The sequence below is a fragment of the Rhipicephalus sanguineus genome, chromosome 3 (genome assembly GCF_013339695.2).
Source record: "Rhipicephalus sanguineus isolate Rsan-2018 chromosome 3, BIME_Rsan_1.4, whole genome shotgun sequence".
Classification (NCBI taxonomy): Eukaryota; Metazoa; Arthropoda; class Arachnida; order Ixodida; family Ixodidae; genus Rhipicephalus; species Rhipicephalus sanguineus.
In genome coordinates, this window is record NC_051178.1 from 52731579 (window position 1) to 52803667 (window position 72089).

Here is a 72089-nt window from a genome sequence, read left to right on the forward strand (position 1 = left end):
AAAAACAGATAAAAAAAGAAAAAAGGGAGGGGCGGAACAACAAAGCAAGAGCCGCCAAAGACACGACGAAGAAAAGAGCGGAACATGAAAGACACTTGGAAAACCGGCAGAATGGCACCGAGTCTAGGATCGCAAAGGGTTGCAGAAGATGGTGGCGACTCTATTTCCAAACAACCGTGTCTGAATGGGAAGCACCAGGGGAAGGCAATTCCAAAAGGGGAAAGGGGCGGCGTACTTTTAAAAGTGCAGATGTCGACTGTACGTGATACTGAGAGGGGTGTCTGAAAAACACGTGTTTAATGGGTGAAATCATTGACAGACATATTTCGACGACTGTTACGGTTTGGGTGTGTGTGTGTTTGTTCTGGTAGGCGGGTGGGCGTTTGCATGAAAACTTTGGTTGTGGATTTGGTTTCGTCGGTGTCGGTTGTGCTTGGTGATAGTGTTGAGGTGAGCATATAGTTTGTGTGGAAGCTTCGGCTGTGGATCTCGCACCGGTGCAAGTTGCCTCCGTTTGGCTCGCAGACTAGTGTGTTTTCGGTGGTGAGATCATCTTTTGTTCTGTTGCTTGCGTGCAGAATGTTGCTGAGTTGGCTAGTGTGGTTGTAGTACGCAGCGCTGTAGCGGAGGCGGGGACGGTGGAGGGGCCTTCAACGGGCTGGTCAGTGACGTTATGTTGTCCTTCCATGAGATGTTTAATGCGCTGAGCGACTACTTCAACTCCTGGGTGGTTTAGATGGAGTCCATCCCAGGCCAAGTGATCATGCGGTGAATCGTGTATTTCTGTGTAGTGGATGGCGTTTACATTCTTGTGAAAGTGTGGCAAGTTAAGAATCAGTGTGTTTAGCTTGTTCCTTTCCTCGGTGTGCCTCATCAGTGCGGTTGTTTGGTGACTGAGTGTGTGGTGTTTGTTTTTCAGTCGAGGAGCTACAGTTGTGACGGCTATGTGTTTGTTTGGGCGAGCTGTCTGGATTGAAAGTATAACGTCGTTTAATGATTCGTTTTCGTTGCATTTACACCGTGGAGGTTGTAGTGAAGAGGAATGTCCAGCGCTGCAGCCATATCACCAGCCCCGCATGAGGCACGAACTGGAGTTGCCTAGCCCGTGTTTTGCTGCAACGCTGCCCGCGCCCGTCCAGTTCTTGCTGCTATTGTTACGACGTAACCACCGCTTGTAGCCCAGTGTTTTCATTATAGTTTCAACATTGATAATAAAGTGTGTGATGTTCTTTGGGGCGTCACATACCAGTGTTAGGATGTCTGTGCACCACTCAAGTGTGTGATGTACGGAACTTGTGGCCCTGATGGAAAGTGTTCGTGGAGATATTTGAATTGGCTGTCGCATAGAATAGCTCCATGCGCCAAGGACAACAAGTGGCACTTGCCCTCTTCTGTCATCGTCAGCAGTCGTGGATCTCCAAAATCAAGATGGGAGCCCACAGATGAAAACACGGAGTGGGATAAATTGAAAGAACAGGAGAAAGTGCCTCAGACGTCATGACCAGCCTGTCTGAGGCTGGCCAGCCTGTCTGAGGCATTTCCTCATCTTCGTTCAACCTATCCTAAGTCTTGTTCCTAATTGTTCTGTTCTGGGCATCAGTGGTTGCTCTCGACAATTGACTGTCATGTTTAAAGATGACGGTGAATTTATTGAAAATGGGACGGCAACTGCACTTACTGCAATGCTTCGGTAGAAAAAGTCGTGCAGCCTTTTGAAGTGATAGCTCATGTCTTCTTAGTCAAAGATTTAAACACCTATCGTTTGCCCCACGTACTCGCTCTTACAATATATAATGGAATGACATACACAGACGGCTTAACACATGCAATATACCTGTATGTATGATTAACAGTGCACTTGCGCTTTGCCTACTTATCCGTCAGCGCATTGTCCATTATCTGTCCAATAACGTATTTTCTGTTTCGTAGCGTTGCGCCTAGAGGGTATAGAAATGAAAGAAAAGCAGTGAGATGGTTCTAAAATATTAAAGCTCACCAAGCTGCGTTTTCGCTAACTCGAGCTTGACATGTGCAACATGCATAGCAGCGCGAGTAATGTTTCATGTTATATTGAGAAATTTTGGCGCACCTCATCCAACACAGTGATCAAAAATATGTCTTTATCGCTGACTCGGACGGTATCAGTTAGAATACGAACTCACTTCTTTGGCATTGGTTTCAGATATTTGCCAAGATTCCTTACGTCGCGTTGGAGTACACGTCCAGCGATGATCCGGAATTTCAGTGCCTCACTAACAAGCAAGTTCAGCTGGACAGGGAAGAGAAGACGGCCACTTATGTTTGGATGTTCAAGGGCCATGGTGGATCTGAGAGGTAAGCATTGTACATCTTACTGGGCACTGTTACTCTAGGTAACAGGCAGTGCGGGATGATTACATTGTTTCAGTAGTGGTGAGAGCGTTGCCCTGCGGTCAGTATTGTTGCTTTGACTTTTCTGGAACTGACAACGGTAACGATAATAGGGGAAAATTCAGCATAAATACGCAGGAATAAGTCACGACGGAATACAGCACTAAAACCTAACTGGCGTTTGCTTCACGGCTAATTAATGCAATGAATGCTCGTGGTTATTATTGTGGAAAGCATGGTTCAAAGAGGGAGCATTACGACTGATTATGAGAAGATTTACCGCGCATGGGCAATTCAGAAACGCACATTCTGTCGAATCGCCCACTGATTCTTCTTATAAGTTATATGTGACATATAAGAAAATACCTTTGTTCCTGTTACATGGCTAGTCAAACCAAGTCGAACATTGCGCCTTGGCGCAAGTGATGTACACCCAGATTGACAAGCTGGTAGAATGGGCGTTTATTTTCGGTGTACGTCTCGATGTACAGACAGGTTAAGGAAAGAGAGAAAGGGAACGAAGGTAACGAAAAAATAAGATAGATAGCTGCGGCTACAGCTGAGCGGAGGACTGATAAAATATTACACTTCAGTTACAACATTTCTCCATTAATTATACTGGAGACGCTGCACAGGCCTCTGCTGTCTTGTTGAGCGTCGGAGTTCTGTGGTCACCGTAGGTTCACGTGTTATCTCCTTTTGCCCGTCTTGGGCTTGGGATGATGACTGCAGCCGCCGTGGTGACTGACGAACATCCGCCTTTACGTTTGGCCCCTATCCCGGCGTTTCTTGCGTAGTTGTTGAGGTAGGCGTGCTTTCACCTTCCCTGTGTCGCGGGGCTTCCATTGAGGTTGTCCTTGTGTGAACTAGATCCACATGTCGCTGATCAAGGCCTTCTGGCGTTTCTGCTGTCCCCATCATCTCTGCAACGACTGACTTCACTACACCCGCCGACAGCTTTTCGTCCTTGCTGGAATTGCGGGCATAAACATTCGTGTGCGGTGCAGGGTCCGCTCATCCGATTCTCCCGACCTTCCTGCACCCAAGGGAGGACAACACGCGTCTAGGCGAGACAAAATTTGGTTGTCCAGGAGAAGAACAAAGGAAATTGGCCCGATACAATGGGTGTTCGCTGGTAGCTGGATAGTGTGCAAAGGCAATCTTCTTATCGGGTCTGTTTATTCTTCTTCAGTCCTTCTTTCACAGTTCGAACAACTCTCTCTGTACGGCCATTGGACAGTGGATGAAACGCAGCCGTGCGCATGTCAGTTAAGTTCTTATGTGGCGCGGTGTGTCTTTGTACACTACCTGGATTTTCCACGCCGGAAGTTTGTGGCGGACCTCTGTAACCCATTGCCTGGGGGCGCGGTAGTTGATCAAAGTTCACAGAGAGTGGTAGCCGGACATGAACCGATTACAACCGGCAAGCATCCAAGGAAGAGTAACATCATTGTCGCACCCTCAGCACCTCAGGGGGTTGTGACAGGAACTATGCTGAAATGGCCGGGTGACTTTGGTAGGCACCTGTAATCCAACTTCTTGGAGGCCTCAGTATGGGATTGCTTTCCTTATGAGAGAGTTCAAGTTTCGTACCGCTAGGGCCGGGGGAACTTGCGAGCCCCTGTAATCCAGCGAATTAGGAGGCTGCGATGCGGGACGGGGATCTCGCTGCTGGTTCGGAACGTATCCAGCTCCATTCATGATCCATTGGTGTCGGGACGGCGTGGGTGGTTGCGTACCCATGTAATCCAGCTTAGTTGGAGCCGCGGCCTTTGGATCATTGAGCCCCCTCCACCTCCACGTGGTGCGTCACGGGCAACGTGCGGGCGTGGGTGACAGGCGCCCGCACGGCTAAGAGGGGGGGCTCAGGCTACGGGACCTAGAGTCAGAGGTTCCGTGGCCGCAGTGAGGGGGAAACTTTGTGGAATCACATGTTTATTCATGTTCTACTATGGCTCCTGGCAAATACGCGCGGGTTGCCTATCCCCTCCTGCATGCGGTGCGGGGGATGTGCCCCACAGGCCCATTTGGCCTGAGCCTGCACAGTGGCTGTGTAAAGGGCTTGTATGCTCTACACAACCGCGAGTGGCGACGCTGACGTTCCTAGCCGGGGGGTGTCAGTCTTGCTGCGCCGCTCTGCGGAGCGAGTAATGGGGAGAACACGCCTGGCGGCATAGGCTCAGCTGGGCCCGAATAATCGGGTCAGCTTCATCCATGGCTTAACTAGAGTCGGCCATGCCTGACCCGGGGGGCCTACCCTTCGTCTACGCCCCCCGGTCTGTCATCCCCTTGTGTGCACGTTAGCTTCACAAAGGAGCTGTGCACTGCAGGCTCGAGAAGGGGTGAACCCCGCATCGTGATGACGCTGGCTTATGGAAATAAGTTTATGGAAACAGTTTGTTCTTATTCAAAAAATCGGCAAACTCTTGGCCAGTGAACTGTCTTTCATTATCTGAAACAAGGGTGCGAGAAATGCCGAGGCCGCTAAACAAGCTGCACAGGAAAGTAATAGTTGAAGATTTGGTCGCCTACTTCATTGGTATGGCCACAGCTCATTTGCTGTGAGCATCTTTAAGAACAAGGGTCATGCTTCGATTGATGGGCCCGGGAAATCTGCCTGTACCCACGACCACCTTTCCTGGCATGTCGGCCAGTTAACTGCCTGAGCAGATACCGGCATTCGTCAATTTTGAATGCAGATTGTGCACTCCGCTTACAGTTCTATACTGTGGTTCATCCCAGGCTACCAGAAAGCCGACCGAGCGATTGCCGTACTCGCCGATGATCCTTGATGCGTCTTGTGCAACATGTGCAGCATTCTATGCTGCGCGTTGTCCGGAACGGAAAACCTACGGACCCAATAAAGCAGATGGTGGGCCAGCGACACCTCTAGCCTGCGGTCGAAACAATGAAGCAGTCTTCGTTCTAGTGCTTTAGCGCTTGAAGGCCACACATTCCTTGTGAACTGCACAACCTTGGAAAGCACCGAGTTGCTGGTGGATAGCGCCTGCAGTTCTTCTGCCGAGACCACACCCTCCTGGACATATGCGAGGGCCAAAATGTAAAGTTGCTCCCCGTCCGCGGTTGGCTCCGAATTTCCTCGTGGCAACCTACCAAATGCGTCTCAGTTCATGAGCTGCTTGTCTTGAGAATACTGCAGCTTGAAGCGAAATCCTCCCAAATGCAGCGCCCAACGCTGTATACGAGCAGCAGCCAGCGGTGCAGTTCGCCGATGCGGTCTTAGCAGGCCCAGGAGTGGCTGGTGGTATGATACGAGAATGAACTCACGGCCTAGAAACCTTATCACGAAAATTCATTACTCCAAATACCAGGGCTAAATCGTCCCGTTCAAGCTTGGAATAATTTTTTCCTGCTTTCCAAAAGGTCCTCGAACGGAACTCGATAGGCTTGTTAATGTTCCCTTGAGTGTGAAAAAGCACTGCGCCGAGCTCTCGTTGCGATGCGTCGCACTCTAGTTTCAGCGGCTCTGAAGGTTTGAAGTGCAAAAACATCGCTGTTTGCAGTAAGTGCCATTTCGCTTTGTCAAACGCGGCTCGTCGTTCTGCTGACCCAACGTCTGTTCTGCTGTCCCAGCCCCAACATCTCTTTTTCTTTCAGAAGCCGATGCAATGAAACGAGCAGAGACGACATGTTCGGCACAAACTTCTAAAATTGTACGGGAGGGAATTTTGAGAGCTCGTCTTTTTTGTTTGAAACAACCTTATTGAAAACCAGCAGATATTGAAGCCAAGGAAGGTATTGGGGACGTAATTGTACTGTTTCAAGTACATTGTAGTAATTCTGATATCCATATGAAGCGGACTCGTGGCCAGGGAAGGCTCTACCCCACCCCCTTCCCTGGAACTCTTATGGAGAGGGGTCTTTTCCCAAAACCTAAACTGAAACAAGCTGTTTTTTAAAGCAGTCAAGGCCTTCAGCAAGTGGCCCCTCCCCGAAAAAATTGCTCCCTACGTGCCTGATGTGAAGAAAGTAAAGTGCACAAAGAGACGATTTGCCGCAGGCAGGCACCGAGCCTGCAACTTTCGGATTACGCGCTCGACACCCTTACCAAGTGAGCTATGGCGGCGGTCGTCCACTGGTCCGCTTTATCGCGCATTTATTTTTATGGGCATGCAAATCTGGTAGTGTCAGTCAGTGCCGCTCGTAGCCATGACGGTGAATGTGGAATTATTTATCTTTTGCAAGCTGGCGGCACGTACCACCTGATCCTTTAACGTGCGGACAAATGACCGATTAGCCCTCGAATACTACCTGAACGCATGAAGTCTGCCGGAACAAGACCCTCGCTGTGAATGAATGCAGAAAGGGAATTTTGAGCGCTCATAATGAAGCAAACGAAGATATTGGGGACGTTAATTGTGCACATATGTGTACACATTAGTGTGTGTGTAAAAGAAGAGCCGTGTAGACATCAACGAATATGTGAGCTTGAAGCATATGTATTAGGTTACCATGATGCTGACGTGGTGATTGTCTTCAATTGTCTGGTGTTTTCCGGTGCGCTTATGCTAAAATATTTATAATATATCGAGAAGTAGCTTGCTGTAAATTGTCACATGGCTGTTAGGCAGGAAGGCTGGATAGGTGGGGAAACATTTAAACAAAAAGTAATGCTAAGAAACGATGTAAAAAATCTATATTGCCAAACTACAATGGTATTCTTAATAATGCTTTCTTTTGCGAAATATTAGTTTTCCCAAAATTATTCTCAGAATTCACTGCACTGTACGCGACATGCGCCCGCGTCTTTACCCAGCACTGGTCATTTTCAGGAAGAATGTCACTCTGTACCTAAGAGGTACTGATTCGCCGGACACGGTCATCTTCACTTTGGACAATGGTCAGTAGTTTCACTTCTTGTGTTTGCTATTTTCACACACTGCGTCGCAAGAGGAAGGGAAGGTGACCTCCTTGTAGCATGCAAAAACATTTGCCAAGGGCTCAGATAAGCATCATCAGATAAGCCACCACATATTTATATCTCCACTGCTTAAGGTGGAAGCGTAAAAACTCTCTTCTGTGTTTACTTAGTGACAGCTGCAACAAGAAAATGAGGGCTGTAGCACATGTTCTCGATCAGGTTAGGAGGACGAAATTGTGTCAGGCAGATAATGTAATGCGTACAGCTAATAGCTGATGAAATAATTGCTATATATACAAATGTATAAAAGTTCGGTCTACGACAACGACGCCCTGATCATCGCGATGCGATCGGGTAATCAGTAGACATTTGCTGTACTAGCTATAAAACATACATGTGAATGAATACCGTTTCTGCAAGTTTATATCTAGTTGTTGGCAAAATGCACTTTCGTTGGTCAAGCGCATTGAGGTAGGGAGTTGAATGACGTAATGCGCATTTGCTTGCTCTTCAGCAGAGTTTCGTCTGTTTGCTCTTCAGAACAATTTCGTGTGTTTGCATCATATTGGTTTCCATGGTTAGGTTTTTGTTTACTGTTGCTTTGTTGGCCAAGTACATATTCGGTTCGCTGGCAAAGGCGGTAAAATAAAATGAAAGCTTTGTAATATCAATTGCCAAATACGAAAAAGGTTCGCGGTATAAAATTCAACAATGGGCGCTCTGTCTTCGCCGTTTATTTCGCTATTGTAGTGAATGGTTTATTAAAGCAATTGGAAAAACATTATCGCCTTATTTACTATTACCTGAATTGCATTCAAGAACAAAAATATTACTACCCTTTTACAGATATGGACAACTCCTACATCGCCAAATTTCTGTACACGGACTACAAAACATGCGTGATTGTGGAGATACCCTATGACGGAGACCGTAAGTTTTCAAAACTTCTAGGAAACCATTGCGCACAGGGTGAAATATAACACAAGTCAAGTGGTTGATATTTTTAGGGGCGAAGCTCCTTAAGGCGGCACCCGTTCGTCCCTCGTCGTGCTCGTAGTAGTGAGTAATAAGTCTTACCCTTTGACCTCCAAGGTGGTGCCGGTGGGAGATTTCTCCTGTGCGTTGTTGAACAATAAAAAATTCGCAGCGTGCGCGTTAACTAAAAGCCGAATTCTTCTGTCTCTGTAGAAGTGTAAGTGTTAGCTAAAAGCCGACTTCTTCTGTCTCTCATTCCCATTAGCAGCCATTGTTTACCTCCAAGGTAGTGCCTGGTGAGATTTCTCCTGTGCGTGATTAAACAATAAAAATTTTGTTCAAAACGCCGTTGATTGATGAAATAAACCAACGAAAGACGCCAGTGTTTTTGTAAAAACAAAACGAAAGAACGCCAGATGTTTCTAAAGCAAAACGAAAAAGACGCCAGCTGCTTAACGAAAGACGCAAGGTGTTTTCTAAAGCAATGGTTTTCTAAACAATGAAAATTCACAGCGTACATGTAAAATTAAAGTGAGCTGCAAGTCGTCATAACTCATGGAACCTTTAGTATAAACGCGCCCGATCTCACGTCGGTGATGATGTACTGGGCAGAATTCACGGAAGATTCACGGTTTACCGATGAACCTCCGCAGCTTCGCCCACTCATCATCATTCACTCCGTGGATATGCTGTGATTTTTTTATTACATTATCGTCAATCTGAATCTGCATGAAATGCTCAATCTGCATGAAATGTAGGAGTGCTTGAGACTTCTCTGAAGCATAATGCAATGCCATTATTCATCGCCCTATTTGGAGCCTAAAAATTTTATCCAGAGCAAAAGCACCAGACATTCAGAATTCCTTCCCAGCTTCACAGCGATGTTTGCTGAACGAAGGCGTGATGCTGCCGCGCATTTTCAATAATTTGTGCAACTTTTATACGCCACACATATCAGTCACCATTCGTAAGCTAGTACGCCAGAATTATTCATAGAATATAGCTGTTCATGTTTTTTTTCTTTTTACACAGAGTGTCAACTATGGCTTGGTGTACAGTACAAGAACAGTGTTCCTCAGCATTGTATGGATCAGCTGGATGAGCTATGCGGCGCTACTCTGCAAGTGTATAATCAAGAATTATGCGAAGATGATACGGATGACCTATGACGTATTCTGCATGACTTTTGGCTGACAATAGTCAACTTCTCAAGTGCCTGGGTCGCCGCTGCTTGCAATAAATGATGCAACAGATACTTGTTTTTATAGAGTTAATTTCATTTGAAATATCGCGCAGTTTACATGCCGCGGATGAAGAAGCGGCCCTCGTAGGATGACGTATGCACATTTCCGTATTAAAAAGACAAATCATACGCTAGCTATTACACAAACACTTGCAAATAAATGGCATAGGGATTGATAAATCTGATGTAGTAATTATTATGACGTTTCATCACAAAAAGGCAACGCTGGCAGGAGTAATGTTTTATGTTCAGCTCGTTGTGAGACTACAAAATATTTCAGTGACGTATCACTCCGTGAACGCAGGCCACGCGGAAGCGAAATGGTGCTATCCTTTTGTGCACTACCCGCAGAATTTCTGTTTAGTTTACCAAAATGGCATTTTCGTCCTCAATATCGGGAGGGCTTGCACGGTGAATGGTACCGATCTGAACGGGCCCCTTCACCACCAGTCCCCGAATCTACTATTTGCCACCACTGTAGAGAAACCGCCGAAGGGGATATCAGCCGCGACGTAACCGAGTTGAGCTAAACCAAGTGAGGTGATTTGGACGTATAAAGATACCCACTTGAAGTTGAGAAAGACGACCTAGCCATTCCAAAGCGCCCCGTCACTGTGGTCAAGTGGCTGTGGCGCTCGTCTAGCCACCCGAAGGTAGCGGGATTGAATCCTGGCCGCGGCGGCTGCATTTTCCATGGAGGCGAAAATGTTTGAGGCCCGTGTATTTAGATTTAGGTGCACGCTACAGAACCCCTGGAGGTCGAAATATCCGGAACCCTCCATTACGGCGTCCCTCATAATCATATCGTGGTTCTGGGACGTTAAACCCTAGATATTATTAAAAAACCGTTCAAAAGCATGCCTCGGCAGCTGCTGCGAACATTACAGGTTGTTACGCCAGAATCAAGAAAACCTTGCTCCAGCACGGGAGCCCAGACGTCGTTGACGGAAACGATGTTTTGCAGCAGCCACACAGTATCACACACGGAGTACACGCGCCCAAACGAATCATCGATGTAATCTGTTACATTTTGTTTGCTCCATCGCGAAACCGGGCATTCTGTTCGGTCTTGCCGTGCGGGCTTCGTTAATGGCACTGCGTTAGGCTTCCAAAAGGCTTCACGCTGTTCATGAGTTTACGTCATCTTGTGTAATAGACCTGCCTATTCGCAAGCAACCCGGCACGTTCCTCGGGAGTCTTCAGGGCATGCTAGACTACGTGCGCGAATGCTGCTAGCGCACTGTATGGCTATGCGTGCACCAACTCTTCGAAACGTCGTCCGCTACGCTGGACTACGGTCATCACCATCATCGTTATCATCAGCTGAGTGCGCTCACTGCAGGGCAAAGGCCTCTGCAATGTTTCGCCTGTCAACACGGCCCTGTGCTTGCTGCGACCATGTTATCTCTGCAAATTGAATATTCTTATCAGCCCACTTAACTTTCTGCCTGCATTTCGCGCGCTTGCCTTCGCTTGGAATCCACTCTGTTACTCTTAATGACTAGCGGTTATCTTGCGTACGCACACATGCCCTGCCCATGCCCATTTCTCGATTTCGACTAATATGTGCTTAACACCGGTTTCTTCCCTGACACACTCTACTTTTTAAATGCGAAGCATTTCTTAGCGAACTTCTGCGACTTTGAGCGTATCTATCTATCTATCTATCTATCTATCTATCTATCTATCTATCTATCTATCTATCTATCTATCTATCTATCTATCTATCTATCTATATATCTATCTATCTATCTATCTATCTATCTATCTATCTATCTATCTATCTATCTATCTATCTATCTATCTATTTATCTATCTATCTATCTATCTATCTATCTATCTATCTATCTAGCCGCCTACGACTTTGTGCTCTCCTGGCCGTTTCGTTAATCGGATGTATACCAAGATTGGTGTGTCATAACATGGCCTTATTACGAACATAAATGACAGGTTATATCATGAAAATCATGACACGCATGTCATGGGCAGCATGATTTACATTCCACGGCCTTTGGGCACTTGCGGCCGTTCCGTTAATTTCATATATACCAAATTGGTACGGCGTGAAAAGAGTCCATGTCGAACATAATGACAGGTCCTAACATGCAAATCATGACGCGCATGTCATGTGCAGCATGATTTACATGACATGGTCTCGGGGCGCTCGCGGCCGTTTAAATGAAGGGATACATACAAAAACTGGTATGACGAGCCATTTCTTTATGACGAACATAACTGACACGTGGTAACATGAAAATCATGATATGCATGTCATGTATGACATGATTTACATGCAATGGCGCACTCGCGGCAGTTTCGCTAGATTGATATACAACAAAATTGGTACTGTGTGATGTGACTTTATGAAGAACATGAATAACAGGTGGTAGCATAAAAACCATGACATCCATGACATCTATGTCATGATTTACATCCCACGCTCATGGTGCATTCGCGTCCGTTTCGCTTGCGTGATATACACCAAAATTGGTGTTACGCTACACGACAGTATGACGAACGTAAGTGAGACGTGGTAGCATGAAAATCATGACATGCAAGTCATGTACGACCTGATTTACATGCCACGCTGATGATGCGCTAGCAGCAGTTTTAGTAGATTGATATACACCAAAATTGGTATTACGCGATGTGACTGTATGAAGAACCTGAATGACAGTTGGTAAGATGAAAACCGTGACATGCATGTCATGTCTGTCATGACCTAATTGCCACGCTCATGATGCATTCGCGGCCGCTTCGCTAGCTCGATGTACACCAAAATTGGTATTGCGCGAAGCGACTGCGTGACGAAGGTAAATGGGACGTGGTAACATGAAAATCATGACATGCGTGACATGCACGACATGATTTACATGTCATGCTCATGACGCACTCGTGCCGTTTCGCTTGCTTGACAAACACCAGAATTGGTATTGCGCGACGCGACTGCGTGACGAACGTAAATGAGCGGTGGTAACATGGAAATCATGACATGCAGGTTATGTATGTCATGATTTACATGCTGCGCTCATTGTGCATTCCCGGCCGTTTCGCTAGCTGGGTATACACCAAAATTGGTATTGCGCGACGTCACTGTATGACGAACGTAAATGAAAGGTGGTAACATGATAGTCATGACATGCAAGAAATGTACGAGATGATTTACATGCCATGCTCATGGCGCACTCGTGGCCGTTTCGCTAGACTGATATGCACCAAAATTGGTATTGCGCGATGTGACTGTATGAAGAACATGAATAACAGGTGGTGACATGAAAACTATGACGTGCATGCCATGTATGTCATGACTTACATGCCACGCTCATGGTGCATTCGCGGCCGTTTCGATAGCTTGATATACACCAAAACTGGTATTGCGCGATGTGACTGTACGATGAACATTACTGACAGGTGGTAGCTTGAAAAACCATAATATTCATGTCATGTATGGCATGATTTACATGCTCTACTCATGGTGCACTCCCCGCCATTTCGCTCCTTTGGTATACAGCAAAATTGGTATTGCGCGATGTGACTGTATGACGAACATAAATGAGAGGTCTTAACATGCCAATCATGTTATGCATGTCATGTACGGTATGATTTACATGCCACTGTCATGGTGCGCTTCCGGCCGTTTTGTTAACGTGATATATACCAAAATTGGTATGGCATGACACGAGTGCGTGATGAGCATAAACGACAGGTCATGCATTTATATACCAGAATATGCGTTTCATTGGCATGGTGTACACTAGATTGTGCATGCATGCGTGCATGACAAGCATGCGATATATGGTGGACAAGCTGCTATGGCATGAATGATTTCATTTGGCTCAAAGACAAACAAGGCGATGTATGCAGCTCTTTGCTGGCTGCTTCGCATTACATCGATTCCCACAGTGCGTGGGATCTGCCGAATTTTTCTTGTGTCTTAAGATTAGACCTATCATTCTAAATAGACAGCGCGTGCAAACACGGACACAAGAAAGAAGTCAGGACACGACAAACGCCGACTAACAGCTGAAGAGACGCCCAACGGCTGAAAAGAAGGAAGGCACGCAAACTTATCTGCGCAAAGCCATGATGGGCGAACCTATCAATCCGGCACGCGTGGCGGTCTACGTGGTAAGTAACTGTTAAGGCATTTGATTTCATCTTTATTCAAGTTAATCGACGGTTGGCTGACGCATGCGCTACCACTATTCTCGATATGCCATGCTTCAATCATCAGGCGCGTTTCTTCATTTCTACGCCGGTACAACACTGCGCATTCATCGAATTTTGGCGTCCACTTACAATCTCGACAATGTAAAGATAGATGAGAAGGTGAGCCTCCTGTTAGCGATCTCTTATGTTCCGACAATCTCTGGTTGATGCATCGGCCCGTCTGTCCTACGTAGAAGCGGCCACAGCCGAAAGGGACCTTATACACCGCACTCGTACGGCAATCAGTGAATTTGTTGGTGTGTTTTACGTAACAAATATCGGTCCCCTTCTTGTCTTTTACTCCCTCATTCTTCATCTGCACAGCGGCACAAATCTTACCTAGCTTATTGGCAGCCGTGAAAACAACATTAACGCCACATCTAGTTCCTACTTTCTTTAGCACGTGATATACGCGATGAATGTACGGTATACCTACGACAAGTTTCTTCCTATCGCTTTCTGCAACCGTGCTCGCACTTAACACAATAGACTTCTTTAAACATTCAGCGACCGTGGCCACTGCATCAAGAGGACACCCTACATCTAATAGACGTGTAACCTGTGCGTTAAAGCTATCACTCATTTTGTGCTCACACGACTTGGGGGGCCTGACTTAAGGCAAGACATGGCGATGCCGTTTTTTACAACCTTCGAGTGCTTCGACGAAAAATTTAACAGCGTTTTCGAATATCTAGGAGAATACTGCCAGCACACGTGGTTCTCCTGGAACGTTAAGGAAATGTCTAGAAATTGTATTCCATTATTCTGAGGCACCTCTTTAGTAAAGCTTAGCCCTCCTCCATTTAATTCAAATTTTTCGCTCACGGAAGTTACCACCTTTTCAAAGTCCTCACCACTACAAAAAATCAAGTATTCGTCCACATAACGAAAAAAACCTTAATAACCGAATTACCTACGGCGCCTTCCAAAAGATTGTCAATCTTGCTAAAGTATAAATCACTAAGAACTGGAGCAACTTTAGAACCAATACATATCCCTGAATGAATACTTACCAACTAGCTCAGCTCTCTGTTATTTTAGACCTATCATTTTCCTTTCCATGTCTCGCTGCGCCATCCTCAATCAAGTTGAGCCCTCCTCGCGAGCGTCCAGGTTTCTGATAAGTAGGTAAGTACCGGTGGGTGAGATGCAGGTTTTACACATTTCCTTTGAGGGATAGTAGTGAACTACCATTCATGATTTGCGAATGCCTGCCAAATTCGCTCCACCCCATCCTTATTCTTGTAGTTACTTCAGTCTCGCACTCGCGCCCGTGAAATATTGTGCTGCTACCGCATTTACTTCAAACTTTCACTAATTCCGCGTAAGCCATGTGTGGATCTATTAAGTACAGACCACGCACAGTTTCTACATTTAAAGAAGTTAAGGGAGTCGGCCTGAGAACGTTAATGCACGCAAGGTGCCGGGTTATTGTGTACAGCAGCCCTGGCGTGGCGCTTCCCTTCTCACTGAAAGCTACACTAAAGGGAAACCATTATTAGGTTTTGACAGATAAATTAATCTTGCAGAACTATATGGTCCTTAATTCTGCCATGATATCCTAATTATCGCAAGATGAAATACACGCGGAAATGTTTGTATGCGCATCGCGCCGAAGCTTGGGCGCGTTAACGCCAGTGTGACATCAGGACGTTTAGAGTCTTTTTTGCGTTTTTGGCGACACTGTCTCACTTTTCCGAAACTTCCTATGTTAAGACTTTGGGCCGTCTAGAACGCAACGTAAATATTTTTAGCGACAAAAAAATTATGTAGGTGACAGCACACGCTGTCAAAAACTATGATGTCACCGTGAGCTTTTGCAGGAACTTCAAGGCGGCGTCGCCGCTTTTTCTACTTTGGAGCGTTTTCGCGCTTACGAAGACTCTTCTCACAGTTGGAGTTGTGCTTTAGTTACTGCGAAACTGGAGTTTACAAGCACAAAACAAGAAGTGTGACCAATTATATGCGTGAGATGCTTGACTGTTAAAAGCTTGCATAAGTTAGAATTCTCAATTAAAAAGAAAAACCTGGACGTCTAGCCTCAAGACGGATGATAGAAAACAGCGGCATTGCTTGGCGTCAGGGCTGGGCAGTATCGCGATACAAGAGTATCGCGATAGTATTTCAGAGATACTTTTGAGTATCTGTATTTCTGTATCGAGATACATTTGAAAAATGTATTTGTATCTCAGTAGTGAAATACATTTACGATGTATCGCCTGTATCGCGATACTATGCAGGACACGGTATCTCGTTACATTTTTTTTTGTGTTGGAAATGAGTTGAGGCGTGTTTCCAATGGGGGAATGACGTTTTTCTTTTCTTTTTTGTGCCAAGACAAGCAAAGGCGCGCCGCCGGTCGCCGACAGACAGGGCGGCGATGGTTTCTCCTCAAGCACGGAATGGTCCATATGGTAAAGCGCCCGACGCCGCAGACGGCAGAATCGCGGGGGCAGTGTTGTCGGCCTCTGCCGACGAAAGTTGCTGTCTGAAGGTCAGTGCAGCACGCCTAATTTTTTTCGGGTGGCAAGCCATTACTTCGCGACCCCCCGCGCGGACACCGCCTTGGAACAAGTTTTGCAATGCCTCGCGTGCGTTCAGTTTTCAAAGCTGCGGCACTTCCAAAAGCAGTTCCCGTAGTCGCGGCGGAAGTGAATAGAAGATGGCTATCGTTTACGCGCGTTCAGCCACCTCTCCAATGTCAGGGTGCGTTCCTAATTGATTACATGTGTGAAACGGTTTTTTGTGGTAGCAGGCTCCCCCACCGCCGGAGCCGACTTCGCCTGTTGCGGCTTTCTGAAATGGCTGCTGGTAGCGTCGGTGGTGGTGACAGCATCACTGAAGCCGACAGGGTCAGACGGCTGAGGATTCCGAAGATGGGGACCGTCTTCGGATTCTGAACAGTCAGAACAACCCAAGTGAGGGCAGAAGTGTATCGGTATCTAGATGACCCGAGAAGAGATATCGTCACGCTGCAGGGCAATCCGGCTATGAAGGCGGTATTTATTCACTATAACACGAATTCGTGCTCGCCTTCAGCGGTAGACAGACTTTCTTTCTTTCGTGAGTCTTGTGCTGAGGCTGAACCGAAGCTGTTAGAAGACAGGCTATTTGAGAAGCCTACACAGCAACGTTCTCAGCAAAGCAGATCTTCAAAATAAATGTGCGCTTTTTCTCAATTCACTGGTGTTCATTAGTGATTCGAGTGATTTGCTTAAAGTGTGCTATTTCTAGCATAGCTTAGTTTGTTCGCCAAGTATGTCGATTTCGGTGTCCAATCCTTGTTACTGTTGCTGTGAAAGAGTGTACTTTTTATTGCAATTGATGCTTGTAATCATGTGATTATTACTAATTATGTACTTTGTCCGCACCCCCCCTCCCCTGCAATGTCTTAGTGGCGCTGAGGGTACTGTAATAAATAAATAAATGAACTGAACGTTTCGATTCGCTGTAACTTTAATTACAACATTATGCTGCACTAATAGGTGTCTTTGCGTAGTATGCATCCTTGAAATAAAAAAAGTATTCCAATATCTGTATCGCTGTAACTGTATTCCGGAATACTTTTTTCGTCTTGTTGCAAAAGTATCTCCGAAATATCCCGTTACGTTAAAGGCAAATGTATCTCAGTATCTGTATTTTAGGCTTCCAGTTCATGTATCTCGATATCTGTATTCCGGAATACTTTTCTGAGTATCTCTGCCCAGCTCTGCTTGGCGTCGAGGTACATGTGGTCAAACGGCGTTCTAAAAAACACTCCCGAGAAACATCACTCCGACTGAGCTCACCGAATTACATTCCGCTCGACGCCCACGACAAAATAATAATAATAATAATAATAATAATAATAATAATAATAATAATAATAATAATAAGAGAAGAAGAAGAACAACTAGATCTGTTTGAGCTTTACGAGCCTAAACCACGATATCATTATGGGGCACGCCGCAATGGAGGGCTCTGGAAAGATCGAACACCTGGGGTTCTGTAGGCTGCAATGCCATTGCAGAGTATGCGGGCCTCTAGCATTTTGTCTCTATCGATATGCGACCGCCGGCCGGGATGAAGCCGCCGGTAGCATATAGCTTTCGGGTCAGGAGCCGAGCACCGTAACGTAACTAATACCCTCGCGCATGCTGAGCTCCCGGTGTCTCAAGGTGTTTAACCAAACCAGGCCTCTTTTGAGCCACCTGAGAAAACTTTCAGTGAAACATGCATTGGAATGTTCTCTTAATTTTACTCTTTCTTCATTTTTCCACTTTTTGCGTCATTTTAGCTCTCTTTATTTATATTTCTTTTTCCCTTTCTCTCTCTTTTTCTCTATTTCACGCTTCCTCTTTCTTTCTATGTATTTCTCTTTCTGTCCATATATTTCTCTTTTTATCTTTAATTCTCTCTCTATTCTGTCTTTCTCTTTCTGTTTTTCTTCCTTTTCTTTCTCTATTTCTCTCTATTCTGCACTTTACTCTCTGCGTTCTTCCGTTCCCTGCTCCTCCCTCTCACTTTCCTTTCCCAATCCCTTGGTATAATATACTATAGAAGGCCATGACATGCACTGCTAGCGTGCCTAGATAGCCGAGTGGTTGCTATGCTCGCCTTCCGATCTTGGTTTCGCGGGTTCAAATACCGCCTCCTCAAGAAAATTCTTCCCCAAGAATTGCTCTTTCTCTTTCTTTCTCTGTCTACATCTCTCTACTCGTTCTCTCATTCGTCAGAGTCGTTGCAGGCCACGGCGGCCAATCTGCGCACGTGTTCCGGGAGCGAGGCACAAGGTGACGAAGAGGAAGAGGAGGATGAAGAGAGCGCGTGTCAGTTAATGATGATGATCATTTCTGTTCGCTTGACCCGTACGAATGCTCGGCTTAAACTGTTCCACTGTTAAATTACGCACCCCGAACGAGGCAAGACGGCGGAGGGGAGTCGACAGGCTGCCTTGTCGTCGGCAAAGACCCGGTGTCTCAGTCCGGCCCACGCGAGAATTTTCAATACCATTCAAAAATGTTGCCACAGCTGGCTACTCCTGATGAACTCCTGGCCACTGCATGCCAACAGCGAACAATGGTGATACACTAGCCATGCGAAGCAAATGAAGGGTCTCTGTGAAACAAGCCAATTAGGATACATGTGCATGACATTTCATTAAATTTTAAGCTCTAGCTCTGTAAATCAGAGCATGAGGACGCCCCAAACCTTTTTAACAACACTGTGCCAGGTCTCGATCATGTATCATATTAAATGTTAAAAAGATTACGTTGTCAAACACAACCAACGCTTCTTTTGCTATAAAGCAACGGTCGTTCTTCTGGTCGCATCACATCTGCTGCGAAGGAGTCCATTGTATTTCAAATATTGAAGCAATATAAGGGCCCTTCTTTGGTAAGCAGTTTCCTTTATATATTGAAGCAGTGCAAGAACTCTTCTTATAGCAGTTTGAGGTCCACAGCATCAATGAGCTGTGTTTGCAAACTCGTCCAAAAACGAACAACCGGCGCCTGCTTCAGGCTCTTCAAAACAGTGATGAACTGGGCCCCTACAGTGCGGTTTTAGAGATGCTAGATCTAAAACACATCACCTTTTTCGCATTGAGGCCAACATTTGCGATGCTTTCGAACAGAAATAGTATTGCCTGTTAATATTTCTGGATATGAAAAGGCATGCGTTACTACATGGTGTTTTCGCATGTGACCTCTCCGAAATGGGTATTCCCTGCAACTTGCTGGGTCGTAACGGTATAAACCCCATTTATATTTAATCGTTCCATTCAACCATTCAACCTACAAAAGTAACCTGGTCAGAGCACATATTAAAGGTTGCACCAGATGCGTCAAAATTGCTCGAATTCACCAGAAGAAGCTTACCAGTGCCCCGACCTTCTGGTAGATAACTGGCCTATGACAGATGTGCACTCACAAAGCTGCGTCTATTTCGGACCCCCATCAAAGTTACCTTATCCACACCATTAAAGCAGTACAAACCGGAGCAGCCCGAGTTATATGTTCCGGTTATGACTCTAAGCAGATAGTCCAGGGTTCGATAGAACACCGTCTGGTGATGACATACATTTCTTGCGAATACGCTCTGGTGACTCAACAAAGCTCCAACAGTTTGTTAGCGCCAAAAACGAACTTCGTGCTAAAATTAAGGTCGCGAACGAATTTTATTACAGGGTTACCTTGCTGAAGCTAATGCAAGCAAATCCCCGTAAATTCTGGAAGGCTATCCAACTATCTGGGTCTTCTTCGCACACGATGACAATTGACAACGTTGCAGTTTCTTATCCACAGACAATCGCGTCTGCCTTCAATGCCTACTTCCACTCCGTCTTTACGACTGACAACTCGGACATCCCTGCTTTTAAAGACGATACTCTGTCTTGGGGAACTTAAACGCAGAAATTTTGGTCTGTCTTTCTGTTTGTCGGCACGTCACCCGATTCAGCTACCCGGCCAAAGTTGAACCACTTGCTTACCGCCCACCCATCTTGAACTGGTACGGCTGTTCATACTTGTGAACGTTGTCGATCAAAAAGTAAATATTATGCATAACTGAGGCGCAACATCATTAGGTAAGTAATAGGTGGTGTGTTCCTTTAATCGAAAATACATAGATACGAAATTTTAAAGACCCTAGTTTCTTAAGCTGCGCTGAAAATGCGACTGCGCTGAAACTTGTCTTCCTCCGTGCCCTCTGCACAAGCTCATGTTGTGTTTCGGTTTCGGTTCAGTATTGCATTGTACAAATGACAGTGGGCGCCGCTCTGGCATTCCTGTTTTACCAGGCGACGTGTAAATAAGAGAGTTTGTGGAGAGTACTCGTTGAGTGCGGACGTTCCTTCTCGTTCGGCGTATCGCGCCAAACAGCGTGTTCGGGCTGGCCGGCGTCCCCACCGGTCGCGTTGGTCACCGCCGGTCTTCGCCTGCCGCTGCGCCGGGACTACCAGCCCGCAACACAGCACTCATGTTTCCCGACGTATTGGCAGATGGCGTCCATATCTCACGCAGCGCCTCTTCTATCGTCTTTAGACGACATTTGCAGCGAAGCACGCAGATACGCGGCCAATTTTTAAATGCGAAGCATTTCTCAGCGAACTTCTGCGACTTTGACCGTATCTATCTATCTATCTATCTATCTATCTATCTATCTATCTATCTATCTATCTATCTATCTATCTATCTATCTATCTATCTATCTATCTATCTATCTATCTATCTATCTATCTATCTAGCCGCCTACGACTTCGTGCTCTCCTGGTCGCTTGGTTATTCGAATGTGCACCAAAATTGGTATGGCGTAACATGACTGTATGACGAACATAAATGACAAGTCATAACATGAAAATCATGACACGAATGTCATGTACAGCATGATTTACATGCTACGCTCATGGTGCGCTGGCAGCCGTTTCGCTAGCTTGATATACACCAAAATTGGTATCTTGTGACGTGACTGTGTGACGAACATAAATAACACGAGTTAACATGAAAATCATGACACGCATGTCATGTACAGCATGACTTACGTGCCACGCTGATGGTGTGCTGGCGGCCGTTCGCTAGCTTTATATACACCAAAATTGGCATCTTGCGATGTGACCGTGTGACGAACATAAATAACACGAGTTATCATGAAAATCATGACACGCATGTCATGTACAGCACGACTTACGTGCGACGCTCATGGGGCGCTGGCGGCCGTTTCGCTAGATTGATATGCACCGAAATTGGTACCTTGCGACGTGACCGTGTGACGAACATAAATAACACGAGTTATCATGAAAATCATGACACGCATGTCATGTACAGCATGACTTACGTGCCACGCTCATGGGGCGCTGGCGGCCGTTCGCTAGATTGATATGCACCGAAATTGGAATCTTGTGACGTGACCGTGTGACGAACATAATTAACGCGAGTTATCATGAAAATCATGACACGCATGTCATGTACAGCATTACTTACGTGCCACGCTCATGGTGCGCTGGCAGCCGTTTCGCTAGCTTGATATACACCAATATTGGTCTCTTCCGACGTGACCGTGTGGCGAACATAAATAACACGAGTTATCATGAAAATCATGACACGCATGTCATGTACAGCATGACTTACGTGCCACGCTCATGGTGCGCTGGCGGCCGTTTCGCTAGCTTGATATACAGCAAAATTGGTATCTTGCGACGTGACTGTGTGACGAACATAAATAACACGAGTTAACATGAAAGTCATGACACGCATGTCATGTACAGCAAGACTTACGTGCCACGCTCATGGTGCCCTGGCGGCCGTTTCTCTAGGTTGATCAATCCCCAAGTTGGTATTGCGCGACGTTACTGTGTGACGAACAAAAATAATAGGAGTTAACATGAAAACCATGACACGCATTTTCCTCAATGACATACAAGACGATGTATGTAGCTCTTTGCTGGCTGCTTCGCATTACATCGGTTCCCACAATGCGTGGGATCTGCCGGCTTTTTTTTATTCAGAATCTCACCACAGAATCGACGATGTGTCAGTGTCACTTGAGGGCGTACTCAATTCATTTTAATATTTAGACATCAAGAAATCATGCGGTCCCGACGGCATCCGGACAGGTTTTGTAGTTAGATACTCTGTTTGGTGTAGCAGATACCTCACAATTATTTTTAGAAAATCTCTCTCGTCAGCCACACATCCTTATTTAAATCGGGTAATGCTCAATTATTAAGCAATTATAGAGCAATCTCTTTAACAGCGCATTCATGTAAAATGCTAGAGCATATTGTCGCGAGAGGAAACGACACAAAGGGAACTCGAAGCGACCAGCTGTTTACTTTCGGCCACAACAGCCACCAACTTCCTCGCTCCCTTCTTCTGCCACCACTAGCGCGTGGCATTACCCTCTCCCCAGAAAAAAAGACATGAAAACAGACAAAAAAGAGACAATAACAGTGAAAGCGTTGCCAAAAAAAAAGAATGTGTCTGTTGCACAGCACAAGGGCGAGATAAAAGAAATGGGAAATAACTGCACAATGGCCCTGAAGGCAGGCTCCGCACCACAAAGTGCGTGACTTGCAGTCAACGGGAATGGTACGGCTTCATCCTGGAGACATGAACAACATCCGAGGAGCGTAGTCTACGGTAATGGTGCGATGTGTCTGCTGGGACAACTTCGTAGTTGACTTCACCGAGGCGATGAAGAACTCGGTAGGGTCCAAAGTATCGGCATAACAATTTCTCGGAGCGCCCTCGTTGACGTATGGGGATCCAAACCCAGACTACGTCGCCAGGCTCGTACGTTACAGTTCTATGATGGGTGTTGTACCGGTGAGCGTCTTGATTTTGCCGCGACAAAATGCGCAAGCGCGCTAGCTTCCGGGCTTCTTCGGCGCGCTGAACAAATACGTCTGTATCCGGGGCAATCGCGTCCGGCGGAGTTGGTTGTAGCATGATGTCAAGCATCGTAGTGACGTCGCGGCCGTAAGCCAGACTAAAAGGAGCAAAGCCGGTGGTTTCCTGAAGCGCAGTGTTGTAGCCAAATGTGACATATGGGAGGATTTCGTCCCAGTTCTTGTGATCCTTGGCGACATACATCGAAAGCATATCTGCAATTGTTTTGTTAAGGCGTTCGGTTAACCCGTTGGTCTGCGGGTGGTACGCGGTTGCTGTTCGGTGTGTCGTACCACTCAGCCGCAGGATATTTCGGAGCAATTCTGCCGTAAATGCCGTACCACGTTCTGTGATGATAACAGCGGGGGCACCGTGGCGGAGAACGATGTTTTTGACAAAAAAATTAGCCACATCGGAAGCAGTTGCTCGCTGAACGGCTTGGGTTTCGCAGTATCTAGTCAAGTAGTCGGTGGCGACGACAATCCAGCGGTTATCAGCTGAAGATTTCGGAAACGGGCCGAGTAGATCCATCCCGACCTGTGCAAAAGGTGCGTGAGGGGGTCGTACAGGTTGAAGCAGACCAGCTGGTTTCATCGGTGGATTTTTGCGGCGTTGGCAAGCTGTGCAAGTCTTGATGTACTGCCTGACGGTTTTTGTAAGTTTCCGCCAGTAGTATTTCTGCTTGATCCTCGCCAGAGTACGCGCGAAGCCAAGATGTCCGGACGATGGTTCGTCGTGGCATGCTCGCAAAATGTCGTCGTGGAGAACAGCAGGAACGACTAGGAGGTAAACAGCTTTCGTAGGATGAAAGTTGCGCTTGTAGAGGACGTCGTTGCGTAGACAGAAAGATGACAAGTCACGCGCAAACTGACGTTGGGGTTGTGCGCGTCGTCGCTCAAGGTATTCGATGAGTGATTGCAGTTCTAAGTCGTCGCGTTGCTGCTGAGCCACGTTCAGGGATGTTAGAATAGAAAGGCAACTGATATCTTCGTCATTGTCTTCCGCAGCGGTCTCGACGGGTGCGCGGGAAAGACAGTCGGCGTCGGTGTGTTTCTGGCCAGACTTGTAAACTATTGTTATATCGAATTCCTGTAACCGAAGGCTCCATCTTGCGAGACGGCCCGAAGGATCTTTCAGATTCGCCAGCCAGCAGAGGGAGTGGTGGTCACTGACGATTCGGAAGGGGCGTCCGTACAGGTATGGCCTGAATTCCGCAATAGCCCATACGACCGCCAGACGTTCTTTTTCAGTCGTTGAGTAGTTTTTCTCAGCAGATGACAACGTGCGGCTAGCGTAGGCAATAACGCGTTCCACGCCATCTTGATATTGCACGAGAATGGCTCCGAGACCAAGGTTGCTAGCATCAGTGTGTGCTTCTGTGTCTGCTTCGGTGTCAAAGTGACCAACGATCGGCGGCGTTTGGAGGCGTTGTTGAAGGTCGCGGAAAGCGTCTGATTGTTCGGGACCCCAAACGAACGCGACGTCGTCCTTGACGAGTTGCTGCAGAGGTTCGGCGATTTTCGAAAAATTTGGCACAAAACGCCGGTAATACGCATAAAGACCCAGAAAGCGGCGTACATCATGCTTTGTGTTCGGGATCGGGAACAAAGCAACTGCTACGGCCTTTTCAGGGTCGGGTCGAACACCGTTACTGCTGACAATGTGGCCAAGGAATTTAAGCTCCTCGTATCCAAAGTGACACTTTTCCGACTTCAGAGACAGGCCGGCGGTGCGAATGGCCAGGAGAACCGATTCAAGCCGCTCAATGTGCTGTCCAAACGTCGTGGAAAAAACGACTACGTCGTCTAAATACACTAAACACGAGTGCCACTTGAGGTCACACAAAACGGTGTCCATCATTCGTTGGAATGTGGCTGGAGCGGAACACAGTCCAAAAGGGAGGACTTTAAATTCGTAGAGACCATCAGGTGTTATAAACGCCGTGTTTTCTCGGTCCCTTTCGTCTACTTGAATCTGCCAATACCCACTACGAAGATCCATCGACGAGAAGTAACGGGCGTGACGCAGGCGATCCAAGGAGTCATCGATGCGAGGAAGAGGGTATACGTCTTTTTTTCGTGATCTTGTTCAGTTTGCGGTAGTCTACACAGAATCGTAGGGAACCATCTTTCTTCTTAACCAACACGACAGGTGACGCCCAAGGACTTGTCGATGATTGAATTACGTCGTCATCGAGCATTTGTTTGACTTGATGACGAATGGTATCCTGTTCTTTCTGCGACACGCGGTAAGCATGTTGACGCACAGGTTGGATGTTGGGCTCAGTGATGATTCTGTGCTTCGTTAGAGGTGTCTGCCGGACCTTCGATGTAGTAGCGAAACAGTCACTAAAGGATGACAGTAGACTGAGGAGCCTTGCCCGCTGAGGTTTTCTTAACTGGCGATTGACGTTGAGGTGACTAGTCACGTCGGCATCGCAGCTTTCCTCTGTCGAGATTGTCGTAACCAAAGGGAAGGCGTCCTACTCATCCAGTGCCTCTAAGTAAGCTATGGTGGTGCGCTTCGCAAAGTGTTTGTATTCGCCACTGAAGTTCGTCACTAAAAGCGTAGTCTGGCCATTTCGGAGCCGAACGAGACTTCGAGCGATGGCGACTTCCCGATCAAGGAATAACGTGAGGTTACCTTCGGCGATGCCCGTACCTTCAGTGATGCCCGTATTTGGCTTTTCCTGTGGGCACTCAATAAGGACGAAGATACTACTGCGAGGCGGCAACGTGACACAGTCATCAACCACGCGTAACGCCACGCCACGATGTTCGTTCTCGACATCCGAATCTGGAGAGACACAGTTAGCGAAAGTGACGAACAAATCACGCAGATTAATTATCGCTCCGTATTCTTGAAGAAAATCCATGCTCAAAATAACCGGCCGAGAACATTTGGGCAGTACAAGAAATCACGCTACGAAAGCCGACGCACAAATTTCCAGCCTTGCGTTGCACCTTCCTATGGGTGACACGAGGTGTCCTCCAGCGGTGGTCAGTTGTGGGCCGTCCCACGTTGTCAGCACCTTGCGTAGATGGGTAGCCAGCGAAGCACACATGACCGAGTAATCAGCGCCCGTATCGACAAGTGCAGTCACTGGATAACAGTCGACGGAAACGGTAATGGCAGCGGAAGCTTTCTTAGCGGTTTCAGAAGAAGGCGCTAGCGGTACGTCTTGAGGGGGTGGCATCGGAGGAGGATATTTGTCGGTTCGCGTGACAGCGGCCTCAACCCCGGAGGTCGCTGTTCTCAGTTTCCCCGGCGTGGACTTGAGCCACTGACACCAGGGGACTCAAAGGATGGTCGGATGCGGTTTGGCGATACGGGCCGACGGGGTGATGGCGACCGTGACTGTCGTCGCTGCGGGGCGGGAGACACATTACTGCTTTCTAAGTATTCCTAAATTTCTTGCGGCCGCTCACCATAGCGTGGACAATGGGCATCCGGGTGAAATCCGCGTAGGCCGATTCGCCGGTAGTAGCAGCCGCGGTACATGTGTCCTGCTTCGCCACAGTGGTAGCACAAAGGACGATTGTCAGGAGCACGCCAGACGGTGGACTTCCGCGGGCCAGGACGGAAGTCGGCCTGCAAAGCCGGGCGGCGGGTTGGACTTGGAAAACGTTGAGGGGCCCCAGCAGGTGGATGAAAAAAACGCGTCGTCGGTGGCGTAGAGACCCGCAAGGCATCCGCGTAGGAGAGCGTGGGAGGTTCGGGTCGCGATGGTGGTGAAGAAGGAACAAACTGCCTGATTTCGTTCCGAATGATGTCGGTGAGAGCGGTGACACTCGGAGTTGCCGCGGCATGAGACTTCTGGAGTTCTTCGCGGACAACCTGCCGGATGAGTTCTGTAAGGGACTCCCTGCCATCACACCCTGGCACAAGCGAGCACGCTGCGGACATGGCGGTCTGGCGCTCATACTGCGACAACCGCTGCCGAAGCATGCGCTCCATAATTGTTGCCTCACGGATGAACTCCGACACCGTTGTTGGAGGGTTGCGCACGAGGCCCGCAAAAAGCTGTTCCTTTACGCCTCGCATTAACAGGCGTACTTTCTTTTCCTCCGACATGAGGGGGTCAGCCCGTCGAAACAATCGCGACATGTCTTCTACAAACATGGCGACGCTCTCGTTCGGCATTTGAAACCGCGAAGAATGTGCCTGATCAGCTCTTTCTTTCCGTTCGGGGTTGCTGAAGGCTTCACGAAGCTGCCGGTGGAACTCCTGCCAACTCGTGAATGAAGCTTCGTGGTTCTCGTACCACACTCTTGCCGCGTCTACGAGGGAGTTGTAAACGTTCTTCAACTTACGGCGATTGTCCCGGTTATTGATGGCAGCGACCCGATCGAAATGGTCCACCAGTCTTCCACATCCTCACTGGCATCGCCGTGGAATGGATTGGGCGTGCGAGGCGTGTTGACGACACAGGGTACGGCAGCGAATGGGTCTTGCTCGGTTTGGGTTGCGGTCGTGGCAGACATTTTCCTCGAGGAACTTGCCAGGGGACCGTACTGTGGTGGTAGACCTTGAAGGCGGCGGCTGCTTCGATGGATATCAGCAGACCCTGGTGCACTGGCGTTGGTTGCTTCTGGTTCAGGACCAGCAGGCATAGGACGTCGCAGTACCCAGCACCTCCACCAGTCTGTCGCGAGAGGAAACGACACACAGGGAACTCGAAGCGACCAGCTGTTTACTTTCGGCCACAACAGCCACCAACTTCCTCGCTCTCTTCTTCTGCCACCACTAGCGCGTGGCAATATTATCTTTAGACATATCTTGGAATTCTTTGAAACGAACAAAATTTTAAGCACTTCCCAGCATGGCTTCAGACGCGGTCTTAGCACTATTACTCAACTGACAGAATTATTTCATGACATCAGCAGCTCGTTGGACACAGGTGTCTAGGTTGACACCATTTTCATATATTTCGCCAAGACATTCGACACTGTCTCACATCCTAAATTATTGCACACGTTGTTTGCTATACTAGGGAACGCATCCTTGGTTGGCTGGATATCCGACTTTCTTTCGCAGCGTTCACAGTATCTGTGGTTCAGCTCCATTAACTCGCCTTCGATGCCTGTTTCATCAGCAGTTCCCCAGGGTTCTGTGCTGGGCCCCCTCTTATTCCTGCTTTGTATTAATGACCTCCCCTTGCACACCCCTGTGAAAAAAAGCCGGCAGATCCCACGCATTGTGGGAATCGATGTAATGCGAAGCAGCCAGCAAAGAGCTGCATGCATCGGCTTGTATGTCATTGAGGAAAATGCGTGTCATGGTTTTCATGTTAACTCCTATTATTTATATTCGTCACACAGTAACGTCGCGCAATACCAACTTCGGGGTCGATCAAGCTAGAGAAACGGCCGCCAGCGCCCCTTGAGCGTGGCACGCAAGTCATGCTGTACATGACATGCTTGTCATTATTTTCATGTTAACTCGCGTTATTATGTTCGTCACATAGTCACGTCGCGCAATACCAATTTCGGGGTAGAGCAAGCTAGCGAAATGGCCGCCAGTGCTGCATGAGCGTGGCACGTAAGTCATGCTGTACATGACATGCTTGTCATGATTTTCATGTTAACTCGTGTTATTTATGTTCGTTACACAGTCACGTCGCGCAATACCGATTTCGGGGTAGAGCAAGCTAGCGAAGCCGCCGCCAGGGCCCCATGAGCGTGGCACGTAAGTCATGCTGCGCATGTCATGCGAGTCATGATTGTCATGTTAACCCGTGTTTTTATGTTCGTCACACAGTCACGTCACAAGATACCAATTTTGGTGTATATAAATCCAGCGAAACCGCCGCCAGCGCCCCATGAGCATGGCACGTAAGTCATGCTGTACATGACATGCGTGTCATGATTGTCATGTTAACTCGTGTTATTTGTGTTCGTTACACAGTCACGTCGCAAGATACCAATTTTGGTGTATATAAATCAAGCGAAACCGCCGCCAGCGCCCCATGAGCGTGGCGCGTAAGTCATGCTGTACATGACATGCGTGTCATGATTTTCATGTTAACTCGTGTTATTTGTGTTCGTTACGCAGTCACGTCGCAAGATACCAATTTTGGTGTATATAAATCTAGCGAAACCGCCGCCAGCCCCCCATGAGCGTGGGACGTAAGTCATGCTGTACATGGCATGCGTGTCATGATTGTCATGTTATCTCGTGTTTTTATGTTCGTCACACAGTCACGTTGTGCAATAACAATTTCGGGGTAGGTCAAGTTAGCGAAACCGCCGCCAGCGACCCATGAGCGTGGCACGTAAGTCATGCTGTACATGACATGCGTGTCATGATTGTCATGTTAACTGGTGTTATTTATGTTCGTTACACAGTCACGTCACAAGATACCAATTTTGGTGTATAGAAATCTAGCGAAACCGCCGCCAGCGCCCCATGAGCGTGGCACGTAAGTCATGCTGTACATGACATGCGTGTCATGATTGTCATGTTAACTCGTGTTTTTATGTTCGTCACACAGTCACGCCGCGCAATACCAATTTCGTGGTAGATCAAGCTAGCGAAACGGCCGCTAGCGCTCCATGAGCGTGGCACGGAAGTCATGCTGTACATGACATGCGTGTTATGATTTTCATGTTATCTCGTGTTATTTATGTTCGTTACACGGTCACGTCGCAAGATACCAATTTTGGTGTATATAAAGCTAGCGAAACGGCCGCCAGCGCACCATGAGCGTGGCACGTAAGTCATGCTGTGCATGACATGCGTGTTATGATTTTCATGTTAACTCGTGTTATTTATGTTCGTCACACAGTCACGTCCAACATACCAATTTTGGTGTATATCAAACTAGCGAAACGGCCGCCAGCGCACCATGAGCGTAGCATGTAAATCATGCTGTACATGACATGCGTGTCATGATTTTCATGTTATGACTTCTGATTTATGTTCGTCATATAGTCATGTTACGCCATACCAATTTTGGTGCACATTCGATGAACCAAGCGACCAGGAGAGCACAAAGTCGTAGGCGGCTAGATAGATAGATAGATAGATAGATAGATAGATAGATAGATAGATAGATAGATAGATAGATAGATAGATAGATAGATAGATAGATAGATAGATAGATAGATAGATAGATAGATAGATAGATAGATAGATACGCTCAAAGTCGCAGAAGTTCGCTAAGAAATGCTTCGCATTTAATACGCATTTCGCAGACGACTGCCTCCTATATCGTACAGTTAAGTCTCCGCTGGATCATGCCACTCTCAACAATTCCTTCTCTCACTTTTGTAGCTGGTCCAAATCTTGGCAAATGAATATTAACTTCTCCAAAACCGTCAATATGTCATTTACCCGATGTTCATGCCCTTTGACTTTTGACTATGGTTTTAAAAATGTTAGTTTGTGCAGTGTGTTCGAATTCAAGTACCTCGGTATCCTTATGACACACAGTCTTTCATGGTCAAAACACATTGATCTCGCATGCAACAAGGCCCTTAAGAAATTAGGTTATTTTCATCGTACGCTCCATCTTGCTCTCCAAGAAACCAAACTGCTTACCTACAAAGCTCTCATTCGTCCCATTTTCGAATACGGTTGCGTGGTGTGGAACCCACATAAGAAATGTGACATTAAAAAACCAGAATCCGTTCAAAAAAGAGCTGTGCGTTTTGTATGCAAGGTATGACAGGAATTCTTTCCGTCGAATATTTCTTCTCAACGAGGTCTCACTACACTTGTGACGCGTCGCCTTGTTAAATGCCTGAAATCTCTTTACAGTCTAATCAATTCTCCCCGCCTCGACACTCTAGGCTGTTAAGTTCTCCAGGCCTTTACCTACGCAGAGCGACCACGCCCTTAACACTGCAACTTTTTTCACCCGCACTGACATGTTCAAATATAGCTTTTTTCCTACAACTATAGAGGCCCGGAAGTGTGCGTTGCTTACCACTCAAAGAATTTCTGGAAGCCTGTTCATGAATGTTCATTTGTTGTTATTGTTTTTTTCTCTTTTCCCACTCCTGCAATAGTCTCATTAGGGCTGCAATATGTAAAAATAAATAAATTAAGAAATTAGGTTATTTTCATCGTACGCTCCATCTGGCTCCCCAAGAAACCAAACTGCTTACCTACAAAGCTCTCATTCGTCCCATTTTCGAATACGGTTGCGTGGTGTGGAACCCACATAAGAAATGTGACATTAAAAAACTAGAATCCGTTCAAAAAAGAGCTGTGCGTTTTGTATGCAAGGTATGACAGGAATTCTTTCCGTCGAATATTTCTTCTCAACGAGGTCTCACTACACTTGTGACGCGTCGCCTTGTTAAATGCCTGAAATCTCTTTACAGTCTAATAAATTCTCCCCGCCTCGACACTCTAGGCTGTTAAGTTCTCTAGGCCTTTACCCACGCAGAGCGACCACGCCCTTAACACTGCAACTTTTTTCACCCGCACTGACATGTTCAAATATAGCTTTTTTCCTACAACTATAGAAGCCCGGAAGTGTGCGTTGCTTACCACTCAAAGAATTTCTGGAAGCCTGTTCATGAATGTTCATTTCTTGTTATTGTTTTTTTTTCTCTTTTCCCACTCCTGCAATAGTCTCATTAGGGCTGCAATATGTAAAAATAAATAAATTAATAAAAATAAAAATAAACAAACACTCACCAAAGTTGCGACGAAAAAAAGAATTGATGACGTTTCGAGACCACTATAGGTCTCTTGTTCACATACAAGCGTAAGAAGTTGGGCCGTGCCTTTATATGCGTAGTAGGTGGCGTAATGATCTGGTGTAAGTATCGGGAAGATTTCCACGTGTCCGATTAAGTGTATGAGGCGTCGACTGGATCATTAATGATTCCAAGAGAAGGCGGGAGGACAGTAATTTTTCGGTGTCGTTGACCGTCGCCGAATACCAATCAATGTTGTGACCCGTGTTAAGGTGATGTTCAGCTAGTTCGTTGGCGGCAGCATGTCCCTTAGCTAAATCATTTCGGTGCTGCTTGCTAAGACGTTTGAAGTTGCCTGATTCTCCTATGTACGATGCGCGGCCATCTTGACGCGGTATCTTATATACCACTCCAGTGTTAGGTTCCCGTTCCATTGGATCTTTAACGCGGACCAGCTGGCTTCTGCTTGCGTGTGCAACATGAGACAGTGACAGAAGATGCCTTCTGTGTTTCTGCAAAAGCCTTTTACACACTCGCCAGTCTGCCATGCCCGGAACCCCGAAAATGTTCGTTGATATTCGCCATCTGGTTATCCGTTTAGCGAATGGTGCTTTCTGGACGAGTCAGGGGGACAGCCTTTATGTCAAGGCAAATGGGTGGTCTGTACAGCTCAAAGGTCTTCCTGAGGGCAAATGTAGAGTGTGAATATCCATCTTATAAAACCACAAATGTATACCAAGTGTAGAACTTGATATCAAAACCGTCCTGCGATTAGAGAACCCTTCTCCCTTTGTGGGACGCGGCTCTTCATAGACGTGGACGTGGCACCCTTAAAACAACGTTTAATCACTCCAGCGAAGCCGTTTTCGTCATGACAATGGCAGATAAATCGCTGCGACACTTCCTTCATGGAGGTTACGAAATATGCCCCAAGGACACAAATACGAACTTATTTCCATGAACTCCACCCACTGTGGTGGTGAAATGGTTATTGCGCTCGACCGCTGACCCTTCTTTGCTGTGAACAATGATATTAAAACAGAATCGTTTGATTCCAATATTGTTTTCTCTTTATGAAAATTATATTCCGAATGTATATTATGTAGAAAGAAGCCTGTTTCTTGTAAAACATTTTTGTGTATGTGTGCAGAAGTAAGCACGTTCTGAATCTATAAATCTTTGTAATATCTCATACTACTGAAATGTGTATAATATGTGTATAATATGTCACTTATTTGTATATGTGTATGTTACTGATGTGTAAATGTGTATGATGTGGCACTGACGCAGACTGTATCAGGGGTGAAGACCTCGTCAGGCTATTTAGCCTTTAGTCTTCGCCTCCCGCAGGGAAATTTTGTATTTTTTTCCTGCAAAATAAACAATGTTCAATTATGTTCAAAGGTCGCGCGATCGAATCCTGGCCGCAGCAGCCGCGTTTCGCCAGAGGTGAAATGCTAGAGGCCCGTGTGCTTAGACTTAGGTGCGCGTTATGTACCACAGGTGGTCGACATTTTCGAAGCCCTTCACTGCGGTGTCTCTCATAACCATATAGCGGTTTTGAGATGTATAACACCAGGCTTTATGGTTAATAGTACTATTTCCTTGACGTCCTGTCTAAACGCCTCGATTTTTGCACCGAAACATTAAGGTAAGAAGCTGACGTGTCTTATGTAGCGCTTGATAAGATGTTTGAAATTGCCTGATTTCCGATTCGAACGTCATGCGTTCGCAAACAACTATACCCACAGCCGAAGCATACGCGGCACTATCGGCTGTAAAACACATGAGGAAAACAGAGATAAAAAAGCCTTCGTACTGATTCCTAATTTTGTATAAGCTTAAAAATCATCCTGTAAATGAGAAATTTAATAGCAAGTAACCTCTATTTATTCCTCTGTGCATCATACATGTCCAACCAGCGTAACACTATGCGCTGGTTGCCTGGACGTCGAGGCATTCATGGCAACATGCTTGCTGAAGAAGCTTTAAAAGGCTAGTAAAAATTTCAAAAGCTTTTCTATTCCTGTCCCTGCAAAAGACCTGAATTCCTTAGCACGGAAAATGCTTTAGGAGATATTGCAAGCGCCTATGGGACACGAATTCGAATAATACCCCATTAAAAATCTTGTGCTGGTGGATACCAGAATCGTTGGTAGATAAGATGGAAGCAATAGTAGATAAGTTGGAAAGAATGGTGGATTTGGTAGAAATAACAGTGAATAAGCTGGAAACTGTGGTGGTCAGAATGGCTGATGATCGCAAAAATTGAAAAAATGGTGGCAGGCGATGGTGGTGGTGGCGAGCTTATACCGGTGTTCGCAGTCGCCAATGATGGTGAATGCGGAAAATGCTGGCTTATGGTGGCGACGCCAAAAGTGTTTTGTCGGATGGCTTAGTGAACAAGCTGGCTGATGGTGGAACGATGGAAGGAAGCATGGAGCTGTATCTATGTAGGCAGCACTATGGCCAAATAAGTACATGCAGCTGGGTGAAAATGGCAGTTTGTGAAATCATAGTCATTTCTAATGTTTTCGTATCCAATGTGTAGACAAATATATTTACAATCCAAAGAAGCCAAGGCGGGTCATTACGCCTTCTAGCGCACTTTTTGACTTTGTTTTATTCATGCGGGGTCAATAACCGCCTCAATTTTCGTGAAGCACAGCAGCCGTAAATGTTCACATTTTTGCACGTACTTATATCAGTTTGACATCCGCGATCGTTTGCTGTATTGTGATACGTTTATAAGCCTAGAGGTGTCGAAGTGAACAGCGAAAGTAAATTTCTTACATAGCCACGTAGTTCTCATAAAGTAAATGAGTTCTGGCTTCGCAACCCCTTCCAACGCGTAGGCCAGAAAACAGCCGCCCCTTGATATCGCCACCCCCGCAGGGGCGTCTGCGCAAGCAGGCGTTTGGTGAGTAGCGACACCACGGATCCGAGCTAACGGGGGGGTTTCGACCCCTCCCACGCCTAGCCGTGCGTGGCATTGCCGTGTCCAGGGAAAAGGGGATCCTGGGGGTTGAGCCGATGCCGGGTGATTGGACCTTCAAGGCCCCCCGGCAGAGGCAACACACCCCTTTGGCCCCGGCTTCACGTAGACGGTACCCCTGGGCTGACCCACCCAGGGGAAACCGGCAGTCGCCTTTTCCTGTCTGTCTCTCTCGCCTCACCTTCGTCTTTCTCTCTCACTTTTAAACTTTCCTGTCTACTCCTCCCTTCTCGTTGCTTCCGATTTTTCCTGGCGGCAAGCGTTAACCATGTGTGGCTCCCAACCATGGGTAGACCATATTAGGTTATAGTGACGGCGTACTGCTGGCGTTGCGCAGACTTTTCACATGTTCTGCCATGTCCCCCTGTTGGGCTCCGTGGTGGGTGGTAGGCGCCGTTGCCGAACAAGCGACTTTTTCCATGGGACCCTCGAACCCCACTTCCACCGATCGTGCCCAAAAAGGGTACGCACCGATGCATCCGAATTCTTTTGGCCCGAAAACAACGACACTTTGCCGAAATACCACGTGGTTCACTGTGAACAATCATCTGATGAAGCTAGAGCCATTTCACCTTTTCTTGTTGCTAAGTGCTTGAAAGACACCATAGGAACGGGTTATAAGGCCACAAGGATGGCAAGCGGGGATCTACTCCTCGAATTAAAAGACAAGGAGCAGTACCCTAATTTGTCCCATCTAGTCGCGTTTGGAAACATCCACGTCTCTGTGAGCGCGCACAGGACCATGAACACTGTCAAAGGTGTAGTGTCCGATGAGGACCTGATTGGCCTCAGCGAGGAAGAACTCCTAAATGGATGGAAAGATTCAAATGTCACTCATGTCCAAAGGATCAAGATAAGGCGTGACAACACCGAAATACTGACCAAGCATTTCATCCTCACTTTTGCCTCCAGCACACTACCCGAGGCCATAGAAACCGGCTACGTCAAGCTTGCTGTACGACCTTTCATACCAAAGCAGCGGCGATGCTTTAAATGTCAAAGATTTGGTCACGCGTCTCAAAGCTGCCGAGGGCAGCTCCCCTGTGCAAAATGCGGAACGACGGGTCATTCTGTTGATGACTGCGCTGGCGATGGGACTCACTGCGCGGACTGTGAAGGTGATCACCCTGCGTACTCCAGGGCCTGCCCGGCCTGGAAGAAAGAGAGAGAAATACTCACGATAAAAGTAAAAGAAAACATAACGTTCCGCGAAGCACGACAGCGAGTTTCATCGTCATTTCCAGCAAGAACATCTTTTGCCGAAGTGGTGCGACGGGGGGCAGCACCACAAGGGCCTATCGCGGTTGCCCGGACCACTCGCAACGTGCCGAGGCAAACGCCACCCGCCCCCATGGCAGGACCAGCGAAGGCTGCCCCGCCTACTCTGAATCTGACCACACCGGCGGCCACTACAAGCTCTGGCACTGTAGAGGCCAAGGAGAGCACATCGCCCTCCGGCTCGGTGGCGTCCAAGACTTCGTCACACCAGGCGAAGTCCCCACCTGCCAAGCCAGAGATCCCTGCGACTCCAGGGTCGTCGGGTCTCACGACCACGCCTCGCCAGGCGAGGTCGGACAAACAAGCCAGCAGCTCGCATACGCGGGCGTCCAGTGCCTCAAACGAAGCAATGGACACAACTCCGGTGCCTCTGGTACCGAAAGAGCGGCGTAGCTCCCTGGAGCGCGCTAAGAAAACCAAAAAGTCGATAATGGGGCCCGACGACGGCCCTGCTACTTGAGCTCTAAATTTCGACCTAAACAACACTCACTTCCTTCTCGTACACACAGCACTACCTGACATCCAATATGGAAGCACAAATTATACAATGGAACGTGAGAGGACTGCTTAGAAATCTCGACGATGTCCAAGAACTCTTACACAAACATACACCAAAGGTGCTGTGTGTACAAGAAACACAGTTAAAATCCAAACACACGAACTTTCTACGCAGCTACATTATTTTCCGGAAGGACCGGGATGATGCCATCGCGCCATCCGGGGGTGTAGCCGTTATAGTTAATCAAGGAGTAGCATGCACACATTTACCACTTCGAACTTCCCTTGAGGCAGTGGCTGTTCGAGCGGTTCTTTTGAAGAAACTCGTCACCATTTGCTCTCTCTATATACGTCCACATTAGCAACTGCAAAAACATGAATTTCAGTCTTTAATAGATGAGCTCCCTGAACCTTACCTTGTACCTGGGGAATTTAATGCGCATAGCTGTCTATGGGGTGACTCCCGCTGCGATGCACGAGGTCGTCTAATTGAACAGTTCCTTTTCTGTTCCGGCACGTGTCTCTTGAATAAAAAAGAGCCAACATACTATAGCCTCGCGAACAATACCTACTCGTCCATAGACCTCAGCATCACATCTCCATCACTTCTGCCCCTTCTAACATGGAAAGTCATTAATAATCCCTATGGAAGTGACCATTTTCCTATAGTTCTGAGCACCCCAATAGTTATTGAATGTCCTTCATAGGTTCCCAAATGGCAAATTGACAAAGCCGATTGGGAACAGTTTCGTAAAATGGCTCTCTTAAGTTGGACCAACATGCGTGCTTTAAGCATAGATGAAGCTGTAGACTACTTTACAGCTTTTTTGATTGATGCTGCAATGAAGTGTATCCCAGAAACAGCTGGACTGCGCGGCAAACGACGTGTGCCATGGTGGAACACTGAGTGTCGACACGCGCGCAAAAAACAAAAAGCATGAAGGCTGCTTCGGGACTCGCCGACAGCCGAGAATCTGGACAGTTTTAAAAACATAAAGTCACAAGGCAGGAGAACTCGCCGACAGGCAAGAAGACAAAGTTGGCAGAAATTTTTATCGGGAATTAACTCATATACACAGGAGGCTAAAGTCTGGGACATGGTTAGTAGGGTAGCAGGCCGACAAGCACACTCACTTCCTCTAGTAAACACACAAGGCGACAGCTTGGAAGACCAGGCGAACTTCTTAGGCGCACACTTCGAACCGGTGTCCAGCTCGTCGCACTGTTCTGAAGCTTTCCAACGATACAAAACAAGAATCGAAAAAGAGAAACTAGAGCGTAAATCCACAAAACACGAAGCATACAATAAACCTTTCTGCATAGCTGAGCTACAAGCATCGCTTAATTGCTGCAATAATTCCGCCCCAGGCTCCGACCGTATTGTATATGAAATGTTCAAACACCTGACATCTGAAACACAAAAAAACCCTCCTTTCCCTGTATAATGCTGTTTGGTTTTCCGGCGAGATCCCCTCGGCCTGGAAAGAAGCCATTGTTATTCCTATTCTAAAACAGGGCAAGGGCCCATCCTCCGTTGCGAGCTACAGGCCTATTGCACTAACAATCTGCCTGCGTAAACTTTTTGAAAAGATGATAAACCGCCGACTTATACATTTCCTCTAAGCAAACAAATCACTTGACCCATACCAGTGCGGTTTTCGAGACGGTAGATCTACCTCTGACCACCTTATCCGTATCGAGGCACAAATTCGCGACGCTTTTGCCCACAAGCAATTCTTCCTTTCGGTGTTCCTCCATATGGAAAAGGCCTACGACACCACGTGGCGCTTCGGAATATTAAGAGACCTGTCCCACTTAGGTGTCCGATGAAAGATGTTGACCATAATCGAAAGCTATTTGTCCAATCGCACGTTCTGTGTTCGAGTGGGTAATATCTTGTCCGTAATATTTGTCCAGGAAACTGGAGTGCCGCAAGGTGGTGTCCTGAGTTGCACAGTTTTTATTATAGAAATGAATTCCCTACGGCTGTGTATTCCACGGAATATGTCTTATTGCACACATGTGGACGACGTGCAGATCGGTTTTAAATCTTGCAACCTTTCAGTGTGCGAGCGGCAGGTGCAACTTGGTTTGAACGAGGTAACCAAATGGGCAGACGAAAACGGGTTCAGCCTTAACCCGCAAAAAAGTACTTGCGTGTTATTCTCAAGAAAGAGAGGCCTCCATCCCGATCCGGACATTGATCTGCATGGTCAGCGGCTACCTGTGAAAACGGAGCATAAATTTCTCGGCGTAATTCTAGACGCGAAACTAAGCTTCTTATCACACATAAAGTATATAATGAGCAAGTGCTTAAACACCATGAATATTCTAAAGGTACTGTCACGCACTACGTGGGGTTGTGACAAGAAGTGTCTGATGAATCTTTATAAAAGCCTCATACGCACGCGCCTGGATTATGGGGCGATAATATATCAGTCTGCGACACCAAGCGCGTTGAAGATGCTTGACCCTGTCCAGCACTCGGGCATTCGTCTTTCGACGGGTGCTTTTCGCACCAGCCCCGTGGAAAGCCTCTACGTCGAATCGAACGAGTGGTCGCTCCACCTGCAGCGATCCTACATGTCGTTTCCATACTATCTCAAAGTGAACGCAGACAAAGAACACCCCTCACACCCCACAATAAATGATTTATCTAGTTCTGCCCTTTTCGACCACCGTCCCTCGGTGCGACAGCCCTACTCACTTCGTGTGAGGGGCTTGGCTGAGGAAACGGGTGGGCCACTTTTTGAACACTGTCTATTGGCTCCCGCTGCACAACTACCGCCGTGGCGGTGGCAGCTTATAGACTGCGATCTTTCTTTCACGGAAGTAACAAAACACGCTCCTATTGCACATATCCGTACATACTTCCTTGAACTACAACACAAATACACTTTGAATTCTTTACAGACGCAGAATTCTTTACAGACGCCTCAAAGTCCAATACTTCTGTGTCTTATGCAGCCGTTGGGCAATCCTTTGCGGATTCCGGTATTCTACACCCTGAATCAAGTATCTTCACGGCAGAAGCTTACGCGATACTTGCGGCCGTTAAACACATTCAACAATTAAAACTACAAAAGGCAGTGATTTACACAGATTCTCTAAGCGTGGTAAAAGCTTTAAAAATTCTGAAAAGACACAAAAACCCCGTCTTTGTCTCGCTGTATTGTCTTTTAATCACGATCTACGCACTCGAACAACATGTCGTAGTGTGCTGGGTGCCAGGGCACCGCGAGATTAAAACCAACGTGTTGGCGGACCAGCTAATCCGCCCAAGAAAACAGTCACAATACATCCTAAAACTAGACCCAAAACACTTATTGAAAAGAAAGCTCAGAGCCTTTTGGCCAACCACATGGGATATGCATACACGAAATAAACTACACGCTGTCAAACCGCGTCTGGGTAATTGGCCGCCTGTATCAAAATCACGCCACACAGAAGTTACACTCTGCAGATTTAGGATCGGTCACACATGCAGTACACACACACACCTTCTGTCCGGTGGCGAGCCACCTTTGTGTGATAGATGTGGTCAGCCACTCACCGTCCTTCACGTCCTCATTCAGTGCAAGGAACTCGATGCTATCAGAAAAAACACTTTTTAGTACCCTACCGACAGCAATTTCCACTTCACCCTTCAATGTTCATCGGTAGGGACCCGCTTTTTACGTATCAGTCAATGTCTGCTTTTTTAAATGATGTACCCAGTTTTCATGTCATATATCAAGGTGATCCGTAGCACGGCCTCTAAACAGAGGTCGCTGCCGCGGTGAATACGTTAAAGACAGCACTTGCCTCGCGGCCTTTGAACTCAAAGGCATTGACGAGGCATTCGTGCTGATGTCATATCTTCATAGTTTTATTCTTGCGACCACTTGTAATTCATTCCACTACACATATTTCACGTCACTCTCATAATTTTAATATATATATATATATATATATATATATATATATATATATATATATATATATACCCGCCTTTAGCGCGAGGAATTTTAAGGCCCCTATGCAGCTACTTAACGCAACCATTGTTCACATCCTTTGTCTCATGAACTGGCGCTCGTTGGCCATCACTTGGCCCTTGCGCCATTAAACACCACATATCATCATCATTGATATCGCCACGTTTGAAATGCATCTCTAGCAATTCTTGCACACTCACTTACCTCAGCTGCGCTTTAAAGTAACAGCGAAGGAGCTTCCAAAGCTAAAAGGCGCAGACTTCAACCTTCGCAAGCAGTGGCGTATCAACTTGTTCGCGAGTGGGGGGGCTAGCCTCCCTCACTCCGTCCGCCGTGTATATATATATATATATATATATATATATATATATATATATATATATATATATATATAGAGAGAGAGAGAGAGAGAGAGAGAGAGAGAGAGAGAGATCACCGCATTAGCTCTCAATTTGATTTCATTTTTCATATACAGGGAAAAAATTCGGTTCGTAATGTTTAATAGGATTATAGAAAAAAGCCGGCAGATCCCACGCATTGTGGGAATCGATGTAATGCGAAGCAGCCAGCAAAGAGCTGCATACATCGTCTTGTATGTCATTGAGGAAAATGCGTGTCATGGTTTTCATGTTAACTCCTATTATTTATGTTCGTCACACAGTAACGTCGCGCAATACCAACTTCGGGGTCGATCAACCTAGAGAAACGGCCGCCAGGGCACCATGAGCGTGGCACGTAAGTCATGCTGTACATGACATGCGTGTCATGACTTTCATGTTAACTCTTGTTATTTATGTTCGTCACACAGTCACGTCGCAAGATACCAATTTTGGTGTATATCAAGCTAGCGAAACGGCCGCCAGCGCATCATAAGCGTGGCACGTAAGTCATGCTGTACATGACATGCGTGTCATGATTTTCATGTTAACTCGTGTTATTTATGTTCGTCACACGGTCACGTCGCAAGATACCAATTTTAGTGTATATCAATCTAGCGAAACGGCCGCCAGCACACCATGAGCGTGGCACGTAAGTCATGCTGTACATGACATGCGTGTCATGATTTTCATGATACCTCGTGTTATTTATGTTCGTCACACGGTCACGTCGCAAGATACCAATTCCGGTGCATATCACTCTAGCGAAACGGCTGCCAGTGCACCATGAGCATGGCACGTAAGTCATGCTGTACATGACATGCGTGTCACGATTTTCATGATAACTCCTGTTATTTATGTTCGTCACACGGTCACGTCGCAAGATACTAATTTCGGTGCATATCAATCTAGCGAAACGGCCGCCAGCGCCCCATGAGCGTGGCACGTAAGTCATGCTGTACATGACATGCGTGTCATGATTTTCATGATAACTCGTGTTATTTGTGTTCGTCACACGGTCACGTCGCAAGATACCAATTTCGGTGCATATCAATCTAGCGAAACGGCCGCCAGCGCCCCATGAGCATGGCACGTAAGTCATGCTGTACATGACATGCGTGTCATGATTTTCATGATAACTCGTGTTATTTATGTTCGTCACACGGTCACATCGCAAGATGCCAATTTTGGTGTATATAAAGCTAGCGAAACGGCCGCCAGCGCACCATGAGCGTGGCACGTAAGTCATGCTGTACATGACATGCGCGTCATGATTTTCATGTTAACTCGTGTTATTTATGTTCGTCACACGGTCACGCCTCAAGATACCAATTTTGGTGTATATCAAGCTAGCGAAACGGCCGCCAGCGCACCATGAGCGTGGCACGTAAGTCATGCTGTACATGACATGCGTGTCATGATTTTCATGATAACTCGTGTTATTTATGTTCGTCACACGGTCACGTCGCAAGATACCAATTTCGGTGCATATCAATCTAGCGAAACGGCCGCCAGCGCCCCATGAGCGTGGCACGTAAGTCATGCTGTACATGACATGCGTGTCATGATTTTCATGATAACTCGTGCTATTTACGTTCGTCACACGGTCACGTCGGAAGAGACCAATATTGGTGTATATCAAGCTAGCGAAACGGCTACCAGCGCACCATGAGCGTGGCACGTAAGTCATGCTGTACATGACATTCGTGTCATGATTTTCATGTTATGACTTGTCATTTATGTTCGTCATACAGTCATGTTACGCCATACCAATTTTGGTGCACATTCGATTAACCAAGCGACCAGGAGAGCACGAAGTCGTAGGCGGCTAGATAGATAGATAGATAGATAGATAGATAGATAGATAGATAGATAGATAGATAGATAGATAGATAGATAGATAGATAGATAGATAGATAGATAGATAGATAGATAGATAGATAGATAGATACGGTCAAAGTCGCAGAAGTTCGCTAAGGAATGCTTCGCATTTAAAAGTAGTCAGTCCTACGTAGCATACCCTGGGACAACCAAATATATAAGGGTTATGCATGTGATAGTATTGCAAGCAACAGTTTCTATAAATTACCCCCACCACTTTATGCATGAATACAATTATGTCGATGGCAGGCTCGCCAGTAGTATAGATTTGTATTATTCAATCTGCTCACTAATAATTGCGCTTTTATGTAGGTAGCAGTGACTGCACATTTTCTTTTCCGTAATTAGTACTACACTTTCTTGCAGATTTTTAGGTTTGCATATCCTATATTTTTTCGTGGTTGCTCCTAGTCGAAATAGAGTTTCTAGCGCATTTTTATTATTATTACTATTATTTTATTACTATTATTATATTGCTATTATTGTTAACTTATCAACCAAAAGGTATTTTTAAGTGATATTTCGTGGTATTAGAGGCGTACTAGATTTTTTATACTTATCATATTTGTATTTGCAAGTTTGCTTGGACCGTGCGAACTTCATAGTAGAAAACAGCGCAATACAAAGAAGAAAAGAGAGACCAAACAGGACCAGCTGTGAACAGCGCTGGTCCTGTTTTGTCTTTCTTGTTTTACAGCGCATTACACTAAACAGCGCATTAATACGCCGAACAATGCCTAAGCATTTGTTTGGAATAGCCGGACAGTGTCTCATTTTGAGTGTAATTCAAGAAGGCTGCCTGCCGATCACATTGGCAGCGGCTACTTATAGCAGCTGGCGAGATTTTCTGTTGTAGTATAACGATGTTGAGAGTTTTGTGCGCGTGTACAACGCTGTGAACTCATTCTTGCTCAGAAAGAGGGAGGGAGGGAGGGAAATAAACAGCGCGGCGCGTGTGTGCTTCTTTGCCGTCTGAGTTGTATTTTGCCCTGTACAAGTAAATTCGAGATGACTCAAAACGAACTATCCCGCCTGTCAATTCAGTCTGCTTAGTCCAGAAAACCCAGGTCGCGGGGCCGAATCCCGTCCGCGGCCGCTGCACTTTCGACGGAGGCGAAAACGCCTGAGGCTAACGTGCTTAGATTCAGGTGCACATTAAAGAACCCCAGGTGGTCAACATTTCCGGAGTGGTCATCTCTCATTATCATATTATGGTTTTGGGACGTTAAACCCCAACAATTATTAGTCCAGAAAGCCGTAAACCTTGACTTCATGGACCCGCAACTTCGTCTACCCTGATAGGGTAGACGAAGTTGCGGGACAAGCGTGAAAGCTGGGCTTAATGTACTCGAGTCAACTGCCTTATTCCTCACCTTGTTCCAAGCGGCCGCGATCGCTGCAAGCTACCATATGATAAGCAAGGCCAACGTTTTTAGCTTAATCTAAAGACGTTGGCAAGGCGACGCAGGTGATCCGAAACTCAAGCGGAAACACTCTTCAGCTGCCCCAATGCGGCCCAACAGAAACACTCAACAGTTCTGCACACTCATCGATTCATAGCAAAATGGAAATACAGAGCAGCGGTGATGCTATTGCTTTCCGATGAAAGAAAATGAATTTTCTGAAACACGAAGACCGTTTGATCGGTCCATAAAACGTTTACTGCTGCCCGTATTTGCGTTGTCGATTATGTAAATTTCAGGACAGGCAGAGCAGAATGAAATAATGAGCAGAGTGCTGTAACGTTAAGAGCCCCTACTCAGCGGTAGCCTTCGATGCAATGCTGTAGCGCAAAGCGCGAAAGCGTCGCGTAGGTGGTCCGCACCGCAGAGAACCTACATTATGCGGTCGTGAGACGCGGCAGACGATCTCCACAGCAGAAGCGCAGGCTAAGTTTCATGATATAAATAAGTTTTTAATGTGTAGAAGTAAAAGTTGATGGTTTCCCAGTGTGCAGCCGACAATGACCACTGTCGAAAGTGGGGGTGCTCCGCCCCCTTAACTTTTCTTAGTGGGAGGGCTAGCGCCCCCCTTGACCCCCGGTAGATACACCTATTCTCGGGAGTCAACTGCGCTGCGATAGGTCCCACCCACTATGACTTTCACAAAAGGTCCGGCCGAGTCCATCTACGTGCCATCGGCGCTTCTAGGCTTCAGGATACGAAACTCCGACGTGTATGAATGATTGTACAGCACAGCTATGGCATGTTCAACATAGATGAAGCATTTTTTCTTATGTGTGACTAATAGTCGCCGGTCACACACGCCGGCACTTCTCTGACTCATATGTGAGAACATAGGCATGACAATTGGCACGCCTTATTAAACCAATATGAGGGCATATATTTTTGCGCGCATTGCATTCGTTTTAGGCCAAGCCATTATGTATTAGCTATCGATAAAACTGCATATCAGTGTGCTGGCCCGACGGCGCCAGAGAACGTCACAATACTTCATCAATTGTACGCGCACATTTATCGAATGAGATTAGAGTCAACATGAAGCCTCTGCCAATATCGACCCTCGGAAAGAGCGAGCAACGGCTATTAAACTCGGCAGTAACAGCGGTGCACTGTACCTGCTCCTCGATCCACTTGATGATTTTACAGCAAAACTGTTATGCGATCACAACAGCCGACTTTTGTTCCGTAGTGCCGCCGCTTCCGCCGGTGTCCGTAATTGCTATCGTGCGAAACAAGAAAGAATGAAGTAAGTGAAAAATATCCAGGACCAGAAGGGATTTCAACCCGTGCTCTCTGCGTGGTAGTCGAGTATCCAGAGCCACGCCGGTGCTTGAAACTCATTCGTAAAAAGACTCGTCACATCAGACAAGAAACCACGTTAACATGTGTAACATAGCACGTTAGGAGAGTAAAACAACAACAAGGCCTCACAAAATGCGAATTGCGTAACGAGTTGGTCGTTTAAGTCTTCCAAACCATTACAAATAGCTCAGCCATAACTCTTCATCGGCCTCAGCCACAGCATCAACAAAGTGCATATAATACCTTACAGATGTGTAACGGGTACCTCGCTTCCCCGCAGCATGTTCTTACATACTTTCATGTCATGTCATGTCATGTCATGTCGCCGGCACTTCTCTGACTCATATGTGAGAACATAGGCATGACAATTGGCACGCCTTATTAAACCAATATGAGTGCATATTTTTTTGAAATCCCTTCTGGTCCTGGATATTTTTTACTTATTTCATTCTTTCTTGTTTCGCACGATAGCAATTACGCACACCGGCGGAGGCGGCGGCACTACGGAACCAAAGTCGGCTGTTGTTGTGATCGCATAACAGTTTTGCTGTAAAATCATCAAGTGGATCGAGGATACAGTGTGGTAGGAGAATAAAATAACAACCAGCGCTGGCGCTGGTTGTTACCAGCGCCAGCGCTGGTAATACGAACGCCAGCGCTGGTAACAACCAACAAGCTCATCTGCCAGCGTTCAGCGCTGGCAGATGAGCTTAAGCATTGGTAAATGTAATCACGACCGTTTTTCCAATAAAAAATTCGATCATCACAATACACAATTGAAGACGCAACAATAAACACAGCGTAAGTACCTCGGGATGTACTTTCTGCCGAAACTTAAATGCAACGTACATATTCAAAACGCAATACCTCAGCATCCAAATATGTTAAAGGGGTAATGAACCACTCCTCGGGCTTGGCGTGAAAAACACCCTAAAATGACTCATACCCTTCCCAGGAATACATAGCCGAAATAATTTTTTGAAAAGCTAAAGTAGGACCGGAGATGGAGCGATCGCTATATATACCTTGTCAACTCCCTCTAAATTGGGAGCACCGTTCGAGAGGCCCCGTCCAGTGCATAACGTCACCTCGCTTGAATGTTGTGTGGTTTCCTCTCCGCGTAACTCGGCGGTGTTGACGGCCGCTGCTGGCAACTAATACTTCCTGTCGGCTGCTTCTCGCTGCACGGCGCGGTCTACCGCGTCTGGGTTCTAAGCGCTGACGCGATCAATGTGCATTGATACTGTCGTTACTTCGCTTATGTCGCATTGATATTGATACTTCGCATTGGTACTGTCGTTACTTTGCATCGTGACTTTGCTTATGTCGTTTTTCCATCAAATCAAAATTAAACTAAAAGGAAAAGCCGGCAAGCCCCCGATGTAGCCGATTGGCACAGTGTACGCTTTTAGATAACGAACTTGCCAAGGCGGCCTGCCTCAACGCAGAGAATAAAATCCCGTGCGAAGAAAACGCGACGCAAAGGAAAAAAAACCGCGATTGTTTTTAAACCGCCTATCTGAACGGGAGAAACGACATAAAATGCCCTTCGACCTTCAGACGGCTGCAGCCCGCCTGCTTGTCGGCGAGAGCGAGGATATCAGACAATGAGACGCGTCAGAATACAGCGTGATTTCAGAAACCGTCGCGCGCACAAAGAAAAAAAAGAGCAAAAAAGAAAGAAACACGCGTGCGGGATGCCCAAGCAAAACCGTCATGGGATTAACTTGGCCTTGTGAACGCCGCTTCTGAACTGCCCAGCTGTGTCGGCCGTGTGTGCGCGTTTTATGCCTCCTCCCACCACTGAACGTGAAATGCGTGGTTTGACGACAGTGCAATATGCCTTACTGCGGCTCTTACTGCGGGTGGGATATGGTGTGACATTGTGCCGGTAACTCAAGCGAGCCTGCCGCTGTGTATATTACCAAGCAGATAATGGGCACGCTCCGTTCGTGGTATTCATTGGAAACTTATTGAATTTTGAAGCTTTGAGACAACTGTGGCTGCTGATGTTCTCTCCTGTGTGTATAACTCAGCATAATTTGAAGTATTACAAGAAAGTTTGTCATGACGACAGCTTATTTAGTTCTTTCTTTTATGTTCGTGATATTTATATCAAAATGTGTTGTAAGCTGTGAGTTTTGTGCTTATTTTAAAGCACAAACTTTTTCCCTATAGTTTTGTTTCGAAAGTTAATACTGACGTGAACAGCGCGTGTAACACACAAGGACGAAGAACCGACGAGGACTAGCGCTGACTTCCAACTGAAATGTATTAACACAAACATGGAAAATCGAGAACAAGTAGGCACGCGTGTTCACCGCTCATTTGAATTTCGCACTGTTGACAATGCGGGTGCCCTCCAGCATTTGATAACACACAGATTTTAGCTAGGCATCGTCAGGATATCACGCGCATAATCATTGAAGCTGCAGCTATCGCTAAAGGCAACTGCATCAGCAAACCTTCAATCACCCTCACTGACAAAAAATAGATTGCCTAAGTTCATCCGGTCAGATAACCTAGACATAATCCGGTTGCTTTTCCTCATGTCTTTTCGCGGTTTGTGGTTTTTGCTTATTAATTCGTTGTGTCTCTTGGTTCTCTCTCCATGTCTGCCGTCATGCGCAATTCAAATGAGCGGTGAACACGTGTGCCTACTTTTTCTCGTTTTTCCACGTTTGTGTTAATAAATTTCAGTTGGAAGTCAGCGCTAGTCCTCGTCGGTTCTTCCTCCTTGTGCATCACACGCGCTGTTCACGTCGCTATGGAATACCAACTAGCCAGGTCACACACCTTGCTTCGAAAGTTAACCCTGGCGCTCGCGTACGAAGCGGGGCGTGACTCAAGCAGAAATTTCTGGCAGCATATAAAGGCCCAGCAGACGAACCCCGAACTCCATAGCCATAAGCTGAGGGATCCGGAATTAGGGAGGGTAATGGAGGGCGAGGAGTGCCTGCACCTGTACGCAGGGGCATGGCCTCCGAGCTTCAATCTACGGTGGGCCGCCGGGAGGAACCCGAGCTGGCATCGGCACAGCCACGTTGTGACAGCATCACCCAGCGGGAGCTGGACAGAGCGATAGGTCGCCTGGCGGGCAGTTCGGCGGCTGGCCCAGACGGGATTCCCCCCTGGGCTGCTAAAACGCACAAAAAGGCAGACTCGGGAGGTCCTTTTGGAAGCACTGAATGGAGTGGTAACATCAGGAAAAATACCGCAAGCCTGGAGATGTATGCGTATACGCCTGATATGGAAGCGGGGAACGGATAGGGAGCTGCTGGACAACTACAGGCCTATCACCGTGACATCAGCTATGTATACGCCTTGTGCACCGCCTATAGAGGCGGTGCACAAGGCGTATACTGTCGGTACTGTCGGCGGCGCCCACCTAGTGGGCGCCGCCGACAGTACGTGCGGGAAGCCGAGCAGACGACAGCGCTTTGCACAGCTCTGCTGTGAGTAGTTGAATGAAGTTCGCGACTGCTATTTCCCCTTCGTGCGGCTGCCAGACAACTAATTCTGCAGTGTCAGCTGCAGGGAAGGCGCGGGCCTCTACGAAAGTGGACTTGTGCACGATGTTTGTCACGAACGAGCGCTTAACTAAGCGCACGTCGCCGATTTCGAACGACGGCATGAAAGCCTGGCGACGACGGTTCGTGTGCGACAGAGCGCGCGCATCGAAAAAACAAGTATAAAAAGGCGCAGGGAGCGCCTTTTACCCTCTCCGCAGAAGACGCCACCGACACAGCCAACGAACGCGAAAGATCGAGATATTCGAGAAAGCAAAGCCGAGCCAGCGGTGCCGTCTGATTCCGCAGACGAATCGGTGAGAGGATCTCGCCCTTTTCCTAGCTTTCGCTGTGCTACGCACAGACGAATCATCCACGCCTTCCCGAACCCAGGCGCGAGCCGATACAGGCAATGCAAGCGCAGCAAGCGCGCGGGGGCAGAGTCAGTCAGTAAGGAGTTAGTCGGCCCAGAAGTTATGTCGGTCTAGTGATAGCATCGTTCGCTCGACCGCAGAAGACGTGTTGTTTGATGATCTAGTGCTGTGAGTTAAGTATCAAGAGATGACAGTGACAAGTTTTGAAGAGGGTCGCCGAGAAGACATGTGATAACCGACTGCGGAGGAGAACGAACGTCCGCGTGGAGTGAATCGCCATGCCGGTGAATATCAAAAGTGCGTCGCGCAGACCAGCGTAACAAGACCCAGCTATGAGGTGCAGCTCGTGGTGAACATCCGCAGCTGACGTCTCAATCACTTCTTGTTCTTTCTTAAGTCAACCATTGCTGCATTTCTGTTTCTGTAAATAATAAATATAGAACTTAGCTTGTAATAGCGCGGTACATGTACCGCGCTAGTACAAGCTAAGTTCATGGATGACCAACTCGCGCAAACTACATTTCTGAAATATAGAACGTTTGAGCGAAGTGCCCTGAACGGCGGTCGAACCGAACCAACGCATGCTCAGGCTGATAACACTGGTCGTCTACCAGTGTCAACATGATCGAGTGCATCCAGCGAGCACCGATATGACGCAACGAAAGCATTAGAACCAGAAGCGACGTGTTAACCCGGGTGATTCCACGAGAGATCGAACATGCCTGTCCGGTCGCATTTTTTGTTTTGCCTGGGTTTTTTATATGTTGTGTGGGCACATTCAAAGTGCACGGAACTGAAAATTTTATTTCCAAGAAACGCTCCCAGCGCGCCAAAAAAATATTTGAAGGTGGCGGCGCGTGCCTCCTGTTTTTGCTCACTGCAATGTTTTCGGATTTCACGGCCGAATTTAGCGCGAACTATAAATGATGTGTCGAAAATTTCTTTTGTTGGTTTTAATACGCATTACTGTGAATTACATCCATGCTTTTTTTTATGCCGTCCTCAAAAAGAAGAAAATATGAAAAAATGGCAAACACGGCCGAAATCAGAAAAGGGTCCTAAGTTTGAGGCGCCTTGGCGCCTTTACTATTTCAAACAGAAACTTGAAAACAGTGTCACCTATAGAAAAGAGCCTTTGCAACATTTATACGGAAGATCATTTTCCTACAGGCAGCGCGAAAAAGAAAAAAATAGTTAAAGAACCGAGTTTTTTCAAAAAAAGTACATTTTCAAAAAACAAAATAAAAAAAACTCCGGTCTCAATTTTGACGGCAATTTTTTATCGAAGACCGCTTATGTCAATGAACACACGGTTTTAATATCATATGTCCTCATTTGCTTTGTTTACGAGATATAACTGGCCAAAATGACCCTTGCTGTGAGTGCTCACTTCAGTGCGACTGATGGTTGTTAATAGCTTGCATTGTGCGTAAATCGCAGTTTTATTTATTCTGCTGCAGCAAAACCTTGCTTTGGTGGCTTTTCGTCAAGAAAAATGTGTTCTCAGATTTTATTTGTGTCTAGCGTGTGCAAAAGTGGGCGGCTGCCGCCCTCTAAATGGCTCACGTGTAAACAGTTTGCAGCCTACAACCTCGCCTACAATCATCAGAGGAAAGATGGGCGCGCCTGTTCAAGATATCAACCGCTTCTTCTTCCTGAAGGAATGCCTGGTCTACCTCATCGCGGTTAGATGTAGACAGGTTTTCCTTAAGGAGCCTAAAGCAATGCAAGCAGACCTCGCAGGTGTCGCGAAAATCCTCAGCCTATGACAGTAGCTTCTAGAGGTAGGCAACAACAAAAAGAGCACAGAAGAAAAATTTGTGCAACGAAAACGTTTTCCTCAGCAATCTTCTTTTTGTGAACGCGTAAATAATCGGCACAGAACAATTGGACGTAGCCATGGGCCGCGCGCATCGCGTATAGTGAACAGCTAGACCTAGAGCAAGCCGAAACGTTTATACTGAACGGCGCCGCACAAATTATCTCACACCTGCGCAGCAGTCATGAATGCCTTTCCAGAACTGCTTACGGTTTAAAATTTTATGACTAAGGGTTTCTAAGCGCTTTGGGCTGTAATATTTAATTTGTAGGCCGCACTCCTTGTCAAAATTAAGGGTAATGTCCGTCTGGTGCCACCAATGACATCTGCTGTCCTCGACGTGGGAAAGCACTTTAGTAAAGTGGCAACAAAACATCATAAATTGGGCAGCTTCGGACTCTCATGGCTTAATCATGCCGCACCGCACGTTTTCTGGCTGCTGAAACGCTGAGGTAAAGGCCGAGATGATACAGGAAGACATTATCTGCGACGCCGAAAACATGTGATAGCGGGAAGTAAAATAAACGGCTCGGAAATCATTAAGCTAACTTTTTTACAAATGTTGTTTTGGCACAGTGTGCGTCGAATGGGGAAGATGGTTAGAGCGTACAATGCATGTAATGGAAGGGAAGCAAGCAGGCAGTGAGAAAACAACTGCATAACAGCGCGCCTGCTGATTGTGGCATTTAGTTACAGATTAAGTTGGCCTTCGCTGCATACAGATGCTTTATTCTGTGTGCAAGGAGAGTTTTGACAAAGTGACCTAAACCACGTGTTCGCGGTGTCTCGCGTGCTTCTGATTAACGAATACTGGCGGGGGTAAGTTGAGGTTGTAAGCTGCAAACTGCGTACGCGTTCGGCATTTAGAGAGCGACAGCAGCCCACCCCCACACACGCTAGACACAATTAAAGTTTGAGAAGGCATTTTTCTTGACGACAACACACCAGAGCAAGGGTTTACTGCAGCAAAGTATTTAAAACTAGACTTAAGTGCAATGCAAGCTGATGACAACTATCGATCGCACTGAAGTGAGCACACACAGCAAGGGTAATTTTGGCCCGTTAAATCTCGTGAACAAAGCAAATGAGGACATACATATTAACACGGTGTTTTCCACTGACATAAGCACTTTTCGACAAAAAGATGTCAAAATTGAGGCCTGAGTTGTTTTATTTTTTGAAAATGTACTTTTTTGAAAAAAACTCGCTTCTTTAACTATTTTCTTCTTATTTCGCGCTGCCTGTAGTAAAACGATCTTCCGCATAAATGTTGCAAAGGCTCCTTGAAATACTTGGAAAAAAGCATGGATGTAATTCACAGTAATGCGTATTAAAACCAACAAGAAAATTTTCGACACATCGTTTATAGTTCGCGTTCAATTCGGCCTTGAAATCCCAAAACATTGCAGTGAACAAAAACAGGAGGTCTGCGCCGCCACCTTCAAATACTTTTTTGGCACGCTGGGAGCATTTCTTGGAAATATAATTTTGGGTTCCGTGCACTTTGAATGTGCCCACATAACATATAAAAAACCCAGGCAAAACAAAAATATCGACCGGACAGGCATGTTCGATCTCTCGTGGAATCACGCTTTAGGGCGGCAGCAGCCCACTTTCGCACACGGTAGAACCAAATAAAATCTGAGAACACATTTTTCTTGACGAAAAGCCACCAGAGCAAGGTTTTGCTGCAGCAGAATAAATAAAACTGCGATTTACGCACAATGCAAGCTATTAACAACCATCAGTCGCACTGAAGTGAGCACTCACAGCAAGGGTCATTTTGGCCAGTTATATCTCGTAAACAAAGCAAATGAGGACATATGATATTAAAACCGTGTGTTAATTGACATAAGCGCTCTTCGATAAAAAATTGCCGTCAAAATTGAGACCGGGTTTTTTTTATTTTATTTTTTGAAAATGTACTTTTTTGAAAAAACTCGGTTCTTTAACTATTTTTTTCTTTTTTTGCGCTGCCTGTAGGAAAATGATCTTCCGTATAAATGTTGCAGAGGCTCTTTTCTATAGGTGACACTGTTTTCAAGTTTCTGTTTGAAATAGTAAAGGCGCCAAGGCGCCTCAAACTTAGGACCCTTTTTGATTTCGGCCGTGTTTGCCATTTTTTCGCATTTTCTTCTTTTTGAGGACGGCATAAAAAAAGCATGGATGTAATTCACAGTAATGCGTATTAAAACCAGCAAAAGAAATTTTAGACACATCATTTATAGTTCGCGCTAAATTCGGCCGTGAAATCCGAAAACATTGCAGTGAGCAAAAACAGGAGGCACGCGCCGCCACCTTCAAATATTTTTTTTGCGCGCTGGGAGCGTTTCTTGGAAATAAAATTTTCAGTTCCGTGCACTTTGAATGTGCCCACACAACATATAAAAAACCCAGGCAAAACAAAAAATGCGACCGGACAGGCATGTTCGATCTCTCGTGGAATCACCCACCCGCACAATGACGAAGCAGCTCGTCTTTACCAACGAACAGCGGCGATCCATTGCTTCCGTCGCTCTTGCTCAGGAGGCCTTGCGGTAAGTGAGCAAAACCGTGTTCCGGGCGCGTTTTGTAGGTGTTTGAGCACTCCACTCCACAGCAATTCTTATTCCACATCCTTTGATGTTTCGGCCACCACACATACGACAAACGTTGCTTATTTGACTACGGAAAAGTGAACAACGCGCAAACACACGTACAACGACGTAGGAAACCACGGTGGCCGTCTGCTTGCTTTCCCGAGAGCAATGATTGAGTACGCCGCCTATGGCGCTTCCGTCTGCGCGCACTAGGCGTATAGGCTGTTTTGCCACGTTATCAAGGCGAGACTACAGCGATGGGCGGAGGAACATGTCCTGGGTGAGCTGCAAAATGGGTTCAGGCCTAACCGTTGCCTGGAAGACAACCTATTTGTTGTCACCCAGGTGATGGAAATTGCAGCAAAGGAAGAGCGCCCCCACCTGTTTGTTTCCTCCACATATCTCAGGCATGCGACAGCATTGAGCAGGACAGGCTACGGCAAATCTTGGAGGTGCTTGATATGCCAGAGGAGTGGCGCAACCTACTTCAGCGCCTTTATGCAGACGAGACACCGAGGCAATGGTTCAGTGGGGCGACTTGATCCCCCCCCGGATTCAGGTGTCTAGGGGACTCAGGCAGGGCTGTCCGATGTCACCACTGCTCTTTATGCTGTACGTAGCCGGAATGGAGAGGAGGCTTGCAGAGTCTGGACTGGGGTTCAATTTGAACTACCTAGAGGAGGGTTTTCAGAGGGTACGAAGGCTGCCTGCCCTCTTCTACGCAGATGACGTGGTCCTGCTGGCGGACAATGCTGCCGAGATGCAGGCTCTGCTTGACATCTGTGCGGGGTAGGGTACGGATCTTGGGCTGATCTTCAGTGCAAGGAAGTCTGTGGCCATGCGGTTCACACCACAGGAGTGCGGGACCCGCCCCTCCTGCTGCAGGCCAAGGAAATTGAGTGGGTGGACAGCTACAAGTACCTCGGGGTGACGGTGACGGCAACGACGAACTGTATATGCGGGTACGAGAAGGAGTTGCGTGCCAAGGCTTTGAAGCGCCGGGCCTTCCTGGGCTCACGAGCTCTGTGGGCTTTCAGCAGGTACGAGGTCACCAGGGAACTGTGGAAGGGTGTTGCGGTCCCTGCGCTGACTTTCGGTTACGCTGTGGTGTGCCTCACATCCGCGACTAGGCAGGCGCTCGAGGTTTGCCAAAGGGAAGCGGGTCGCACAGCCTTGGGGGTGCACGCCTTCACTCCTAATGAGGCTGTGCAGGGCGATGTTGGGTGGTCGTCTTTCGAGGCGAGAGAGGCAGTCGCCAAACTCTGTTACGAGAGGCGCCTCAGCGGCCTGCCAGATGGCCGTTGGGCACGGGAGGTGTACAAGTACGTACACCTCCGGTCGGCGCGGACGAAATGGGTCGCCCGAACCCGCTCGCAGTCGGAGAGATACAGGGTGGAGGCAATCCGGCTGACGGCCCCCCTCCAGCGCGACACAAGGAGAAAGGTGCGGGAATCGGTTAGCGCGGTGGAGAGCGAGATATGGAGGGAGTCGGGACGAGCCAAGAGGGCCCTGGCATTGTATCGGGAGGCAAAGACGGATATCGCCAAGGAAGCTTTGTATGAGAACTCCAGGGGCAACGGGCTACTGTGCGAGGCGCGAAGTGGTGTACTTAGGACACGCTCGCTGCGCGCCAGATACGCTGCCGTGCTTCACACGATGTGCCCCTTGTGCCAGGTCCAGAAGAGACAATCCGGCACATTGTGCTAGAGTGTACTGGCCTGCAACCTGCGATACGTGATGCTCAGGACTCTGGCACCACCGGACAAAGCACGATGGGCGCGACAAACGACAACAGCGCTTTGGCAAGGGCTCTCGGTTTTCGCGGGTCCGGCGAGCCGCCAAGCTGGGAAGCGGTGGAGGATATGAAGCGGCGGCTCGAATGCTGGTGGAGAAAACAGGTCGAGCAAACGCGCGCGCCCCGGCGGTAGCGGCGGCGATAATGCGCCGATGGCATATAGTTGATGTACTGACTCAGTTTTTTGGCTCTATGGCCGACGGCGCATTGGATTTGACCAACCTTTTTCTTTTCTTTTCTTTTCCTTCCCTTTCTCCGTCCACCTTTTAAAATTTTCTTCTCAACTTAACATTCGCTTTGTGTTTTTCTTCCTTGCCCGATCCGGCATAGCCCGTCGATCTCCCGCTCCAAAGGGAAGAGGCAACAGTCATCATCATCATCAACAACCGTCTGTTTCAACAGAGCTAACTGTAGGTCGAGTTTTATTGTGTTTTGTACTAGTTAGCATGGGGGTGAGGGTGAAATGCAGTTCAACATTGTTTTATGGGAAGCGCGTAATCTTTAGTTCACTTTTATTTCATAGTTTGTAGAAGCGTTTTGTGTTTTAGTTTGATACGCACGTTAGTCGGGAGCGTTTAGAGAAGATTTAACGAAGCCTTTGAGCTTCCGTTGGCTAATTGGTTGTTTACCTCCCCTGCATAATCAGCTATGGTACAGTTACAATTCCTGTATTCTCTCGAAGTTAATATAACAGCACCTGAAAATGAGGCCTGTTATTGATTTCGTTGCCATGAGATACGCATTTCTGCTAATTTTACTTAAGAGCGTGAAAGTTCTTTCATTCATGTCTCGCATTTCGAGGGGTGTGCATAGGGAACTTCCAACGTTGGGTGTGATTATCTACAGAAACTTCGAGTCCATGCAAGATGCGTGTTCGTGTCGAATACCAGGAACGAGAGCAATGATCTGAGAGTTTCGCCTCGAGACACATGGATGAGCCTGGTGTCCGGCCACATCAATTCAGCCCAGCCACGTTGAGCAGTTCGTGCTCCTGATGCATTGTTTGGCGGCGGGGGACCTGTTGTGCCTCAGCACAAATAACACAATGTCAACGACCTTCGAACAGCGAAGGATACTGGAAATCATGGAGTCCTCGCCCCGCCGGCCCCGACAACCGACACTAGTCGTCGTTCTTCCACGCTACCCAGCGACTGACAGCAGCAATCCTGAGAGGGAAATGAGGGGAGAAAGAAGTTCGCTCCGCGCACCTGAGGTGTCGACTCTCTGACGCCATGCAGATATCACCTGTCTGGCCCTTTCCTGTCCAGCTGCGTTTTCAACGAGCAGGCCGATTCCCCAAAAAAGATCATCCCAGGTGTCCATCACGAACCGTAGCCAACTGGCTATTGACCTTGGGAGGCACAGGTGGTCCTGTTAGGCTTATGGTCCTGTTGAGGCGCTCCGTAAGACCGTTCGTCTGTGCATGGTACGAAGTTGTAAACTTGTGTTTGGTATTACAAGACCGCAGGATTTCTTCAACGACAGCTGAAAGGAAGGTGCGGCCACGGTCAGTGAGAAGTTGGCGTTGGGCTCCGTGCACTAAAATTATGTCATACAACAGAAAGTCCACAACGTCGGTAGCGCAATTCGTCGGAAGCGCTCGTGTGATCGCGTACCCCGTCGCGTAGTCTGTGGCGACAGCAATCCACTTATTTCCAGAGCTGGAGAGTGGGAAAGGGCCAAGCAGGTCGAGGCCAACTCGAAAAAAAGGTTCAGCGGGAATGTCGATCGGCTGAGGGCATCCAGATGGAAGAGCAGACGGCTTTTTGCGGCGCTGGCATATCCTCTCCCCGAGCCCATGCCCCACTTCTTTATTTTCCACAGGCAGTGCTCACAAGCGGCGACACAGCATCGAACAGAACGGACCAAAAAAAAGTCCAGGCAAAAAAAAACGACGACGCACACGATCGCATGTGCGGGAAACGCCCAAGTGGCCGGCCAATGGAGCGTCATGAAGTTACTGAAGGACAGTCGAACGCAGGTGTACTGGTATGACGAGGAGTAAGTCGGAGCCGTGTGGATCGAGGTTGCGGCGGTATAGGATCCCGTCTTTGACGAGATACATTCGCAGAGGCGCGTCGCGAGGCGTTGATTCAAGTTGGTCAATATTGGCTCGTAAAGAAGCATCGCGGCGTTGCCCTTCGTCAATTTTGAGCACCTGCGGCAGAAAAAAACGTCCGCGATGGTGTCGTTATCGGTTGCTTCCTCCACAGGGTAGCGGGATGACTTAAAACGGGGCGCCTTTCTTTAGGAGGTCTTTAGAGGGGGCAAAGCCCTTAACAAAGCGCCGGAAATAGGAGCACAGCCTCGCAAAACTGCGGACATCTTTGGGGACTTCGGAACAGGACAGTTTATAAAGGCGCGAACTTCCCCTGGATCTGGGCGCATGCCTGTGGCATCGACGAGGAGGCCAAGCACGGTGATTTGACGACGAGCAAAGTGGCATTTAAAGGAGTTCAATTGAAGTCCGGCTCTACGGAAAACGTCAAAATTGCCCCTAAACGATCGAGATGTGAGTTGATTATGGGCGAAAAGACAATAGCGTTATCCAGATAACACAATCAGGTGGCCCATTTGAACCCTTGGAGCAATGAGTGCACCATTCTTTCGAAGGTGGCCGGCGTATGACAGAGACCGAAGGGCATCACCTTGAACTGATAAGGACCATCAGGAGTGACGAATGCGCTCTTCTCGCAGTCCATGTCATCGACGGCTATCTGCCAGTAGCCAGACGGAAGGTCGATATTTGAAAAATGAGTAGCACCATATAGACAGTCTAGGGCGTCGTCGATGCGGGGAAAAGGGTAAACATCTTTTTTTGTAATCTTGTTGAGGTGCCAATAATCTACACAAAAGCGCCATGTTCCATCCTTCTTTTTTACATGGACGACGGGAGAAGCCCAGGGGCTGCACGAGGGCTCGATAATATCTTTCGCGAGCATCTTCTCGACTTCCTGTTGTATTACTGTACGCTCCGACGCGGAAACACGTTATGGAAGCCTGAGAATCGTATTCGCATCGCCACTATTAATTCGATGCGTAACGACGGTCGTTTGGTTTAAGGATGTACTGGAAAAGTAAAAAAAAAATGTCGCGATAGCGCTCCTGAACGCGGCAGAGAGCTTCAGCTTGATCAGACGTGAGGTCCGATGAAACCATCCATTCAATGTTAACGCCCGAGGAAGGTGATGATGTTGAACCACGGGCTGGGCTGCATCAATCATCCTCTCTGAAGGGCTCGACATGGTGGTCCTGAAGAGCGGTAATTTGGACGAGGGAGATACCCTGTGGGAGAGCTTGTGCAGTCCGTGCGAAATTGGCAAGACGAAGGCAAGTGCGGTCTCCAGTAATTGTCAGAATCGTGTGCGGAACAGCGACAGCACGCGTAAGCATCACGGCAGGAATCGGTGCAACCATATAATCGCCGTCAGGTACATGTGACGTAGAGGTTAAGTCGACGTGTATAACGGAGTTAGGCGGGATGGTTATAAAATCGATGCAGCTGAGACGATTTTGAGGTAGGTTGGTCGGATGTGAAAGGAGAGGGAAATCAAGGTGACGAGAGCCGGCTGAACAATCTATGAGGGCAGCGTGAGTGGCTAGAAAATCCATACCGAGAATGACCTCACGAGGGCAATGTTCCGTAACAGCAAAAAGAACGATAGGCTCGCCTTGCCGGTCCCTACGTGGGACTGAGCCGGGTGCGCGACCCAGTCGCGTTATGCAGGACGCAATAAAGTTATTTTCCTTCCTAGCTTCATCCCTTCTATCTTCAATTGACCGCGAGGTCCAGCGGAGTCGCCACCTGGCGGCTACTGGCTGAAGCGCGCCTAGTGTGGATTGCTCCCTGCGTCGTCTGCTAGCCACGTCGTGTTTGCATGTGCGTGTACGTCCTGCATGTTCTCAAAGGGCGGTTTATTCTGTTATGTTAGCGCGAGTTTAACTGCTCGTACGTATACCTAACATGGTGTACAGAAGCAGGTGGGCTTGCACGGTTGCATGCGCATTGTAATAAGATCAGTGAGTGCGACTTTCGAGACGGCTGTGTATTTGTGTCGTACCCTTCGTTCGCGAGAATCATTTCAGTGTTGGTGCCGCTTTCTGGTTCAAGCACGTCGTAAAGTGCGCTTGGCATAGTCCCAAGCATGAGGAGCATTAGTGTGTGAATGCCGCGTTTTAGCGACTCGGTGGTAAACAAAAGCGAGGCTCATGCACTTTCGCATTGTTGTTAGGTGTATAACTGCGGCACTGTAGTTCATGATGAGCTTTAGTTGTGCTTAAGATGTCCTTTTTATTGTACGGTCGTGGTCCCACTACAGCGAAATATTTCTATCAAGTGAAGTCTGACACTTCGGTGCTCAAACTGTCTCCTAAAAAAAGACAATGGAATGACACGGAAGTGATAAAACGGAGTTCCCGCGCGCAATTTAAACTTTGGGCGACATTTATGCAGAAACACCCGTGTGCTTAGATTTAGGTGCGCTTTGAAGAACCCATATGTTTAAAATTATTCCCGAAGGCGTGCCTTACGTTTTTGTCGTACAACGTCACGCAAAACCTCATCTTTCTTTTTTTACATTATCTTGAGCGTTTGTGTGGAGTTGTTATAAATTGATGGAAGGCAGCGGACATGATTAGTTCGAGAAAAAAAGACCTTATTCCATAAATTAACTGGACCTTTGTTGCATCACTGTTGTGCACGCAATCAATCGATGAAAACTCTGTGCTAAACACTGTTACATGCGTACGCGTATTCGCGCGAACAGTGCTATTGAACTCATTGGACAGGAATATGGGCTGGTATACAAGAGAAGAAGAAGTAAACATTAGGTAGTTCAGGCGTGCTACAGCAGTGCGTAGTACACAGAACATAAGCTAAACACGTACAGAGAAAACAACAAAAATTGGCCGCGTATCTGCGTGCTTCGCTGCAAATGTCGTGTAAAGACGATAGAAGAGGCGCTGTGTGAGATATGGACGCCATCTGGCAATACGTCGGGAAACATGAGTGCTGTGTTGCGTGCTGGTAGTCCCGGCGCAGCAGCAGGCGAAGACCGGCAGTGACCAACGCGACCGGCGGGGACGCCAGCTAGCCCGAAAACGCGGTTTGGCGCGAAGCGCTGAAGCAGAGAAACGTCCGCACTCAACGAGTACTCTCCACACACTCTTTTATTTACACGTCGCCTGGGTAAAACAGGAACGCCAGAGCGGCGCCCACAACCGGCAGCCTGAAGGCCGCCCACAACGCTGCTTTTTCATTTTTTTAATATTTTTTTTCACCTTCTTGGCCTTCTCAAAACTAAAGTTTTTCAACACCAACCCATGGCATTCGTACAGTGCAATACAGAACCGAAACCGAAACACAACAATGAGCTCGTGCGAAGGGCACGGAGGCAGGCAAATTTCAGCGCAGTCGCATTTTCAGCTTTGTTGAAACAGCGCTCACTAGACGACGACGAAGTAAAAGAAGCCACAGGACAGGCAGCGCCTGTCCTGTGCCTTCTTTTACTTCGTCGTCGTCTAGTGAGCGCTGTTTCAACAAAGATGAACGCATACCAACTCGCTCAAGCTTCCATTCTTATGCATTTTCAGCGCAGCTTAAGAAACTAGGGTCCTTAAAATTACGTATGTATGCATTTTCTATTAAAGGAACACGCCACCTAATACTTACTTAGTGATGTTGCACCTCAGATATGCATGATATTTAATTTTTGATCGACAACGTTCACAAGTATGAACAGCCGTACCAGTTCAAGAGGGCTGGCCCTTGGGCAAGTGGTTCAACTTTGGCCGAGTGGCTGAATCGAGGGACGTGCCGACAAACAGAAAGACAGAAAGACAGACCAAAATTTCTGCGTTTAAGTTCCCCAAGAAAGACTATCGTCCTTAAAAAAACGTCTTATGGTGCGTAAGCGCAGACTGTCACCCAGGGCGAGCATACCTTTCATCGGCAGATTGCGCTTCTCTCACTAGTAATAGTAACGTTGGATGATCTTCGTTCATCGATTGAACAATGAAGAGCGTATATATTACCAGTAAGCTGCAATCAAAGCATTTTATTCACCGACAATCGGCTGAAACAGCTCACAACGAAGCGCCGCTGTGTGCATTTGTATACGCACCGCCCACCGCCTCTCCACACTAACGCGGCAACGGTGCTGCCTCCTATAGGTTGATCTCGCGGCGAATAGTGACTCGGGCAGAGCACATGCCAATAATAGCGGCAGTTCCCCCGTCGGCGACTCGGACGGCTCGGTTTAGGGCGGGCGTGACAACTTTCTTAAGTCGGCGGGGAAGAGCAGCGCTCATCCAAAAGATTCCGTCCAAAAGATTCCGGTTTGTCGTTAACATCAAACGAGGATTTCTTTCTGATGTTGTCAATGCAGCTCGATCTCCAGAAGCTGCACTGCCTAGTTTTCCCGTTAGAGGCGCTGCGAATCGGTCGGAGAGGCAGCACGGTGAGATTGTGAAGGCGAGCGAGATTGACGGCGAGCAGGGGATGGTGAGCGGTAGCAGCGAGGTCTGGCCAGAGGTGCGGCAGGAGCAGGGAATGTGGCAGGCATAGAAAAAGCAAAGGCTCAGGACGAGTGGTTGACAGAACTGGCCTGGTTTGGAGACCCATAGTGTGCCGGTGGAGCCCAGTGGTTGCGACAATGGCGAGCGATATGACCAACGCGTCGGCAGTTAGAACATATGGGCTTGTCGCCAAAGGCACGCCATTCGGACAGGTTACGTTGTCGAGAATAGTTGGAAGCAAGTCGAGGAGCGGTCGGCCGACAGTAAAAATGCCCAGAAGAGTATACAAGTGGAACAGGATGTAAGCCGACGTTCGATAATTCTTGACGGACGACGGCCTGGATCGAGGAAAGCGTGGCCGGGAATGCTCAGGCGTTGGGAATGGAGTCACTACCGATTGTGTTGCCTTGACTTCTTGACGAATGATGCGGATGAAGTTGTCACTTCGAGGGTCCTGGCGGAAGACGTCATCACAAGAGGAAGTAGGCGCTGTCTTCGGAAGGCGCGTGATGCTTTCAGGTACACGGCAGGCTTTACCCTGTTCTAGAGGGCGGCATTCTCTAGGGATAGTGTCGATACTCGCCACGTTGTTAAAAACCAGCAGATTGAAGGCGTCGTCGGCAATACATTTTAGGATGTCGTTAACTTTCTCGTCTTCCGACATGCGCTGGTCGGCCTTGCTACAAAAAGCCAAGACGTCAAGAATGTAGGAAACGTAGGATTCAGTAGATGACTGGGCGCGTGTGGCGAGAGCCTTCTCTGCAGCGAGCTGACGACGAGATGAATCGCCGAAATGATCGCGGATCTTCTCTTTGAAGAGATCCCAGCTCGTTATTTCTTCTTCGTGGGTTTGAAGCCATGTCCGTGGAGTGCCATCGAAGAAAAAAGAATGTTAGCGAGCATGAGAGTGCGATCCCAGCGGTGCGTAGCACTGACGCGCTCGTACCGGTTCAGGCAGGCGTCAACGTCGGTAGTACCATCTTCGGAGAAAGTGCCTGGATCCCGCGGGTTGGGCGAAAACGTGACGTAGGTTGTGGCTGGGGCTGAAGGGGTCGGTGGTGATGAAGCTACTGCAGGCGAAGTCGGTGAGGGGTCGCCCGTGTTGCGACCGCTGCGCGTCTCCATGGAGGTACGGGAATCGTCCACCTCCACCAATATTGTTACGGATAGCTTGTTTAATAAAACTTTATAATGCACAGCGCAGAATGGACAAGATATCGGCAGTCCAGCAACAATCAGAAAAGCGACGTCGTCTTGCACCTCTTTCATGCAGCCACGCTGCGGTGGCTGTTTGTTATCAATATTTTCAATAGGGTAAGCTTCATTTCACCACCCACCGCTTACGAATGACCCACCTGTAACAAACTCCTAGCTAATAGAAGTAACATTTCCTTGGCTCGGATTAAGGCATACGTACAGTGAAATGCAATATTCTACAGAACACGGGAGCGCGTGCCAAATCCCATCGCTGCGCTTTATGACGGTGTCAAAACTAACTGCACTAAAAGTGTGTACTGTGCACGCTCGTCCTTTTCTACCGTCCAGTTTGCTGGCTTGTTGGCTCGCTTCAAACGCTGTACACTGGAACATGGGATGGATCGCTAGGTATCACATCTGCGGTCGCCGTGGAAGAGCCAGAAGGACCATATCGTGTCGATGAAACCATCAGAAGGCACGGGGTGCAGATTCGGATGGGCTCATGTGGTCTTCCGAATTGTGCACTCTACTGTACGACTCGCACACTCACTTGCTGAGTTGCTCTGACCCAAAAACTGTGGTTCACATTTTAATGGATTGTCGACAACTAATAAACTAAAAGAAAGCATTTTCCGATTGCATTTCAGCAGCACATACTGCTCCATACCTCAATGTTCATCTCTTAATCCGCATTTTGCAACTGAATCAATATTGTTATGAGACATTCACAGGCAATCCGTAAAACGGAGCCTCTCAACAAAAGCTGCTGCTGCTGCGCTTCTCGCATTTGATTAAAGCACTTGCCGCTTGGTCTTTAAACTCAGGGCTTTGTTGAATCGTTACTGTAAAGCACACTTTTTCACTTCTTAGTGTTATCATCAGGTGTCGTTTCAACACCCATAGTTCATGCCACGTCCCACTGCCATAATTTTATACTCTATAACTTTTACGCCTCTATACAGTGAATTATTTTAGGTCACTTTACAGCCGTATTGCATCCTATAACTGATATACATTGTTCACCGATAAAATGAAACTCATGGTCATGGCGCTCTTTGGCCCCACACTCTAAGCCAAAAATGAAAAAAATGGGAGTAACGGCGGGTTTTAGTCCTAAAGACCAACTGTTACTCCCCAAAAAGACCAACTGGAACAATATGGCTGACATGTCTCAAGTTGGGGGAGTAAGCGTTTAGTGTTAGGTTGGAAGAGAGCAACAGAAGGACGAACGGCAACGGTTCGTCCTGCAGGAAAGCAACGGTTGCACTCGGCGCGAAACCGTTGCTCTCCTGCAGGACGCACCCTGTATCGGTCGATGCATGGGCCACATTTTCTCGCGGGCGGGCGTAAGGAAACTACTTTTTGTAAACTGAACAGAGAGATACGCCCGCTAATAGGGACATTTAGCTTGTACGCATACTTTTTAACGTTACCGTGTTACCGGAACCCATGTTTTAGAAAAGTTTTAGCTCTCCCTACGTAAACGGAAACCTTTACGTTTGAATAAATCATGAGGTGGTGATGATAACAGCATTTAAATTATATTTAATTTAGATAAGATTGTATCACCGCTGCGGCAAAATCACGAGAGGTTTTTAGCGTGTACAGTATCCCGGCATGCGCAAAGGGGTGACGATAGTGTTGCCATCTTGTGACACTTCGTGCAACCATAATGTCATGGACACGTTTGTTTTCGCCTATATAGTGTTTTTCAGGAAAAAATTGATTGAAAAGGTAACTTATTTGTAATTATGCCGCAGCAAGGCTTCTACACAAGAAGTAGAGAGTAGAACGCACGATGTTTCTGCAATAACAATTTTTTGCTTGCCTGGTTCATCTTGTTCCCGCTAGATGGCATCACCTATCCAGCCTGTCGGGGTATTTATGTCAAGGCTTCTCACGTTCTTACGGCTTCGGTATTCTATTTCTAGTTCTAGGTCACTCAGTGACTTTAGCCGCTGAAACAAGTGAGACCGCAATTGGCGCTCGCACTTCGGCTTATTTTTACTCGGCGGCTGGAGCCTCGGCAAAGCGGGTATCGCGAGTAGCCGTGAACGAGGTGGATTTGCGAGATAGGGCCGTAAACGTAAAGCCAATCCGGCGAGTAGTCCACGTTCCGTAAAGGCCCGCGCTTGCGCAGATTCCTTTCGGCAACTCGTAACACGGTAACGTAAAGCTAAAAGCCCCTAATACAAGCTAAAAGCTCATAATAAAAGGCATGGTTGCATTGAACGCCAGCACCTGAAGCTGCTGTCGTCGCAAGTTAAATGACGTGTTTGCGATAATATTTGGTATAAATATATAGCTTGAGAATGTGACAATAAAATGCGAAGCTTCGCGAGACTCCGTGTATACTTTACAACAAACAAGCGGTTGAGAGAAGTACACAGTTGATAGATTTTGCGTTTGCGGCTTTATGCTGAATGGCAGTCTCCACTACAAAGCAGCAAAAGCACCGACCCCATAGTTGCAGCAAAGATCACGCAACACACACTTATATCGCGATGCGCAGAAAGACTGCGCATCGCGATATAAGGACGCCTCCCCCCACCCCGTCATCTCTACCTTGTCACTGGCTGATTTTGGCGGGAGGGCAGCTATCGCAATCGGTCCCGGTAGTTTGACTTTGTGTTTAATCTCAGAGCAAATGGACGTTATGAGCTCGGGCGGTGTTGTCTTTTCAAAGGGGAGGCGACTCTTCCGCAAAAAAAAATATTATTATTATTATTATTATTATTATTATTATTATTATATTTATACTGATAATAATAAGAATAATGATAATAAAGAAGAAAGCACACCTTCCGGGCAAAAAATAAAAAAAAGAAATTACTGGCCTTTTAGCTAGCGCAAAGGGGAGCACTGGCAAAGCCTATGTTTTCGCGAGAGACTCATTACCTTGACGTTTTCAGATGTTTACATTGTTACTTTCTATTCTCTTTCGAACATAACCACTGGTTCTGCACGCCTATGCTCATTTCACTAACGTGTCAGAACGCGCAACGACCCGTCGGTACCTATATAACCCCGTTTCCTTTCAGACGGCGCCGTAGCGTGTGGTGGCGTAGTGGCTAGCGTACGCGCATGGCGGTTAAGTGGTCGCGAGTTCGAATCCTGTGTGTTTGTTGCAAATTTTCTGAAATTTATTTCTGAATGAAATGTCTGTATGTCGTTTGTACATACAAACAAATGTATGTATAAACCTCAATATGCTCTAGAAGTAAATAAAAAATGATTTTTTTTACCCAAGTAGAAACTAAGGAGTAACGGGAAGGAGCATCTGTTGCTCCCTTGAGGAGCATCAGGAAGGAGTAACAGTTGGTCCTCAAGGAGCAACTGGGCGGACTAACCGTTCATCCCCTCAAGGAGCAACTGAAAGGAGAGCAACGGTTCATCCCCTTGCCGTTGCTCCTTTTCGGAGAGTAATGGGAGTGGCAATGCACTTAATCCCTCAAAGGAGGAACCCCTATACCCCCGTTGCTCTCTTTTGGCTTAGAGTGCACTTGGTCCTTGTCCCAATGGGCGCCATCAAATTATCATCTTCCACCCCGACCGCTGGCTCTGGCCAAGCGCATGAGCCGCAACCTATCGTCTGCGAACTGAACAGAAAACAAATATTTCAAAGATTTCCCTCCAGGTTTGTTTGTCTAGGTGCTGCTTGACATAATGACTTTGAGTAAATTACGAAATTGATGGTAGAATAATTTAAATCCATGTTTCTCAGTAATACAAGCTATCTCTACAGTTAGGTATACGTTCATCCATGTATGTGGATTTCTATATACATGTGGATTTTCTGCGCTTTCTCGAAATATAAATAAAATTACATAAAGTGTGTGTGACCCCGTTTCGAGCAGTTCTTATTGGCGGATATTCGTTGCTACAAACATGTTCACTGAAAAAAAGGGTATAGCGACCCACAAAGTGCACACATCAAGGCTAATGCAGCAAGATAGGAATCTCAACTGCGACCTAAAATAAGCATCTGCGGCTTCGTGTGGCAGGAAACGCACCCCAGTTGTGCTGCTATGAGCCCAGTAATGCTCGTCTGACATTCAGAGTTTGAGTGCAGTCACCAGTCGCCTTGTCACGGCACAGGCAATATAGAACATGTACTTAATGTTGTTGCTGCTAGCATCGTCCTTTTACTTGTGAGTACACTGTCATTGTCATCATTGCTCAAAATCATATAGACTGCCCCAGGATCAGCTCATCCAACAATATCCCATATTTCCACTGTGCTCTCTGCTCTGTATCTCGTCAACCCACTCTATTCTAGGGCAAATTATTTAAGGATCTTGCCGCATCTAATGTAAATATCTCATGCCCACACCGCGTTCTCGCTCGCTTCCTAGTCAAACTCTTACCATAACAGAAAAACAGTTATCTGCTGCGCGCGTTGTATCATTTATGCACATGCCGCATTTAATGCCACAGTTATCATGTGCGTTAGTGTAAGTCGCTTAGAAAACACGTACGTGGCTTCTTATAAATGGTTGCCCTAATTTTGTTTATCTCAACGTCTCATTTCTATTTCCGCTCGAGAACTTTGCGAGATAGGCTATCAGAAAAATAAAGAAGCTTTCAGGTAAGAGGGAATATTATCCGTGCGGGAATAAACTATAAGACGATCCAGGTGCCAGCTATCCAGGCACTTTTGTAGAAACAACAATCACTTCACTGCTGAAGAAAAAGACTTGTCCTTTGGCTTGAACGTTTTGTCGGCTAGCGAAAGAAAGGAGGATGCAAGCAAGGAAAGAACACACGACCGCGCTCACGTGCAACGTTTTTTTGTACTTGCCCATAATGATGTTGTTGACACAGTAGTAACTCGTCCAAATATAAAATTGTCTGCAGTCCAGTGACTCATTGGCGCGACGCGAATGTGATAACGACAGCCGGCCCAATAAATCTTACGAAATGGTGGCAAACTGGAGCGCACTGACGACAGGGCGGTGAAACCACTACCAATGATGGGGTGAGCAACCACCGGTATATCTAAAAGAATGGTACATACGGGAATAACTGCATTCAGCGGAGCAAAACCCTCAAAAATACGTATTACGCGCAGTAAGGTACCATATTGCAACGATCACATCACACGTGTCGCCACTGCAGGCGGGGACGCTTTTTGGCAAATGGCTGATCTTACAGCCATACAGGATAACGGAATGTAGGAGCCATATCCAGAAAGTGAAGACAATTTGGTCGTCAAGAAAAATATTTTCATAGAAAACGAGAAAACAGGGCGAAGCACAGGACAAAAGGACAGAGACGGACCAGCGCAGGGTCCGCCTGTGTCCTTTTGTCCTGCGCTTCGCGCTGTTTCTTCGTTTTCTATGAACATGTACCGACCGGCCCAAGTAATCGCTTTAGTGCAGAAATATTTCTCTATGCAAAACCACTTTTTGGTGGTTTTAGTTTCGTACAGACCTGTTTTGTTTTTTTCGCGATTTTTTAAGTTCTCCGCAATATTTACAGCGCTTTACCACCAGCTCCTTTAATCCATGTTCCTCGAAGGTGGCCGCCTAGAATTGAAGCAGTTGACCACATAGCGCTTATTTCTTTTTTTTTTCGTGGCAGTGAAGAACAGGGAGACTGCATTAACTGGTTCTTTTTTTTGTTTCTGTAGTAGTTTAGTATATAAGCGGGTCATGACCTTAATTACGTAGGAAAAGAAGTTTACTTATAGCAATCCGAAAACGGTCGTCCACTTCAGATTCTTCGCTCTCTGTCTCGGTTAGTAAGCATTTTGAGTAGCCGCCTCGTAATCAATTTGCAATATCTGAAACATTTTGCTATCATATACGTCAAAAAAACATTGGAGCGTCGAACAAAATCAAACGTATTGTTCAGAACGCTAGTCGTCACACTCGCCACTGTGGTCTAGTGGTTATGGTGCTCGACTGCAGAATCGCAGGTCGCGGGATCGAATTCCGGCCGCGGCGGCCGCATTTTCAGGCGAAAATGCTTGAGGCCCGTCTACTAAGATACAGGTGGACATGAAAGAATCCCAGGTGGTCGAAATTCCGGAGTCCTCCCCTACGACGTCTCTCATAATCATATGGTGGTTTTGGGACGTTAACCTCCAACAGTACATAATTATAGTCTAATCGTCGGACAAAAGGAATTCTTGGTACCTTTGTCGAACACTCGTCAGTCTGGATGCTGTTCCCACCGCACTGCTCTTCATAATGCGCACTTTTGTGGCAAAATACTGGTCATGACCTCATTGCGTAATTGCTCCTCCAATCATTGCTTTAAGTCTATCAACTAGACAACTCTTTAACATTCGGCAGCTAACGGAAGTGACTAATTGCAATTGACGAAAGTGCAATTGGCGGAAGTGGCGGACTCCGCGGACATATCGGCCAACAACTGCTGGTTCCCAGCAATACGTCCACTGCCTTCTGAAGCACTCAATAGATGGCTTTGTATAGATCGCAATAGATGGCTTGCTCTGGCTCTCCAATTGTAAAGTATATCAAATTGCCCTTACTTTTCGTATATGCCTCATTCTAGTGCTATTCCGTAATGGCCAATAAGAGTGGCTGTTCCTTTCGCGCCTTTTCGCTCACGCTCTAACCGTCCCGTCCCTCCCACTTTATGTTCCCGTCCTAATTAAACCCGCGAAAGGATATCTCAAGACTACTGCTCTTTCTTTATTTATTTTATGGGCGTGTTTCTTTCCTGGCACTCTTGTATGCCGCTAGCCTTTTTGACCGTGTTACGTTGAAAACATGACAGGAGGAAACCGATGGGCGATCGGCTGCATATCTCGCTAGGCTAGATCCGCCAGCAACCGACAACGCCCTCCTCCTCCTCCTCTTTGACCATGCGGTGTGGATAATGATTGACTGATCATATAAAATTGCATTTTTTTCAGTTGGCGCCGCTGGAGGTTCTCTCTCTTCAAACGTCTAGGTATTCCTGGACCCCATCCAAGCCTCATATGTGGTAACATCTCCGAAATTAAAGCAAAGGTATCTGCGTAGCATACAATTGCGCTGTTGCTTGTTTCAATAGGATTTAATTCACTGGTCGTGAAGGAACGGCTAGCAAGAACGCCTTGGCTAACTTCTCATTTACCACAACATGGCTGGACTGGAGCGGCGCACGGGCGTTTATCCATAAGAAGAAATGCCCGCGCGCCTCTCCAGTCCGGCCATGACAAGATAACAAATCGAACATTCCATTTAAGAGATGTTATTAAGGCGGCGACCCAGCCTGCAACACAGGCTTTTACAAACGCCAGCATGCGCAATATATAAGTCTCTATCGCTAAGCAGTCATTAGTTCAACTATGTACTCGAGCAATCAAATCATTTGAGACGTCTTAACGCATGCAAAAGAGGGAGCAGGGAATGGCAAGGAGGTTGAAAAGATGTGAATTCCTAATTTGATAGCTTGCAGCCGAATGGGGAAACAGTGGTTGAAAAAGAGACCAAGCGATAGAGAGAGATGCGAAATTTCGACAGCTACCATGTACTATGAGTATCTAGGCCAGGAGCTCAAAAAGGTGGCTGACAGTTTTTGTGGCATATTTTTTTTAATTTACTTAATAGGTTTCTTCGAGAGCTACACAGCATGACAGGAGTAAAGCATTGTTGTGTGGCATCCCCTGCCGTCACCATGTCTTCATGCATAATCGCGAAACAACTCTGTTTCAGAATCAGCCATCAAGTTTTTGGTCATATTGGAGGTTGGTATCGACATGTGGTTGCAATCCTGGCGCCAAATCTCCTATAGAAATGACCCGTACATGAGATGTGGCATACCTTCTTTTTCAAATGGCAACGTGTTCTGACAATTTGTACAAAGTGACTCCCCCGCGTTACTACCTTCTTCACCCTCCCGGCCCTTGTAAGACTAAATTGTGGGACTACGGCCCCGGTGTCTGAGTTGGGATTGAGACCCCTGAGCTAGGCTGTGCGAAGATTCAGAGAGTAGCTGTGTATGTTGCATTGTTTGGCATTGAGTCAAGCGCGGTACTACGAGAATCGACGAATGTTTTTTGTCAATTGCTCTGTGCGTGAAGAGGGCTTCCCAATCGGTGCGCCAGGTAGCAGGGTAGCTTCTAGTCCTGCGTAACATCGGCGCTCACGCTCGAGTGAAGATGCCAGTTTCATCCGCCACAGTTACTAGAAGCAACAAAAAGTTACACATTCGGCTCGCCGGCGAAGCAATGAAGGCGATAGCAAAAATACAAATGCTTGTGCAAAGTGAGGCTAGCAGGAAACTCTTTCAGAATTCAGCGTGACATAACTCAACAAAACGCCGGCGTAAGCGTACGCAGCCGCTGCAGTGATGGAAGCAACCTTCGTGTACCTGCTGCTCATAAGCCTAGAGGGCTTATGAGCAGCAGGTACAAACGTGTGTCCCGTCTGCTGGTCCCTGTAAAGGTTAAGCGCGCACGACTGTTTGTGCCAGTGCCACGCAGTTACCCACTCATCCCCCCCCCCCTACAGGCATACACACATTTAACTAAATTGGCGTTTCTCGTGCCGGAAAACAACCCTTGCGTTTTCCCGCCCCCCGCACATGGAACATGCGACGCGCGGGGCGGTGTAATTGACTTGGGCTTCACAAGCCAACTGATTGTGGCGCCGACGCTGACGGAAAACACGCGCCGGGAATATCCATATAATTGCTATAACAGTAGCACGTCTTTCTAATTCAGCGCCACTTCTCCAACATGTCCAAGCCTCTTGTGGCGCTGCGATCGGTAACCGGCAATATGTGGAGGTAAAAGCGCAGCGCATGGCTCCCCAGAAGCGGTGCAGAGGTGGAATGCCCGCTTCCTACTCTAAAGACCCGGGTTTGAGTTCCAGCTATAC

At 47.2% G+C, this 72089-nt stretch overlaps 1 long non-coding RNA gene across 1 annotated transcript; it reads left to right on the plus strand.

The window, feature by feature from the left end:
* The first annotated feature begins 7163 nt into the window (after positions 1 to 7163).
* LOC119385468 (uncharacterized) lies at positions 7164 to 9397 on the plus strand. The gene is made up of 3 exons (XR_007415583.1): positions 7164 to 7231; positions 8099 to 8182; positions 9260 to 9397. It is a non-coding gene; the product is annotated as an uncharacterized LOC119385468 (long non-coding RNA).
* The last annotated feature ends 62692 nt before the right edge of the window (positions 9398 to 72089 follow it).